At 34.2% G+C, this 72,089-nt stretch overlaps 3 protein-coding genes across 3 annotated transcripts; 2 read left to right on the top strand and 1 right to left on the bottom strand.

The window, feature by feature from the left end:
- The first annotated feature begins 48,202 nt into the window (after positions 1–48,202).
- LOC124529800 (deoxynucleoside kinase-like) lies at positions 48,203–50,985 on the top strand. Its single transcript, XM_047103714.1, has 5 exons — positions 48,203–48,516; positions 48,878–49,047; positions 49,531–49,667; positions 50,380–50,474; positions 50,584–50,985. The coding sequence occupies exons 1-5, from the start codon at positions 48,373–48,375 to the stop codon at positions 50,728–50,730; spliced, it is 693 nt and encodes a 230-aa protein (XP_046959670.1). The 5' UTR covers positions 48,203–48,372; the 3' UTR covers positions 50,731–50,985.
- A 1,910-nt stretch (positions 50,986–52,895) lies between these two features.
- LOC124529984 (NADH-ubiquinone oxidoreductase subunit 8) lies at positions 52,896–56,107 on the bottom strand. Its single transcript, XM_047103951.1, has 5 exons — positions 55,956–56,107; positions 55,468–55,688; positions 54,941–55,081; positions 53,651–53,749; positions 52,896–53,172 (listed from the first exon to the last, which is right to left on the bottom strand). Exons 1-5 carry the CDS (start codon positions 55,990–55,992, stop codon positions 53,011–53,013), a joined length of 660 nt encoding a protein of 219 aa, XP_046959907.1. The 5' UTR covers positions 55,993–56,107; the 3' UTR covers positions 52,896–53,010.
- A 346-nt stretch (positions 56,108–56,453) lies between these two features.
- On the top strand, positions 56,454–71,829 carry LOC124529989 (pyridoxal-dependent decarboxylase domain-containing protein 1). Its single transcript, XM_047103959.1, has 15 exons — positions 56,454–56,615; positions 56,690–57,063; positions 59,260–59,366; positions 61,303–61,434; positions 62,259–62,473; positions 63,484–63,555; positions 64,131–64,190; positions 65,103–65,294; positions 66,059–66,103; positions 66,520–66,648; positions 67,442–67,658; positions 68,347–68,497; positions 69,006–69,127; positions 70,422–70,593; positions 71,423–71,829. The coding sequence occupies exons 1-15, from the start codon at positions 56,544–56,546 to the stop codon at positions 71,499–71,501; spliced, it is 2,139 nt and encodes a 712-aa protein (XP_046959915.1). The 5' UTR covers positions 56,454–56,543; the 3' UTR covers positions 71,502–71,829.
- Positions 71,830–72,089: the final 260 nt, after the last annotated feature.

The raw sequence follows: 72,089 nt of genomic DNA, 5'->3' as shown, positions 1-72,089 counted from the left end.
CTAATTACGCTGTGCTTATTCATAAGAAGTCCTATCTAATTACAGCCATATCTTATTGAACTCGATATTGGTGGTCTAATGACGGCATATGTATATTCATCATACATACATATATAAGTTAAAAAATCCACAGTGCTGTATGTCTAACTATTAGAGTTGCGCAATAATCCTTTTTTTCAAATAAGTCCATTAAAAATAAAGAACGATTATCCTCCAATAATTGTAAAAAATAAAGTCGTTCTTTGTATATGACACGTTCTCAACGGATTTTAATGTTTCACTAATACAAAGACAGAAACTGGAAGGTTTTTATATATGTACATATAATTTGTTATTATTTCGTACAAACTGGAAGATATTCAAAAACTTTTCAAATTTTGGGTACGCATTCGTGGCTAACGCTGACAAAAGCTTAAAATATACATTAAAACAAATTTACTAATCTTAGCCTTTTTGATATACGCATTTCCCATTTTCTTTATTTGCCACTGTGCGAAGCCGGGGCGGATAGCTAGTAGTGTTTATAGAGAGGAGAGACTTTGGTGGTACTATGCCAGAATACTTCAAGCAAGTGTCATAAATTGTACAAAGTTTCAACTGAATCGGATGCATTGTTTGAGAAACCATACGCGCCAAATTATACATTACTAGTAGTCGGCGCGGCTTCGTTCGCGTTTTTGAATGTTGGTTGTCATGTGTCAGACAAAAAAGGAGCTGTGTGTGAGTGTGTGTGTGTGTGTGTGTGTGTGTAAAAATGTCCTTCCTTAGAGTTCAAGTTTGCTTCATACCAAATTTCATCAAATTTGGTCGTGAAAGAGGTCCCTCTTTCAGGACAGACAGAGTTACTTTCGCATTTATAATATTAATATATGTGTCACCGTAAGATTACAAACATCGTTAGATTACAAACTATCTCGTCAGATTGTAATCTGTCGAAATATTGTGAACCGTGAAATATGATTGCAATTAAACGCATTATTTTTCGCTATATTGTAATCTGTATCATGTATATATTATAAATAGTTAATTAACTCAAATATTATGTCAGAAAGAACGCATTCTAATTTCGCAATTCAAAATTTCAAAACAATAAAAAATAATTGCTTTATTTTGTTTTCTAACAATGTATTTAAAAAGAGAAGCGATAATGTATTTTGTTTGCAATTAAATTTGAAATATCCTGCTGGCAATCGGCTTATTCCCAAGGTAACGTTTAGAACACGAACGTGGCGTGCTTCCAGAAGTGTTTCTGAAACTGAATACATTACAGATAATTTACTATTTGTATGTAGTTTAACTGAATACATATACCTATATTAGTTTAATAAAAAAGTTTAGTAAAAGGAGACTCACTATTTCAGAAACACAAATCGATTTTCAATCGTTAATATGATAAGCTGCTTTTAATATTCGAAATTAGCAAAATTAAATTATATTTTATTCAATATTCGGGTTAAAAGTGGTTGTAAGCAGTTTAAAATATCCATGATGAATGTTGATGTATCGACAATTCATACTCAATAATTTCTCATCTCAATCAATTAAATTACGTCACTTAAATATATTTTTGTATAGGTTAGTGACCAAGCATATGGGCCACCTGGTGGGAAGTGGTCACCACCACTCATAGACGTTAGCTATTCCTCACATCGCCAATGTGCCACCAACTAAAATTTTTTGTTCCTCATGCCTGGAGTTACACTCTCTCACTCACACTTCAAACCGGAAAACGACAATGCTGATTACTGTTGTTGTTGGTAGAATATCTGATGAGTGGGTGGTACCTACCCACACGGGCTTGGACAAAGCGCTACCACACTATTGACGGAATAATTAAAAGACGTATTGCTTCGAAGTGTTGATAATAATTTGATATCGATTTTGTTCCTTCATTATAATATTGCATGCGCTCCATCTGCATCTTGTTTTATAATCCGAGATTAAATATAATTACATATTTTATAATTCGAATGATAATCGAAAAATATTATAATATCTCCACATAAAAACACTGTAAAAATTCATAAAATGTTATAATACCATGAATATAAAGTTTTCTTTTGTAGCTCTGTGGTATAAATTATACGGAATAAACTACTGGTTTAAACCGTTGTCATGTATTTTACAATTCTTATGTGTACATTTCAACGGAAGCCGAAACGACGATGCTAGAAAAGCGATCGTCGAGTTAATAAATAACGATCGATCGATGGTTCAGTATAAAACAATATTGATTAATCTTTTCCCGCGCTCCCTCGCGGCCGCCATGCCCATCAGCCGACTGACAGATAATGAATGGCCAGAGTGAAGCGACAGATTAAAAACGTTCACTTCACATTTTTGCGCCAGCACAGATTTTTACAGAAAAGGAAAATTTTAAAGGTATCCAGTCAGTAGTAATCACATTCTTAGTTTTTATTAAATAACTTCAATTCTTCCATTGATATTTATATTATCCTTTATTATTAAACTAACAAACTGCCCCGTTTACGAATACTGATTATAAATATGCTACAAAAGATGTTACGACATCACATTAGAAACTTCTAAAATTATCAGTATTTCTTTACTATATTGTCCATGTGCTATATACAAAAACCTTCCTCTCGAATCATAGATAGATATCTATTCAAAAAATGCATCGAAATCCGTTGCGCAATGTTAAAGATCTAAGCATGCATAGGGAAAGACAGCGGTAAGCTTTCTTTTCTTAAGACTTTTTTCTTATACTAAGTAATGATACATTACGCCCGCGCCTTGGCCCGTATGTAAAAAGAGGGGTGTTTAAAAGGATAAAAAGTAATCTGTGAGCTACTAGTCTGCTGTAGTCAGCAGTCAAGTAGCCGATTAGATTAGAATCTATCTCTTTTTAAAAATTCCATTCAAATCCGTTCAGCCGTTCTGGAGTTATTGAGTAATAAACCCATCCATCAAAATTTTGCGCATTTGTAATAGGTAAGATTGTTCCCATTTCACTTACGGTATTTATCGGGGAATGTTTGAAGTATCTCTAAATAACTGAACTTGATTATGATGCGTCCGCTACGTGGTGACGTCAACCTGAGACTTCCTACGACAAATTATAATTTAAATCATAACATTTTATATTAAGATTACGTTATATTAACATATAGAAATTAATTGTCTTATCTTTGGGACAAATTTGTAAATATTTAAGAGGTAGATTAACTAATTACTCAAACCAACATTTTACTTTTTTTTAATATAGATCAATAAAATACAGAGAAGATAATAGTGGCTTTGCTTTAGGGACTATGGGATTGAATTAGGAAGTTTAAGTGCCTTAGAAAATAACTCACTTCTCCATAGAGTTAGTTAAGTAATCAGGTTTTGAGAGACCACATATTTTTCACATATTGACTATATAAGGTAAATCCCGAGATCCCGGGTTCTAATTCCGTATTGAGCCAGAAATTATTTTATTTTCAGAATTCCTCAGTGGCATTCCGAAGTTAGAAAGTTGACCATGTTAAGCCCCCTTGCCTCTGGTGCTGACGCGATTTTATTTTTCTCTTATAATTGCAGTACAATGATGGGTGGGGTAGACCTCTCAGACTATTATCTAAGATTAGTACATCATTATTTTCGTAAACATTTGTGCATAATATATCTCATCCAATTGAACGAATATCCGATAGGGACCGACGTCGATAATCCATTCACGGATTGTATTGAATAAAGCACAGAAACTTCAACTGATTATCACAGAAAAAGGTAATCTGGGCTAACTAATGACTTTTAATGTGCTTCATTGGTATTTACAATTGTCATTCTCGACAGTGAAGGTAAATAACCTGTTTTTTTAAATGACTGACATGCAACACTCTTAACAAAGGATTTATTGAAAATTGCCTCTCCCACGCGTTTTAAAATGGTGAAATTTTTTTTAGAGTAACACGACATATCTGCTTTTAGAATCGGTATAAAGGTTTTCAGGTAATGTCATCGCGTAAAATTGAAATGCAGAAATAGTTTGAATGAAGTTCGTCACATTTGAACGTAATAGCAAAAGTCTAAGATTGCTGATTATTAATTGTCAGTTGTTTAATTAAGCAAATCCTATAAGAAGATTAATTAGGGATGGAAGTTTATAGGTGAGTAATTTTTAAATTCCAAAAATGAAATTGTTCTATAGGTAATGCATGTTTTCAAAACTACTGTTTAATATTCTGATGGGATATTCCATTATTCCTTTAAACCCCACATTAGCAAGCCGTGTAACCGACAGTGCTAACCGAGCTAGTATCGTTGTATGTGTCGAAAAAATGCCACATATACCAATGAACGGTGAAGCAAATTAATGAAATTATTTAACGCATAGGTCGGGAAGAGATTCTTAACAAGCCTGTAATAATACTGAAGTTAACATGCTTAAGGAAACTTGGATTCCAACAAACCTCAGAGGCTCTGAAGGAAATGCTTAATTTTATTTTGGGTCAATACTTTTGGATACCACACTGTCTATACAGAGCGCTAATTCTACAAAAAATATTCTCAATCGAATCAAAAATTAATCGTTGCAATTTACTATTTACACATTAAACACAACGATTTATAACACAACGATCCAATAACGGTTTAGTTGTAGTTGATTTTGAGTCGAGATGGCCAAATCTTTAGAACGCGTGCATCTTACCGACGATTGCGGGTTCAAACCCAGGCAACCACCGCTGTATATATGTGCTTAATTTGTCTTTATAACTCATCTCGTGCTCAGCGGTGAAGGAAAACATCGTGAGGAAACCTGCAGGTGACATGTTTGTGTTTCATAGAAATGCTGCCACATGTGTATTCCACCAACCCGCATTGGAACAGCGTGGTGGAATATGTTCCAAACCTTCTCCTCAAAGGGAGAGGAGGCCTTTAGCCCAGCAGTGGGAATTTACAGGCTGTTGTTGTGTGTAGTTGATTCGGAATAGACTCGGAGCCTAACCTTTAGTGTATATATCTTAGTAGAATTAGCCCCCTGTTTATTCTAAAATTTACATAAATATTAAGGAAATACGAATTTTGTACTGATGTTTTCCTATTTTCTATAAAAAGTACCATAGACATTTTTTATGGTATAGGTTGGCGGACGAACATATAGGCCACCTATGGTAACTGGTCACCATCACCCATAGACAATGAAGCTGTAAGAAATATTAACTATTCCTTACATCGTCAATGTGCCACCAACCTTGGGAACTAAGATATAATGTCCCTTGTGCCTGTAGTTACACAGGCTCAATCACCCTTCAAACCGTAACACAAAAATACTGTATACCTACTGTTTTTTGGCGGTAGAATAACTGATGAGTGGGTGGACTTCCTAAACTAGTGAGACTAAATTTAAATACGTAAAGCCTTTTAAAACGGGTGTCTACTGATGATCGCATAAATCAATATTTACAACATTTGATCCGAGTAAACAATATTCGGCGTAAATTTGAAACTTTAATTACACGGCGAATACTTTTGAAATGTAAACAAATTTCATCGTATAGAATTTACTCTTAAACTAATTTTAATTGGCTTAATTATTTTCGTCGTTAATTAACTCATACGTAGTATCCAATATTGTTGAACTTTTTAATTAAATAGGTAAACTCGCTTATGATTACCATTTATTCCACTACCAAAGACATATGAGGAAAACTTCATTAGTTGAAAATTGTATAATATTTGTCTATTCCTTAGTCATTGGAGTCCGAACTCAAATAATCGGAACTCAACAACAACAAAAAATGCTTTAAAAACTACTTTATATCAATAATTCTTGCAATCTAATTGTACATTGTTACGTTGTCATTAATAGATAATAAGTAAAAAAAAAAAACAAAAGAAGATCACGGAACATTCGATTTTACACATTATTTTTACTTTTTGGTTAAAAAAGGTTTTATATATGTATGATGAAATTATGTTAACTAAAATTAAATTAATTTAGATATATATATATATATATATATATATATATATATATATATAATATAAAGATTTTAGATATTGTTAAAATAAAAAAGTAGGCGCGAACAATATTGTACAATGTACATGAAAGATGAGGTCAAATCCACAACTTCCTGATTTTAAAAAATCGACGAGAAGTCAAAATACTCTCTGAGTAAATTTGACCTCGGAAAACTTACTTCGTTATATTTAGTCAAAGGATCTTTCAAGATGTTTATACTACTTGGACACAATAAAAAAAAGTCAGAAAAGATTTCCACAGCTGAAAATTTTAAAGAATATATTTTCCCAAGTATTTGCATACATTCCATACACAAATATCCATACCAGTTCAAGATCCGATTAAAAGCTTACTTAATTGATCAATGTAGAATAAAAAAGACTCGAAGTATTTCTGGGTTCAGGGTTGCCATTTACAGTATCTAAGTTATTTATACGCCAGTGGAATGCCATTAGTACTTGTATTTAATTATACACTTTTTAACAACACACATGCAAGGTACAGGCTTTTGTTAAATAAGAATGGTCCTCAGAATTAAATAAATATAATAAAAGAGGTAATGTCTTAGTAAGCTATATTATACCCCTACTTAATATACGATTCAAATAAACGGTTAGTAGTTTGAAATAATATAAAAACATTTTTTATATATATTAACAATAAGTTGTTATTAGGTCCTTGGTGGTAGGGCTTTGTGCAAGCCCGTCTGGGTAGGTACCACCCACTCATCAGTTATTCTACCGCCAAATAACAGTACTCAGTATTGTTGTGTTCCGGTTTGAATGGTGAGTGAGCCAGTGTAACTACAGGCACATGGGACATAACATCTTAGTTCCCAAGGTTGGTGGCACATTGGCGATGTAAGGAATTGTAATATTTCTTACAGCGTCATTGTCTATGGGTAAGCTCGTTTAATATCTAGTGCACATGAAGACCAAAGACACTATATCGTAAACTATAATATATGAAGTGTCTTCAAAATTGATGTAAACTGATATTGTGAATATATAAGAAGCAAAATTCATATTCCAAATTTTTTTTTTTTTATTTTCCATATATTTATATAATTCTCATTGTTGCTTTTTATTGACAGCCTCGTGCCGCAGAGTCATATGTACTACCACACTAGTGAGATTATTTATTTTATTCACAGTTATTAGCATTTGGTGGTTGTATGAATGAACATGATCAGATATTCATGTGTAATGGAAGCTTTAACAAAAAAAAATTAGTACAATATTGTAAAATAAATTTTATAAAGAAATAATGAATAGATTTAATACAAATGAGGTTATATTTGAATTTGCCATCTTGTAACCATTGGCATATGAAACAATGTGCGAACGCAAATGTGCCAGTCAGCAGCAGGCGTGCGGTTTCGTTGGGAAATCAAGATGGTGGCCAATTTAGGGCCAACAAACGCAAATGTCAACGCGGTTCGGCTTAATGTTGCCAGATTAAAATTAATCGACGTTTATTATTGTGCGCCGAGAATATATGTTGGTAGAAATTGCTTCCCTTTATTTTTTAAATGATAATATATAAGAAATTTAAACAGTTTTAATGCGATATTTTTTCAATGAAAAAACTGTTTACAATAATGTTATTGTTATACTTATTTATTTAAAAAAATAACTGTGAATAGATAAAATAAATACTTTAAATACGTTTAAAAAACATGCCTTAGATTGTACATGAGCCTTCGAAACTTTTTCGAAGATTCTTGCGTACTGAGTCTATTGTGCTTTGTGTTTAGTTGATGAAAGGTCAAACCGAGACACAACCATAGTAGATAAATACCAATTTTTATATGGCTGTTAAATGTGATATGTGGTACCTACCTAGACTGACTTAACGAGTCAAAGGTTTACCTGTAATTTAGGCGTTTTCTTCAAATCTCAGTTATAAAACATTGATTGAACATTGACAGTTTATTATATTGTTTTATAAAATAATTTGAATAAAATTCTCTTAGTAGTTAAAGAAACTCACACACTTATGAGCACAAAGATACACAAACAGAAAAGGTAAGAGATTGCTAAATAAAAATAAAGTTCAGTGTCAAGATTATGGTGTGCACGTTAATAATTATTCAGCTTCTATGCCACGGGACACAAAACAATATAAAAACTTTTTAGTATGCCCAATTAACGGCAATTTTTCATACATGTATAATAACTCAAGGTAAAGTATCCATAGAATAATTATGTGTTTTATAGCGTGAAAATCTATTCTAATAGGCTATTTGATGATACAAAAAATAAATTGTGAATGATTGTAATCAGTGTATATTATGAGTTTAAAAATGGTTATTTACTAACAAAAGTTGAAAATAATACTTAATTTATTCAAAAATCCATCAATAAAAATGCATATTTTTATGCTTATAAGTCACTTTCTTGTAAACTTTGCTGTTTGTACCACAGATAAAAATACAAGAAAGTGACATCACCGACCCCATTGCAGCGCCATATTGTCCAAGTAGCGTTTTTGAGCATTATTTAAATATGGAATTTTTAATATGATATTTTTCGGCAAATATGTACTAGAAATAAAAAACACAACCTTAACTTCTACTAAATAATATAAAATAGATTTTAAAAACCAGTCAAATAGCCTATTGAGTCTATATCCATTATCAACCCCAACTAATATAAGTTTACAATCAATTATTTCAATAAAACATTTTAAAACGAATATGTAACGTGGCCAAATCAATTTGTGAACATCGCTTGTAAATATATAAAAGTCAAATATTTTACCCTTTTTAATTGATTTAGGTACAGTCAGAGTAAGAAAACCTTCGTCAGTTTTCAAATTAATTTCTTTATCAAGCCTTAAACTCTTAGTACTTTATGAATCTAAAAATCAAATTATTGCGACGCAATACGTCATTCTCGATCGGTAAAGCTGATTATATTATAAAGCAGATAAGGTGACGAACCTTTTCTTACCCCGACTGTACTTTTCAAATAACTTAAACGGTAAGAACGCTTCGTACGAGTTAAAAAAATATACATTTTGAGAATTATAGGTTTTTTTTTAAATCTTGAAACTGATCGCGGTGCTACTGAATGTAAACCACTATGGACTCGCTCCAATCGCTGAAATCCATTCAGCCACTTAGTAATTTAGAACACACTTATACAATAATTATATCATATAAAGATACTAAATTTAATTGCTGTGTTTATTTTTCGTCTAGTCGAATTTACTGGGCCTGATGTTGTTGTAAATTTGATACCCATCTAAACTCTCGCGTTTAAAGGGTATATTGATTAATTGTTTCGGGTAAATTATACACTGTAGAACTATTCGCTGTAAGGTTAATTGTTAAGGCACTTCTGTTGTATAATTTAATTAGAGTTAAATTGTTTCTCACCGAATAATTAAATTTGAAAATAAAATTTATTTTGTTAATACTTTCATTTTGTAAACATTTACATTGAGAACCTTGCCTTTTACTGCAACTTTGCTTGAAAATATATTTTATATTATACATTAATTATAGATATTATAAAACAAAGTCGCTTCCTGCGGTCGGTAACTTGGTCGGCAGTGACATAAGCACAATACCTTCTCCTCAAAGGGAGGGACTTTACCCTTAATGTAGGACATGTACCGTATATGCACTAAAATATTTCACATCTGTGTATCTCATATTCTTTGGCATGTATCATGTATAAAAGTCTAAGCATTGCATATGTAAAACAAAGTGTCTATCAAGTGCGTCACAGTCCGTATAATTGTACCTTCTCGTTAATAAATCGTGAAACTTTCATTATCCTCTACACAAACCCAGCAACAGACATTTACCCTATTTAGTTACTTTTCTATTTAGAATAAAAAAACAATGGTAATAATTTAAACATATCGTTAATTTTTCTTATTCTAAATGCGATGGAGTCGTTAAGCAAAAACAAAAACGGATTCGTGAACGTCATCTCCATGTCTCGTTTTTAAATTCGTGTATTGGACAGCACGATTTTACTCGACCGTCCGATGATTTTTCATTTCAAACCAACACGGACATACGGACGAGTACTCAATCACAGCCCGAGTCCAACTGAATTAAACGTATGACTTGACAGACCGTCATGTCATCTCTTTTTAGTTATGTGCTCCTGGTAGTTTCCAGTATTATTTATGATTCCCGATGGTACTGTGATATAGATCCTGTAGATAAAACAATGACATTTTAACCAAGGTTGTGTTTTGACATTCTGAAAGTTTTGCAAGATTAATACTTTAGCAGTGAACACAACGTTAGCGCTATTCAGGAATTGATTGTGAGGAACTCTACATGAATATCAATTTAGACACTTTCGGAACGTAAAAAGCGGCGTAAAAACCGGCATAATAGATTATTTTTCTATACTGATATATAATTTGAATAAATAAATAAATATGAGACAACATCACATTACTCTGATCCCAATGTAAGTAGCTTAAGCTACTGTGTTATGGAAAATGGTACCACAAACACCCAGACCCAATACAACATAGTAAAAGAAAACTAACGATAATCTACATCAACTCGGCCGGGAATAGAACCCGGGACCTCGAAATGGCGTTCCCTTGAAAACCGGTTTAAACACCACTCGACCACGGTCGTCTTTTGTTTTGGTAAGTAGTCCAAAATTATATCACTAATAATTTAAAGGCGCGTTTGGTTAATGCTACTGCATATCCACACCTAACGATACCGTGAATAAAGCATACACAACAGCTATACAGATATATTTTTGTATAATATGCATACTCCGAAGCACTTTCAGTTCGGATAGCACCATATGCCGCGCTAGCCGCCAGCCCGTGAAATTGACACGGCGAGTAATTTTACTGCAGATATGAATACTGTATTGAACATAAATTTAATGTTACTATCTGATATGTTTCCTATATAAGGATATACCGTTTTCATTATATAGACAAACTCAAAAGAATTATAGGAATAAAGGCGTCAGGTGAAGCGATTCCATCTTAACGAATATTTCAGCATAGTAATAAGTTGAAATTCGTTTCAACAATTATTAATGTATGTAAACGTATTATTATGAATCGGCATTAATACGTACATATGTTTCTATATGTAAAGTATTAAAACGATTTCAAACCCATTTCATCCTGATGGATCACACGACGTACTGTATTGAATTTTTATTCGTATATTTTAAAAAATTGCAATCTCTTTAATTTTGAGTAAATATTTAAAGAAAATAAGTTTCTATTTTTTTTAAAACTAAGGTATCATTTAGAAGATATTGTAACGAATTGTTGATGTACAAACTTAAAATACAAAAAGGCTTTCCAAACATACGTGCCCATGACCATATTGATTACTAAATCGCAATACTTTGTATTGCCCAGTATTTAAATATGTGTTTTATATATATATACGTGTTTGTGTGTGTTTTTATATATCAATTTAAATGCCTAGTCTGTTCTTTTGATATATAAACCTTAACAGCTATCGTGAATTCAATAATGCAACAGATATATAGAGCTTACAATTTACATTATATCGAGTATCACCACACTAACAGCGAGAGATTTAAGTGATGTTCTTTATATTACTTTTTTTTAATAAAAATAAATTGATAAAGGGCGTATGAATAAAGCCTACTAGTTGACAAAGGCCGTCAAAGCTGATAGCGTGTGCAGACTAAACCGCACCTGAATTATATTTTTAAATTGATATTTATTCACTAAAACAAAACCCGTGACTATGAATTTTTTTAGAATATTTTTATCACTCAAATAATGGAACAATATATGTATGAATAATGAAATGTAATCGAAAACAATCTTTAAATAATTCATTTTTTGTCAAAGATTTATAGTAACGCCCACTGTTAATGTATTGCTTATATTTATATCTTATTTAATCTAAGATAGTCTATGATAAACCAGTTGCTTAAATTAATTTTTAATTTTAATATAATTGTCTATGTCGAATCTTTGTTTTTTTTGTATATTTTATTTTAGTATTTAAAGAATAACCGTTAACATTCTTGATTAAAATTTGGACGGGCTAAGTGGTCACCACGCATAGACAATGGCGCTGTAAGAAATAATAGGTTGGGGAAAAAGTTTCTTCGTATTTTATATGAAAATTCAAAAAGTTTTTTTTATAGTTTATTTACATTTGACTAAAGTATGTAGGTGCCATTTTGTTCCATAACTTTTTGCCATCTTGTTGGTAGTGACATGATCCCATTGCTGTAAAAATTTTGGGGCTTCTGATCGAAAAACTGCGACAAGTGGTTTTGGCAGTCCTCTCGTGATGTTAACCTGACACTGCCAAAGGAATTCTGCAAAGACCGAAACAGATGAAAATCTGAAGGTGCAAGGTCAGGACTATACGGCGGATGCATTAATACCTCCCAGCCAAACTCTCGTAATTTTTGTTGAGTGGCTAAAGATGTGTGAGGTCTAGCGTTGTCATGGTGAAAAACCACACCCCTTCTGTTGATCAATTCTGGCCGCTTTCTCTCAATTTCTTGCTTCAGTCTCATCAATTGTTCGCAATACAGTTCTGAATCGATGGTCCTGCCGGGCGGTAACAGCTCATAATGAATGATGCCCTTCCAATCCCACCATACACACAGCATTACCTTGTTGCGAGTTAATCCGGGTTTTGCCACAGTCTGTGAAGCTTGACCGGCCTTTGACCACGATCTTTTTCGCACGTTCTTGTCGTATGTGATCCACTTTTCATCACCAGTTATCAGCTTCTTCAAAAATGGCTCGGTTTCATTACGTCGTAATAAAGAATCACAAATGAGTACACGGTTCATTAGGTTTCTTTCAGTGAGTTCATGAGCCCATATATCGAGCTTTTTTGTGTACCCAGCTTTATTCAAATGAGTCAAAACCGTTTTGTGGTCAATTGCCAGTTCTTAAGCTACATCGTAACTACTAATATGCCGATCTTGCTCCACTTTTTCAAAAATGGCATCAATTTTGTCCGTAACAGGGCGACCAGAGCGAGATGCATCTTTGATATCAAAATTTCCGGCTTGAAAACGCTTAAACCAAACTTGCGCTACTCTCACAGATACTGCATTAGATCCATAAACATCACAAATTTTTTTCGCGGCTTGAGTTGCATTTTTACCTTTTTTATAGTCAAATTTTAAAATGTATCGAATTTCTTCTTTAGATTCACTCATTTTAACAACAACAAAAACAAATGAAAATCACAGAAATTCCTAATTTGAATTTGGAAGTGCCTTCTTTAAAATTAAAACTTTTTAATGATACCAAAACCAGCCAGATACAAATGGTATAGCCAAAGAGATTTTATTACAAGTTCATGCATACTATATGCGAAAAGACTTTTTCCCCAACCTAATATTAACCATTCCTTACATCGCAAATGAGCTACCAAACTTGGGAACTAAGATATTATGCCCCTTGTGCCTGTTACACCAGCTTACTCACCCTTTAATCAGCACGATAATGCTGAGTACTACTGTGATACCTACACTGATAGACTTTCATAAAGCTGTACCACCAAGTAAATTGATTGGTATGTTTTTTTTATTTATTTGCCAGTAAAAAAAAGTAACAATAAATATACATTGTAACGTCCATTACAACCCGTGTATACCACTGGGGACGTTGTCACCCCAAGAAAGAATAAATCATAACTGAAAACTATATAAAAAATATTATTAACATTTATTTATTAATATTATTAATTTATAATGAAGATAATGTAGGTAATATGTAGATTTATGTAAATTACATGATTGAAAAAGCCATAAAATGTTCTGAGCTCGTATGGGTTTATACCCACGTCAACTCCCTTAAACAAATCAATCAGGTGAAAATAAATAATTTTAAAATTCGCATCTCAAATAACGGAGTCACTTCGGTGTTTCGCTGTAATTGAATGCGGTTTCAATTAATTTATCGAGATTTTGATTGATTGCAATATGCATTGCTATTTTTTTATTGTAATACGTAGGCAGGCTTACTCAAAGGAGCCAAGTAATTAGGTGTTTTCAATTAAATTTATTATTATAAAATATGTATAAATAATCAGTTTTCTGTTCAGAATTCAAAATACCTTTAGCAAACTTGTAGGCCCCAGTACAAGGAATTACATTTTTTTGACACATACATATGTGAAATTTTGTGAGAGCATTCTTTGTGATGAGTCTTACATTTTTTTCTAATACGAAAACTTTCGGCGCTGCTGCATTTTCCAATTCTTGCTTCCTGGATTTCTCGATATGACGTCACTATGACTCTCCGTATATCAAACTTAGGTTTTATCATAAAATTGTTTTAAGTATTGTGGTCTACTTGTCCAACAAAAATCATGTAACATATGGAGTATCCACCACCCCCAAAAATGTCACTATGACTCCTCGTACGTACGCTTTTCATTTTTAACTTATCTAGTAAAGATAATTTAAAAGTTACGGTCAACATGTCTTATAAAAACCATGCTGCGTATGGAGTGCCCACCAGCCTGAAAATCTCGATATAACATCATTATGTCTCCCCGAAGTCCCGTAGTTCAAATATCTAATAGGTATATAGGATATGTATTAGATTTTTGTCGTATATCCCATATATTTGCAATAGTTCAGAATCCAGGGTTCATTTTTAACTTGATTACTATAAGCGAAGATTACGAAGATTTATTAGATGAATCTGATTAAGATTATTTTTATGTAAACATACAAATACACATATTTTTCTACCTAGTTTCTAACAAATTAATTTATTTTAGTTTTAAAAGTTTTAGTAGTTTATCCACTTGGAATATCCAAATTAAAGAATATTAATATATCACAATGATGCGGGATTTTGAAGGTAAGCCTTAAATAATTATATCAATAAGTATAACCAGCTGTGCACTTCACAAGCTAGCTATTGGCTACCGGCGGGATAAGCGACATTACTATAACCAACAAATATATTTGCGTTATATAATGTAAACATTGAAAGTTGTTATTTAACCCCGCTAATGCATTGGTCTCTGGGGTGTAACAAAACGTTATTAATACAAGAGTTAGTCCACACATAAACGCGCATAGTTATTATCAAGCAGCGTCCTTTAATGTAATTATTTCAAGAAGTTTCTACAGGTGTGTTTAATATGTTTTGTTTTATTTTATTTGTTCTCATATTACTTGATACAGAACATTTATAATGTTTTACTCTTCATTTTATGTAACTGGTCTGGTCTAGTCTATTCTAGAATTGGTCTACAAAAAAATGATTTTGTTTTTAATTGAATGCGTTATATCATCACCATTTTCATTATCATTTTATTTATTTTCACTAATATAATGTTACATTTTTAAATATAAAATACAAACATATAAAATATATTTAAAAATATAAAATACAGAGGCCAACCAGTGGCGGGAACAGGGTCCAAGCCATCGGTGGTCAGGGCTCCAGAGAGAGGAACTTCCTCACAATACGAGCCGTGCCGAGGAGTACTGCCTTCTGCATCAGGCCCTTGACCCAGCTACCTAACGAGAGCCTCTTAAGGTGTTGGTCGAGGCTCTTGGCCATTAGGCCATTCGCTGAAACAACTATCGGCACAATAACTGCTGTATCCACATCCCACATGTCGACAACCTCGTGAGCTAAGTCAAGATATTTTATTTGTTTATCTTTCTCAGCCTTCACGAGATTCTCGTCATGAGGGATGGTGATGTCAACAATTATCGTGCGGCGCTCTGACCGATCTATCACCACTATATCAGGCTTGTTGGCAACAACAGTCCTGTCAGTGATTATAGATCGGTCCCAGTACAGTGTGATATGACCATTCTCGAGAACTGGGTCGGGCACATACCTGTAGTATGGTACCTCTGATACCACAAGACCGTATCGAAGTGCAAGTCGTTGATGGAAAATCTTGGCCACTTGATTATGTCTGTGCAAATACTCTCCGTTAGCAAGACGAGAACAACCGGAAATAATATGTCTAAGGGATTCGCCCGGAGTGTGACACGCCCGACATATGTCCTGTATGTATGTATGTATGTATGTATGTATGTATGTATGTATGTATGTATGTATGTATGTATTTATGTATGTATGTATCTTTATCTTTATTTTTATTTATATATGTACGTGAGTATTTGTTTATGTATGTGTATGTATGTATATTTATATGTTTTGATATATATTTAGGTATTTGTGTAGTGTATCTACCTTGTCTAGTATAATAATTTGTGTATAAATATAATTTCATATAGTATTTAACCCTGTGCTGTACACCCGCTTTCCGTTTTTTCACATTAACTCCTCCACGCTGGTTGTCTGGAAGAAATCGCTTTTAAGCGATAAGACCGCCTGTTGTACATTTCTTCTTTTTTATATATTGTGTTATTGAATGTAAAATTTATTTTTTAGTGTGTGTGTACAATAAAGAGTTATTATTATTATTATATGTCCACCGTGCCATCCCTCACAATATACTTCCGATAATTGTTCGTCATGATAACTTCGTCCATAATCGCACAGACAAAACCTTCGGTTTCACCAAATAGGTTACCGAACCGTAGCCAAGATACGGACGCCATAAAGTCCACATCGGGTCCATGAAGGGCCCGATAGAAGCGTCCGTGTAACTCCTTGCTCTTCCATACCTCCTTGCGGTTCTCAGTACTTAGTACTACAGGCTTGCGCCAGTTCTCTTTGCCTAAGGAGAGCAGAGTTAGCCCCTTGTCCATTATAACTACATCTAGGTGCATATCCAAGTCAGTGTGGAGGAAATACTCCCTGAATTTGTATACCTCACGGTTATGTAGGGTCTTGGCATTTAAAAAGCCACGGCCACCACATCTCCGTGGGATGTACAATCTCATCACCGAAGACCGAGGATGATGCATTCGATATGCAATCAGCAGGACACGGACTCTCCTATCCAAGGCGTCTAGTTCTTTTTGAGTCCACTTGAGTATGCCGAAAGAGTACATCAAGACCGGCATGACCCAACCATTGAAGGCGCGAACCTTATTGCCACCTGATAAAAGACTTTTGAGTACCTTTTTCAGGCGACCAAAGAAACGCTCCTGCAATGATTGTTTCATGTCGGTCACATTGATGCCTAACGCTTCCCAAGTATTTATATGATTCGTTTGTGGACAGTGATTTAAAGTTTATGGAATCTGAAAGTTGTAATCCGTCAGATTCCACAATCTCTTCTCGCTTTACATGCATAACCGCGCATTTGTCAACTCCAAATTCCATTCTAATAGAATTACTAAAAGTTTCTGTTACCTTTAGTAACTCCACTAGTTGTGAATCTGAAGGTGCAAAGAGCTTTAAGTCATCCATGTAAAGTAGGTGGGATATTACTTTACCTCCTCTCCGCAAACGATAGCCCAGCCTTGACCTCTCCAACAGAGTACTTAGAGGGTTCAAGGCTAAACAAAACCACAATGGACTCAAACTATCGCCCTGGAATATTCCCCGCTCAATCCTTATCGGTTCGTCATTACTATGAATCGTTCGGCATCCTGGATAGCGAAGGACTGTCCGCCATTGCCCCATACATGATCTCAAGAAACTGCATAGAGTTGTATCTAATTTATACAACTCCAGCACCCTCAAGAGCCATGTATGCGGCACGGAATCATAGGCCTTCTTGTAATCTATCCAGCATGTCGACAGACTCTTTCGAGAACGACGAACCTGTTGGCTAATGGTTATATCAATGAGGAGTAGCTCCTTAGTGCCTCGTGATCCACCCTTACATCCATTCTGAGAGACGGACAAAATACTATTATTCTCTATGTGACTATTAATCTTATCTCTCAGAATGGAGGTAAGGAGCTTATAGACCGTCGGTAAACAAGTAATCGGTCTATAGTTTTTAGGATCTGTTGCACTACCTGACTTATGGAGCAGGTGGGTGACTCCGGTGGTAAGGAACTGTGGTAGCGACCCAGACTCTAGAGATGACTGAAACTGAGATGCCAAGCATTCATGCGAGCTGCGCAGCCATTTTAGCCAAAAGCTATGAAGGCCGTCCGGTCCTGGAGACTTCCAGTTTGGAACGGACCGAACTGCAGCGGCTACATCTTCAGAAGCGATGGAAATTTCGCCCATCGCTTCCAAAGGCTCGCACGCTTGCCTGACTTCCCGCATCCAGTCACCTTCTATGTGGTCGACGGGTACCGACCAGATGTTGCGCCAAAGTGTATTCGTGGCATCATCATCTGGGCGACACCCATCGCTCACACCCTGGTCGAGTCGCTCCCATGTTCTGTACACCCTTTACTAACTACTTAACACCTTTGATCGCTCTGGAACATGCGATTCAAGTAATAACGGTCCACTCGCCGCCTGTACCGACGGATGCGGCTCGCCCATGCATAAACTTTTTGTTTTAGGAAGTCAATACGCTCCACGACATGGGACGGATATTCTTGCGGATTGATACCAGTCCCCAAGAACGCCCGCCCCACGAAACGCATTACACGTGGACGCATATTCCCTTCCTTAAAACAACATAGTTTTCCAATGAGCACTCTGGTCTCATTAATACGCTTCTCAATCCTGCTCTGCCAGGCCGGTGCAGCAGCCTTTGGTCGTGTAGCTCGTTCGGTGTCTTCAAATGTAACACCAGCTATACGACATGCTGCAACAGCCGCACAAAACAGAATTGAGTGCGTATCCTCGAGATTTTCACTGCTCTCAAAATAATCTGCGAGCAGTGAATCCAGAGTGCACACTAGGTCCCTATTCCGTTTAGTCATGGGTAAACGTGGCAACCGTGGCCTAAGCTCAGCGGGAGTGTTACGATACTCCCGAATCGCATCCTCCAGTGCGCTCCTCAGTTGATCACTGTACTTACTTGTTGTAATAGCCATGTCTCCCTCGCCCTCATCATCATGATCTGGGCCCCGTGGTGTTGCAGGAAGTGGTCCCTGTACCACGGGCTGTGATGGAGCGGAAGTGACACCGCCATTACACATTTCTGAGCGAATCCGATCAAGCACGGTGTCACTCAGCCTGTTGTTACGCAGAATGACCCGAACCTGATCCGACAGTCGTTGAGCCGAGACGTTGATAGCTGGTTCAAGCGCCTGAAACAGAGAGAGCAAACCTAACACGGTACGCCGTGAGGTTAGTTCCCCCCTCTGTAGCCCCATAGTATGCGCGCATGACATTTTCATTAATGGATTGTGTCCATCGCATGCGCTGCACACCACCACCGGAAGCGGGGACCCCGTCCGAGACCGGTTGGCCTCTGGCTCCCAAGCCCGTCGGTGGCCGGCGTCTCCCCGCTCGACGTACAGGTGTTGGCGACGTCGGCGGGGAGAAGTACTCGTCGCTCGAGCTCGACGCAGTTGCAGACATCAGATTATTTCCCTGTGCGGGGTCCTGTGCCTGTAGGGCGGAGCTGAGCGGCGGGTCCGGAGATGGATTTTTGTGCGCTCGTTGTCTGGCTCTTGTCAACATGTTCTTAGATTTTATACATTATTTATTGTGTGTTGACACTGTCACTTTCATTTTCTGCAGATTGTTGTTATATATTTGTTCATATTGGTATTTACGCATATTTTGTTACTGTTGGTCTTTAAAGGTCTGTATTTTACTTTTTTAGGTTTAAAAATCAGATTTACACTATTTTAAATAAATTTCTTTGAATAATTTTGTGACAGCCCAATTTTTTGCATGTTGACGTATTCGTTGGTTGCCAGTTATTATTTCATCATAATTATCATTATCATTACATAATATAAAACAATGTAAACGATGTCTATCCTTATGTATGCTTAGATCTTTCAAATTACGCAACGGATTTGAGTGTGAGTGTTTTTTTTTTAATATAGATTGATTCGAGAGGAAGGTTTTTATATATAATATATAGACAATATACTAAATAAACACTGTTTATTTCAGTAGTTTCTTATCCTACAATATATATTAAAGTAATGTATCTATAGCGCTTTGTATTGTCTATGTTACAAAGGTTTGGTTTTGTATATATTCAGCAGTATATTTAGTAACAGTATTGTAGCCGTGCAAAGCTGGGGCGGGATCGTTAGTAATTGTATATAATATCAATACATTAAAAACGCCAAATAAAAGATGTCTTTCATGTAATGCGAAGTAAAGAGAACTCGATGGCATTTTTAATAATTGTGGAATTGCCTTACTTTACAGCTTAATCGAGTGGGGGACGAGTGCGAAACATCGACTTGAAAATTGAGCACTCCATCATGGGGATGTCACCTATGAGATCGCACTTCGGCTCAAGGCGTGATAGATATTGAAGAGCATTCATGCTCGTAGCACTTACAAAATATTATAATGATGAGAAGCTATACTTTGACACTTATATCAAAACATTTATCTTATACCTAAAATTCTTTTGTCAAAATCGAAATCAAAATCAAAATAAACTTTAGTCAAGTGGGCTTTTACAAGCACTTTCGAATCGTCAATTAACAATTAAGTAAAGCTACCACCGGTTTGGAAAGTAGATTCTACCGATAAGAACCGACAAGAAACTCAGTAGTTACTCTTTTTCAACATTTAAAAAATACAAAGTCATGTTAGTTAATACAATTATTTAAATTAATGTATCTAGCGTGGAAGTAAACAGGTATTAATTCCACGCTTTTTTATCATCCACAAAATCTTGTATCGAGTAATACGCCTTTTTTAAAAGTTAAAAATGTTTTTTAAGTGTTAAATTTTTATTTATTTCATTTATCTTTTCTGGGTCAATGTGGATATTTACAGCCACAGCTTGTACAACTAAAACAAACTTTGCATATAAGTTATATGTATAGCTAATTGTAAAGTGAACAGTAAAGTTCTTTAAGTGTGTGAGTATGTGTAATAAATTTCTTTAACCTGAACCCCCTTATTAACCTTTTTATTATTAATTTCAATATTTCCTTTTCCGATAATACCTTTAATCATTATTTTCTTTTCCATAAATCCTCATAAGCAACATCTGCCAGCTCTATTTTAAAATGGCATACACTGAAAATGTTCCTTTTAATACATAAAATCGTTTATTGTAATTACCACTGACAGATCTAAAAAAATTCAAAAAGCGCATAAGTAGAAAAATTCAAGCTCGCATATTAACATGACGTACGTATATTTTAATTTGAAATCGCGGTAAAGGATATTTTTTTTTCATTGAAAGTGATGTGTTAGATAAATTGAAGCACCTTTAAAAGGAATGTTGATTAATTACGAACATATTCTGAAAGAGCATTGCCCGCGGTTTCAGTCCCGTGCACTTTTTCAAAGACTAGTCGTGCACCTCGGGCGAGTTTTAATAGCGTTACGTTTGCATACGAAAAGTTTTTATGGAGATATACTTGGTGGTAGGGCTTTGTGCGAGCCCGTCTGGGTAGGTACCACCCACTCATCAGTTATTCTACCGCCAAATAACAGTACTAAGTATTGTTGTGTTCCGGTTTGAAGGGTGAGTGAGCCAGTGTAACTACAGGCACAAGGGACATAACATCTTAGTTCCCAAGGTTAGTGGCGCAGTGACGATGTAAGGAATAGTTATTTCTCACAGCGTCATTGTCTATGGGTGATGGTGACCACTTACCATCAGGTGGCCCATATGCTCGTCCGCCAACCTATACCATAAAAAAAAAAAAAAAAAAAAAAAAAAAAAAAAAAAAAAGAAAAGATATTTCGTAAAGTACACGCTGAAAATATCGTCTACGTAAACGCGAGAGTTTACGGTTTGAGCTAGGGTCGGGTCGTCGGGTCGATTGTAATAAGAATGTTAAATAATATGTTACACGTATATTGCACGTTCCCGGATATTAAATATGCAATGCTAAGCAAGATGTCATCTTTGTCTAAACTTATTTTGGAGATTTTTTTCGTTCGTAATTCCTCTGTCATTTAATTGTTTAATTCAAATTACCTTACAGTATATTAGATTCATTAATACAAATGCAGGGTTGCCAATGTGTGGGGAATTCCCCAAATTGCGGGGAATCGTAAGTCGATCGGGGATTAGTGTGGGGATTGTCACATGTGGGGAAAATGAGAGGAATTTATACTTATGCGTTCTTTTAGTTAGTACAAAAATGAATGGTAGACGAATACCAATATTTGGCTTTTCACTATTTTAAAATTCCAGATCAAATTTTTGTAAAACTTATATTATATATTTAGGTATAAATGATTATTTTCTTTATATTGTTTATAGTTGTATACAATGTATATAATTAAATTTATTTTATTATATTACAGTTATACCCGTTTAGTTACTATTTTTTCATAAACTCACAAATATTATTCTCCCAAAATCGAAAAAGTATATGACGCCAGTAGTCGACTCTTTTTTCACAACATACACGTTTCACCGAAGCTTTTAAGTATATAAATAAATAATATGAAAAAAAACCTTCGTAAAATTTAAACATTTTAACATGTTAAGGATGTTACTATATTTTATTCATATAAAAAGTTTAAAAGGCGGAAGTAATTGTATTAAATAGACTATCCCATATTCGCCAGACGCCCTCTGTCATCATAGGATTAAAAATAAAACGCTAAAGCTGGGATAATCAAATTGGAGAGCGTGTTAACATACGAGCTATAATATCGTTTACGCCTTTTCAGAACAGTAAGCCATTACATCACACCATTGCATTTTGATCTTTATTCTTTGATATATAAAACCCATATGTGTTCATAATGACATTTGTTATAAAGTTAATTAAATTTAAACTTTATTTTCATGGTGACAAAATATATAATTCAATGTTGCCGGTTTAACGGTATCTGCCTGTGAACCGTCTATATTATTGAACAGATGGCAGAAGGTTTCACGGTATGGAGTTTATTATGTGGGTAAAAAGGTAAGCCCGATTGTTATACATATCACGTTGTTATTTAAAATGGTAAAGATAGGATAGTTGATTCTGTAGGTTTATTGGAAAATAAAGGTATTAATTTTGACAGTCAAAAATATAAAGTATATTCAAATAGTCTTAATTCATCATTGAACGTGATTAAATTAATAAAAATAAATAATATGAAGTGACGTTGCATTTTTTTTCTATAAATCGCGTTTGAAACTGAGTATTTAGCTGCAATTAAGATAAGTGTATAATTAGCTTAAAAACTTTTTAAAAAATTACATCACTGAAACTGAATTGATCAAAAGCCTACTATCATAAGGGATAAGTCTTGACCCAACAAAAATATTATTATAATTATCAAATATCGAAATCGAGTACTTAAAGGCGTTAATATATCCACTATTTCAATGATGACGATGTAATAACTTCTTGTATTTGGTGCATGTAGGCAGGCAATTAGTTCACCTAATGGTAAGTCACATTTACTTCGTCAATGCACTACCAATATCTAATAATGTAACTACAGGCACAAGGGATATAACATCTTAGTTCCCAAGGTTGGTGGCACATTGACGATGTAAGGAATAGTTAATATTTCTTAGAGCGTCATTGTCTATGGGCGATGGTGACCACTTACCTTCAGGTGGCCCATATGCTCGTTCGCCAAACTATGCCATAAAAAAAATATCGGAATTAAAATTTTATACCGACACACTGATCGTTCAAACTGAAACACAGCAATGGTAAGTATTGCTTTATGGAGGCTGGGCTTGAAAGTAGCCCATGGCCCAGCAATGAGATATTCACAGTTTTTTCAATCCTTTTTATAAAGGATTTACTTTAACTTGTCAAGTTTCTTAATGGTTCTCAATCTTAAATTCAATAAAAAACCAATTTAAGTCCAAAAACCTAAAAGTTTTTGAGTTACAAAACAGCGATTTGTAATTAAAACAGTAATTGTTGTTTGCGTCTATTGATTGGATTGTTTTTTTCTTTGACAGGAAAATAATATAAATTATAACAAACATTTCAATTAAAAATAGAAATAAGATATAAAAGATTTTTTTTCCAATACAATGTTTTGTCTCCTATTGTCGGTATAGTTCAGTCAGTGTAAGTTATTAAGTGCAACATCAGATGGAGTGGGGAAAAGAGCATTTATGTAGTTAAAAGTCATTTCTAATATGTTTTACTATTTAAATAATAGATGTCACTGTACCGAAATTAAATCGCGCTAACGTTTGATATTGTTGTAAATACTAATGATCGAGAATTTTTCTATGATATAATAATGTATACGCGAATAATAAAGAATAATATATCATTGTGAGTACTAAAGTGTTTTATTGGTTCCGCTAATGCCCTGATAACTTGATGTATGACTATGCGAGTTGTGCACCTATTTTGTAATTATAGTGAAAAAATGGCACTCCCTTCGCAATTCAATACTAGGATCCATTTCATTTACAACAAAGTACAGTCAGAGTAAGAAAACCTGTCAGTTTTCAAATTAATTCCTTTATCACGTCTTAAACTCTTAGTACCTTTTGAATCTAAACATCAAATCATTGCGACGCAATATGTCATTCTCGATCGGTAAAGCAAATATCGCTCATACTGAGCACACACCAAAAAGATCTTAAGGTGACGAATCTTTTCTTACCCCGACTGTACGTTTACATGTTTCACGAAACTGAAGGTATTTTTAATACTTATTTTACGCGCTTAGGCCTAACACGATTTATTCTTGCATATTTACATATTTTGAATTGAAAATTATTTATCATTCAGTTATATTTTTTTATCGCCAAAATTATAATGTATACGTATGTAAAATGTTCGTTCGTTGATGGGTTTTTTATTCAAATGTCTAGCTGCCACGTTACCAATTGTGGTCAACGGTCAATGGACAAACCGGGGAAACTAAGATTATATGTCTCAGCAAAACTGAAAGCTGTTAAACAAAAACGCTTCATTGTGAAGTTTACTTGAATAAAATTGATTTGATTTGATTTGATTTGAAACTAAGGATTGAATAGCAGATAATATGTCTAGTAGACATAACACTGGCTATACTTCATGTTTAATATGGTTAACGTTATTTTCTTTTCGTGCGACTGAAATTGTTTATCATGCTCGGTGTAAGAAATATTTTTTGAAATAAACTCTTAAATAGTCTCTAAATAGTTTCTTCAAAATTCAACTCTCGCTTGTCTAATTAAAACACAGTCCAAAAAATATTTTACTAGAATAATTCAGCCATCAATCAGATATGAAGACCCACGTTTGTAATACATTGTCTAGTGGAAAAGAAAATCAATTTTAGGGTGGTCAAATATGTAAAATGAAATCGTGTCGCATAGTAGAACTAACTTTAAATGGATCACCGTGGTAGCACGATCTTTAAGGCATCCCTTCAAGAGCAGAAGCCTTATGTTAAAAACTTGTGTCGCATTTTCACTTGTAAAAAAAGTTTAAATTTATTATTCGAATCAACATTCCAAAATCGTTCAGGAAGGAAATAATCGTGACGTTATACAAAAATGTAACACATACGCATGCCGGAAACTACGAAATACCAAAAAAATATATATACAATAAAATAAATTTCAGTATCGAAATGGTCCGGAATACGAAATTTAGCACCAAAGAGACCGAAAGATCAGTATCTACCGGTTTTTTACAACTTAATCACTTGCGCCGATTTCCGAACAAATAAACGGCCGGGAACGACGACATAAATCGGTTTCCAAACGAAAAATATGGCCGCCGCGCTTCGAGGTGTGGAGGAATGCGGACAAACGAAATTAAAACGACCCACCTTTTAGAAAACTATTTTCGGAATAAGGCCATCAAATATAATTTATGTTATACTTTTATTTATCATCACTTGAGGTTTTATGTGCACGTTTCAAAAATGACATGGACCTAAGTCATCGATTTGAATCATACGATCTTTTAGTGTTTCCATTGCATTTATTGACGGACTCGTTCGAGTAATGGGTAATTGTCCTAACAAGCCATTACCCGAATTGTAAGGTTCGTAAAATTGTTACGAACAAATCGGTTATAGCACAGATTATACAGGATATTAAAAGCCTAAATGCTACATATCTTCCTGTCCTTTGAAATAATCTAAACAAGAATCATTCTAACAAACATGAGATAATATAATGTGGACGTTTTACAGGCCAATTTAGTTATGATACATAATAAAAGTATATTATGCTTCTATATGTAGTATCGTTCATACCATTCAACTACCTTAATATTTCTCTTTGTATCACAAAAGCTGTACTGAACGTTTCCTTTAAAATATGTGATACGTTCACTCATTCAAGTAATATCAAGCGGCATCGCGCTTTGTGTCCTCACTCACTGTGCAGTCAAAGCGAAATAACGAGTGAATGATATAAAACTATAATTCCCAATTGCCCGTGAGGCAATCGGCTGATTGACCCGTACGTGGGATTATTGAAACCTCCCACAATACGCGCCGTACTTTATAGCTTATATCGTCAATATACCAAGGCTTGAATTGAAATGAAAATATATAGTCGTATTCGTAGAAAATCAACCGCGATTTTTGTGTTGTTTTTAATAATATAATAATTGTACACTTAAATGATTAATTTTATTTAATAAATGAAAATTTCCCGTGAATGACTGCTACGAGATAAATCCTCATTTCGCGTTATGAAGAGTTTCGAGTTTATTTCATAACACGCCTCCAACACAACAACAGCCTGTAAATTTTCCACTGCTGAGCTAAGGCCTCCTCTCCCTTTTGAGGAGAAGGCTTAGAATATATTCCACCACGCTGCTCCATTGTGTGTTGGTTAAATACACATGTGGCAGAATTTCTATGAAATTAGACACATACAGGTTTCCTCACGATGTTTTACTTCACCGCCGAGCGCGAGATGAATTATAGAGACAAATTAAGTACATGAATACTCAGTGGTGCTTGCTTAAATTTGAACCCGTAATCATCGATTAAAATGCACGCGTTCTAACCTGGGCCATAACGGTTCCAATACATGTGGCAGAAATTCATCCGATATATCCAACGTTCACGCAACGTCTGTCTTCTCCGCTAAGCACGGAATGAAGTATAAACAAAAAAAATTACATGATATTTAAGGAGTGCTTTTTCAGGGCTGAAGCTACAATCTTCTCTTAGATTCACGAGCTCCAAATCGATTATCTTGGTATAACATACATAATCCATTGTATTTTTTTACAACGAATTACATATGTTTTACACTTTTATTTTAATTATTCTTTAAAAGTCAGATTCATTCGATATTTAAACAATTTAGGAATTACATGCATCTTTATGTTCGGTTAACGCTTCGTTTAAAAACCGTTTAATCGTTTAAAAACCGCTATATTTTTTACTCCCGAATGTAATATTTTGTCAAAGCCCGTCAAAACTCGCTATCCTTTTTGGACAGATTATAAAATCATAAATCATAAGCCGATTAACAAAATGAACATACTATTCTAATAGGCATAAATAATTATATTGGTTCAAAATATAAAGTAGTTAATAATTATTATTCGAAAATATGTATGTAGAACGTAATATTAAATATTATACGAATTATTATTATCTATATATTACAGACGAGTAGCGTCACTTTCTATAATAATCATCATAATATTATATTTATTTAATCTGGCAACACAAGTATTGATAGATACTCGTCATGGCGGGAAAATTGATTTGATATGCTCATAATTTCATTGGGCGTTGAGAAAAATATTAATTATAATTATTATAAAATTGTATTTGTAACCTCAAAATCTTGGACTCAAATTTTGAACAAATTAAAAAAAAAATGCGCTGTTATCTTTGAATTTGTTTCCATTTAAATTTCGAGAATAAAACTTGATGAATTTTACTACAATTGTATATTACCAGTATAAGGTATATAGCACGAGATGTGGTATCAGATTCGCCGTAGTTACAGTTTATATGGCGTGGCAGTGCAGAAAGCTGATATTTTTTCATAATGTACTAGAAATAAAAAAAAGTAAAATGTAACAGTCTGTAAATTTCCCACTGCTGAGATAAGGCCTCCTCTTCCATTAAGGAGAGGGTTTGGAACATATTCCACCACGCTGTTCCAATGCGGGTTGGTGGAATGCACATGTGGCAGATTTTCGATGAAATTAGACATATGCAAGTTTCCTCACGATGTGTACTAGAAATGATCTATATTAAATATTAATATTACAAATGTAAAAGTAACTCTGTTTGTCCCTCTGTCGTTCTTTCAATCAAACCGAATTTGATGAAATTCGGTATTTTTTTTTTTATGGTATAGGTTGGCGGACGAGCATATGAGCCACCTGATGGTAAGTGGTCACCATCACCCATAGACAATGACGCTGTGAGAAATATTAACTATTCCTTACATCGTCACTGCGCCACTAACCTTGGGAACTAAGATGTTATGTTCCTTGTGCCTGTAGTTACACTGGCTCACTCACCCTTCAAACCGGAACACAACAATACTGAGTACTGTTATTTGGCGGTAGAATAACTGATGAGTGGGTGGTACCGACCCAGACGGGCTCGCACAAAGCCCTACCACCAAGTATGAAGTAAGTATGAAGCAAACTTGAACTCCAAGAAAGAACATTGGCTACTTTTTAGCCTAACACATGAAAATCAACATCTAAAACGCGAGCGAAGCCGAATATAAGCCGAAATAAAATAGAACCTTAATATTTAACATACGTATTGTCAACAAAGGTTTTGCTGTCAAATTCGTTTACTCATTGATAGAGGTGTTTTTCTTTTTTTGTTTTGTTGACATTAAAGAAAATCACATACAGAACACAACGTAAGTAGCTTATATATATTTTTAACAGAAGCGTCTGGTCGCTAAAAATATATACGTAAGAAACAAAAAAAAGTTAAAATCTGTTTTGTAATTTGAAAGAAAATATACACAGGGACAAAGAGCGGTAAGCGACTTTGTTTTGTACTGTGTAAAGAAAATTAAAAAAGAAACTGTATTCTACCCGTGTAATAACTATCGATATATCGGATATTAATTTAAATAAACAAATTTTTACACAGTCATCATATAAACAACTTTGTTATTGGACAATATTAGTCTAAACTGTTTCAGTTTAAAAGTTACTCAGAAAGCTGTCTACATCAAATGCAGGCGAGCGAAATCGCTGTTACTCATATCCAATATGAATCTATATCTTGAAATAAAATCATACAACCGTTCCACTTGGCAAACGTAACGTTTTCTAAATCAAAACGTCTCACAGCAATTTCCGGGACGATTGAGTTCGGACGCGGACCATCTAGTGGTTTTATTACGTGTATATGTTACGAGGCAGAGACTGATGTTTCGTATCTCTTACTCTTATAACATAAACATATAGTAATAACATATTTATATTATAATATATCTATCTTCATTGACCCTGTTTTATTTATGGTACACAAGATTCGGCTCGCGTTTATGTGGGGAGCATATATTAAGTACTTTATTTCCTATTCTGAAGCTTTGATATGTGGCCTACCTGACCGTAAGTTGTCACCAAATAATAAACTAAGATGTTGTGCCTTGTGATTGTAGTTACACTGTCTCACTTAACCTTCAAACTGGAACACAGCAATGATAAGTATTGGGGTTTGGAAGGCTAAATAAGAAAGGTTGTCTACTCGGATGGGCTTGCTCAATGCCATACCACCAAGTGTATGCTATATTTCATTTTAATCAGTCGAGTGATCATACAGTAATAATAAAAATCGTTACCATCCAGATATTTTGACATCGGAAATTAATTAGGTAGATGAAACGCAAAAAAGTTTTTATATTATATCGAAACATGATATTGTGGACATAGACTTTATATTTTAAGTGAACAGGGTGTATGAAACCGACAGGATCGATGCCTCAGGCAACAGTAAACTACAAAATATAAAATGTTTAACGCTTTTTTTAATGGCATCGATTCAGAAGAGTACTGCAGCTGAAATTTCATTATAGTATCATGATTTGATACATGTTTTATTGCGATTCAAAGGGGAAATTCTGCTAGTATACTTTCTACCTTTCCCCGGGATCAATATTTATAAAGTATAAATTTTTAATTAATATTTGTTTATATTTAAGTTCTTAAGTTCTTAATATTATTTAAATAAAATTTCTAAATATACGTCTCTATAGGTTTACCTTCTAAATTTCTAGTCTCAAACACATAGGACTGCTACAAAAACATAAGACTTTCATACAAACTTCCAACCCCCGTTTTACCCCCTCAGGAGTTGAGTTTCGTAAAATCCGTTCTTAGCGGATGATAGCGGATGATAGCTTATGCTAAATTTTAAGCTAAAGTTTGTAGATGTTATGATTTCAAACCGTTGTGCATATGAAGCTTAAAAATAGTCAGCACCCATAGGTAACTTAAGTTATACATGTTTCTTTTATTACATAAGTAGACGGACGATTTTTACTATGTATATGCTATATATATGCTAGGGCCACCTGATAGTAAAAGGTCACCACAGACGCCAATTCACAACCTTAAGACGTTGATTGGCCTTATGAAGAGTGCATAGTTGCACTAGGTCATTCACCTTTCAAACCAGAAATGAACCCATCAACCCCAATGGGCTTGAAGCCCTACCACCGAGTAAAGTTTTAAAGGCTTATTAATGAAATAGAAAAACCATTAACATCTAAAAGTACTAAGATATCGTCCAAGTTCTTTTTTGGTTTCAATCTTATTCCATACACAGGAAACAGTCAAGAGCTATTTTCAGTTACTTTCAGAGTTCATGTTACAATCTCGATTGAACATCGCATACAAATTTACGTAAATTATAATTAAACAGAGACCCGTTGATGATACGTAACTACATAGCTATGCGAGCTCGAATGTTGCTCGAACAAGGATATTTACATTACAAGCCCAGACCGTACCGTTCAGCATATAATGGCGCGTGTCCTCACTTGCACAATGAGCCGACATTTAAACTTGTATATGTAATCTAACGTTTTCATTGCATTTCACCTCAGTGTAACCCATTTGTAGTGGCAGAGATTTGTGTTATTTACATGAGCAGAACGAAAACATAAATAAAGTTTTGATGTAAATTATATTTGTAGATATGTTAAAACCAGGCAAGTGCTATCAGTGACGTAGCTATCGTATGGCCAGGAGGTGCAGTGCACCAGAGCCCCGAAGTTCAAGGGACCCTCTAAACTAAATTTAAACGTCTGTAGCTAGAAATTCACGACCCTGCGCACAAGATTTCTTATTTGGTATCTATAATTTTAAAGTTTATTGAAAGACTAGCTGACCCGGCAAACTTCGTACTGCCATAATCGAAATGCTTAACTTAGTCCAAATGTGATGTGCATAGAAACCATCGCACGTAGCGAATATATAACTGATTTTTTTAAAGATTTGTTAAATAAATATTTCTGATACATATTCCATTACAAACTTTAATATAATAAAAAAAGTATTGCGTTATAATACCTTGAAAGTGGGCATAAAATTGTCCTGAACCATATGTGTTGCGCCAAATGATGTCATGTGGAAACAACTGTTATATTTTTGAATGTTGGCTAAGAAATGCTTAGAATCATTTCCCATCCCAGAAACTAAAGAGCGTAAGGGATCTGGTGGTGGGACCAATTGTGGTAATTTTACTTTGCCTCCAGCACAACATAATTCAATAGATTCACCACTGTATTTGAACGCCTCACAATATTTACAAATTATTGTCATTTAGCCAATTGTTACCAATTTGTCGGCACAATAATCTATTGCCGGATCATAGTGGAATGCAGCTCGTTCCAGGATCACAGGAGCACTGCGTCTGCGGGATCTCTCAATTCCATTAAGTCGTGCTCGCTTTTGTTGCGTTCGATGTGGCACACCTAAGCCTGTCTTTTTCATGGTCAGTCACTAAAGAACGCAACTGTGACATAGCAATACAACTATTTTCTCGATCTGTCTTTCTCTGGTCATCATTGCGGTTGGCACGTGAAGTAGCTCTACGCATACTTTGACTGCGACGACCTAAGTAAGGTCGCGTTCTCCTCGTCATCGTAAACAAAGTATGAAAGTTCTCAGGCAGACACTATAACGAAAGTTTAAAAAAATAGAGCAAGTAACTTGAAATATTACTGTTACGTAGCGGTAACCGTCAACTCACAAAGATAGAAGCAAATAATATAATAATATGTAGGGGGATAATAGGATGCACTCTTTGTCGTAAGAGGAATCGATAGACGATAAAGGATCGATCTGTGTATTGGCTGACAAATGTCAAATATTATGGTTACGTTCATAAATGTAATATGTGACAAAACTTCAATCAATCAATCAGCCCATTTTCGTCCACTACTGCACATAAGCTTTTCCATTGCACGCCACTTTGATCGTTCTTAGGCTACACGCATCCAGCTCCTGCCAGCCGTATTGCGTAAGTCGTCGCTCCACCGTGCCCGAGGATGTCCTACACTACGTTTGCCGAGACGCGGTCTCCACTCTAGAACACTTTTTCCCCAACGGTTATCGGTTTTGCGACAAATATGGCCAGCGCACTGCTATTTCAGCTTACTAATATGGTGAGCTATTTGTGACTTGTGTGAGTGACTTTGGTTTTCTGACAAAATTTTAGATTTATCAAACAATCTATGGACATAAAAATGATCTGATAGACAGTAAACAACTAAAGTTAGTTAAAATTAAGGTTCTTTTGGTACCTCCTGTGAATTTATATGTTGTTATAAAGATATAACTATTCTTTCAATTTGATTTCTGATTAACGGGAGCAACATCAAATGTTTGACAATGTAGGGATTACCCATGTTACAAAAACATGATTACGGAGCTGATAATGACATCAATACCGAACATGTTTATGAAGCTCTAAAAATCGACGTTAATTGATAACATCGGCGTTTTTTTCCAACTGAAAGAAATTCGAGAAATAGATGTAACGAACTGTAACGAACATATGTAGCCCACCGTATGGACCATGTGTTATATTTTTAATGACAACCTGAAATACCTCTGGATCAAGAGTTTGATCGGAAATTTCAGCTATGATAACGTTATAGATTTGGTCCGGAGTTATTTTATGTATCAGCCAAATTGATACATATGCAATGTGCATGTGGAATCCATTTTTTGCCATTCAATGGAGTACATATTGCAACGTACCTCTCCAAATATTCATAATTCTACAATTAAATCCATAAGTGCTTTCAATTTTTGCCGAAAAACACGTGCTCTTATGTCATGTCGACTGTTCTTCAAATAAATTGTTTTTAATATCATTTTACTGAGGATTACATGTAACAGATCCGGTCGACCATTTTTCGTACATAAGAAATTGCGTCTTGTGCATATATGTTCATATGCCATGGGCAACCAATAAACGAAGATGGCAATATAGTCAATCGCCCGATATCATTTACATTAGCATCATTCGCTATCGCATCTTGCAAATAAATAAATTTTCGGATCTTAATTTTGCTTGGTTGAAACGATTAAAATTAAGACATTCAGTTTCTATTTTGGCATACATACCAACGATGTACTGATGATATAGTTTACCACATCTCGAGATATAATTTTGTGCTTGTGGACGAACCATCAGTCGATATGAATAAAAATTAATGGCACAAACTTTTTTCTGTATATTTAAACATGAAAATAAACGTTGTACTTTTAAATGTTTTTTTGGAATTAATAAATTAAAATAAGACGTTTTATCAATTGAAACTGGTGGATGAGTGTACTCATTTTCAATTAATACTTACTTTTAATTTGACAGTACAATTTTCCGTCTAAAAAATATCCATTAACAAAATGACCCGCCTTATTGAATTCATTTGTTACAAAAAATGTAATAAATGAAGAACCACTCGACCGATTTTGTGCAAACTTCACATAAACCATCTACTAAATAGTCCAAACAAACCCTGATAATTTGGTTTGGATAGGTGAGCCCGTTCTTGAGTTATAAAGTGACCTAGAAAAATTCCACTTATTTTTATACATATAGATTCGAAAAATAGATGTAATGATGTTTTAAATAATGCAAAATCAATTTTAAAACATCGATGTTTTATTGTCTAACATCGATAATCATAGAAAATCAATGATAATTCTCTATAAATCTATTTCTAAGGAAAAACAAAGTCGTTGTTTTTATTATATTGCTAGCATTTTTATCATACTTACTCACCTTCTAAACCTTCCCTGGACTTCCATAAATAATTCAAGACCAAAATTAGCCAAATCGGTCCAGCCGTTCTAAAGTTTTAGCGTGACTAACGAACAGCAATTCATTTTTATATATATATAGAAGATTAGTCAAAGAGCGATGGGAAAAAGGGGGTGAGGGTCCGATTCTTTTTCTATGCACCGGGGCTCTTCCTCACCCACCTACGCCACTGAGTGCTATTCGAACTCAAGCACTGGTGGGTTCCGTATCATTAGACAGATAGACAATCAAACAGTGATGAGACGATAAATTTACGATTTTTGGAATTGTACTATATATACTTTTACTAAAAGATATTGCTTATTGCCAAATTACTCGAGTCTAGGTCAACATGTAATACCATATGCAAATGAATGGAAAATGCGACTTTCGATGCGAATTTTGGAGGACAACAAACTGATTTTATAAGGGTTCCTTTTCTCCTTCAGAGGTACAGAACCCTAACTCAGGATCCCTTCCCGTAAGTTTTTCTTGTTTGAGGTCGTCCCCTTTCCTTTTGAAGGTGGATTGAGCATATTCCACCACGGCGCTCCAAAGTAGTTTGTTCCAATAAACATGATGGTTTTAATCCGACATATTATGAGGTTTTGTTCACAGTTCTTTCATTCACCGTCGAAGATTAATGACAGACGCAAATGAACTATATGGAAATTAAATTAAATTAAAAGGCGCTTATCCAGATTGGTGCCTGAAATATTCGATGTTCAAGCCCCAGGAGCAAAGGCAGTCATTCGTATATAAAGATAGAAATTGAAAAAAAAAATGTTTTGAATTAAACAAGAGTTCCAGCAATCATGTTTTTTAGCAATTATTTGTATTACGTAATACGCCATTGTTACGTGGAAATATAAATACATAATACATTTCATTGGACGCTTTCATAATCTTTTAGGTAACCATAATTATAATTTAACTGTAACAACCTGGAATATTTTAATGTAATCCTCCTCCTCAGCTTAATAATATTTGTTAACTTACAATCTCTTTAGATTTAATTTAACTAATTACAACTATAACAAAGTACTGTTATAGATTGATATGTACGTATATACAATAGAACGCCGATTATCCGAATTAATTGGGACCAGGGTCGATTCGGATAATTGGAGATAGACTGCTAATAAAGACAAATAAACTGTCACACATTGAATAAACTTTATCAAGTTTAAAAACACAGTTCTATAACCATAGCAGTTGAAATATATCTGGACTCCAGAGTTCCAACAAGTACATCGGCACAAAACAAAGTTACGTGTTTTTAATTTTTTATATCTCGCTTAGGACCAATTCGGATAATTGGCGATTCTAGTAATCGTAAGCGTTCGGATAATCGGCTTTCTTCTGTATTACATTTTAAATTGGTAATTCATAAATATCCCGACTTCTGAATTATATTTATACAATAAAATAAAATATGCTTCAATCAACAAGGCTGCCTTTGTACATCCTTACTTTTAATTTTAACAGTTTCTTTTGTAAATTTGTGTACAAAAAATATACCTTTTATCTTTAAATTTAATACTCCGTATTTAACTTGGAAAGCCCCCTCGAGAAAGAGTTTTAGATAATACTAACGCTAACTAAAGGTACAAAGGACATAACATCTAAGTTCCCGTGATTGGTGACACATTAGTATTTACAAAACGATGAAATGGTTAATTTTTCTTATACCAACTATGTCTATGGGTGACAGTTACCACCTAGGTGCCTATTCGTCCGTCTTCCAAATATTTTATAAATAACTGGAAAAACTACATATCACTCGTTGAATCTTGTAAATGGACCAATTTTATAATCAATATCACTTATTATTTTATTTACTGTGTTGATAGGACACGATAACGTTCTTCTATAATTTCGAGTTTCTTCTTACAGAATTAATCTCTTTCAGATTGAAAACCATATGCTCTTTCACATGTTAAATTCTCTTTGTCTCTGTGCAGTGTGCACTATATCCTCGTACACATCACGCTTAATTAATTCATAATTGGCTATCGACGAGCTTGAAAATATCAATATATTCTGAGAATTAATATTAAAATCATATTGAACATTAAAGAGTCCTAGTGAATAATAAAAAAAAACCTCTGAAATCAAAATTCGAAACGAACGAAACAAGAAGAGAATATGCTTTTAATAGTTTAACCATAAATAATAAATTCTTAGTGAACAGAATAAAGTTAATTTCACGTAATTTTCATTATAGTAATGTAAAATAAGAGGACGTTTTAAAAACTCCACCGAAGACCACAGATAATCAATATTATTATCGTGGATAGGAATTAAAAAGAAATATTTCTTAATATATAAAGAACTTACCGCTGTAACAATAATAATTTTATGTTTTTAAATTTCGAACCCATGTTTATGCAACTGCGAAGCTGTCGTGTTGTAAAAATATTTTAAAACAAAAGCGCTGGAACAGAAAATGCGGACTACAATAATCATAAAGATAGTGAAGATGCACCGTACTTGGAGAGTTCCAGCGCGGTTTTCACACCTTTATTTTTAAATTTACAGTTGAGATGCTGTTTTCATGGAACTTAGTTAGAAAAATAGAAAATATAATAAGGGAAATGTACGGTTAATGTTTTTATAGTTTCATAGGATCTAATAATTAATACTTCATTGCTTTTTCTTATGGTATAGGTTGGCGGACAAGCATATGGGCCACCTGATGGTAAGTGGTCACCATCACCCATAGACAATAACGCTGTAAGAAACATTAACTATTCCTTACATCGTCAATGTGCCACCAAACTAAGATGTTATTTCCCTGTAGTTACACTGGCTCACTCACCCTTCAAAAAACCCAACAATACTGAGTACTTTTAGTAGAGTTATTTGGCGGTAGAATGGGTGGGTGGTACCTAATTAAAAATAAATAAATAAAAATAGCTCAACGCATAAAAGTCCCAAGTTAACTTCCCCTATCATCCTATTGACTTGACTTTACAAATCAATAGCTCGCTCTGTTTACCTCCTGGCCAATAGTGGAGCACATCTCTCTTGGCTTACTATGCATAATCTGCCCGTTGAAATCACTTGCAAAATAGATGGGCTGCAGAACTACTACTTTATGTACCGCACGCACTCTAAGCTTCACGTTTAAATTGAAAGGAGAGGGGTATTTATTTAAATATCTATTTTCTGTATGTTGGTAGTGTTAGATGTACATGATGTTACCATAATGTAAATCTCATCTCAATTGCTCACCACTGCACCAGAAATATTAGAAATATTAACCACAATTATATCGCGAATACGACGAGAACGAATAGTAATATATGTAATATTATTATATATATATTATATATAATATACGTAGTTACACTGGCTTAATCACCCTTCAAACTGGCACACAGAAATCCTTAGTATTGTTGTTTAGCGACATATAATATGTGTGTTGTATCATCACAGATCATTTTGTATAAAGCTCAAGCTATTTAATTTAAAATACTACTTGATATTTAATTAAATAAAATTTAAGTTTATATAAAAATATACTAATATTTGTAATTTATGTATATTGAGTTATTCTTTCATTGCGATAATTCTGCATGCCTGAGATCAATCATTAAATCAAAATATACTTTATTCTTTTACAAGCACTATTAAATCGTGATTTAACAACTATTCTAAGTGAAGCTAAAGTGGCAGTTGAAAAATATACCTACCAGTGTCCATTGTAAGTAATATTTAATATCTCATAATTAAAAAAAAATGTGGCAACACCGTTAATTACTCGAGCAATACGGAGCCGGTAGCTAGTGCAGTATAAAAGCTTCATATATCTTTCACGAGATTTAACGTCCTATTCTAACCTATCGTCCGTACTCCGAAACGAAAACCTCAGTTGATTAATCCGTCAAATAAACTCGTATATAAAACGTACCTTTATGATGTCGCAAAACATTCACAGGATAATAAAAACAAGAATTTAATTGGAATTTCAATAAAAGTTTCAATCATGTTCTTTTGAGGAACGTAACGGTTAAAATTGTTAATTTGAAGTAACCTATTCTACGTCAAATTCAACTGAGGCCTTTGCCGGGCGCAAAAAAAAAGCACTTCATACCTTTATTATAAAATAATTATGAAATTTGCAACATAACATCTGAATTTGCAATCATGAACGAACCTGCGCTACGATTTAAGTTAATATTTGTCCAAATAATTTAAGCGTAAACAGTTTTTCAGTCAATATAACATTTCATTAAGCAAATAAACAAATTATTAATGTTTAATACGAACATCTAAACATATTATTTAATATTATGTATCACAATCAACGCTAATACACTAATTAAACAAAAGGATAAAATACATATATTTTTATCTCCTTGTGATATTGCATCAATGAAGATTTCAATACAACGCACTCTGTGTCACTAAACATCAATTAATATCACTGTGTTGCGGTTTTTTCAAAATCTAAAAAAAAAATACCTGGTGGTAGGGCTTTGTGCAAGCCGACTGGGTAGGTACCACCCACTTATCAGATATTCTACCGCTAAACAATAGTACGCACTATTGTTGTGTTCCTGTTGGAAGGGTGATTGAGCCAGTGTAACTACAGGCACAAGGGACATAGCATCTTAGTTCTCAAGGTTGGTGGCGCATTGACGATTTAAGGAATAGTTAATATTTTTTATATCGTCATTGTCTGTGGGTGATGGTAACCACTTACTATCAGGTGGCCCATATACTCGTCCGCCAACCTATTCCATAAAAAAAGTGTCACACATTCTACATCTCATTATATGTACATCCTCGTACATCTAATCTGTGGGACCAGTTTTCGCCAGTCATTTCCGAACCGATATGAGTAGAGATTAAGAAAAGGGCGTATTGTTCATGTCCATGGATGGTGATAATCACTTTCCATTACATGAGCCTCCCGCTGGTTTACCAACTATGACATCAAAAAATAATAGAACAAGTAGTCACTTTCCATTAGGTGAGCCTACTGCCGGCCACAATCTTAGAATGATGTACAATTACAGACAAGGAATATGACATCAAATGAAAATTGCTAATTCCATGGAAGTATACATTTTAACAGTATGGTATAAAATTCGAATACAATTCCATCTGTATTTCAGTTTTACCTTAATAAGCGTCGTATCTCGATAATAATTACTACTCCAATTTAATGAGGCAGGAATAACACGAATTTTCCTTATATATATGTCGTTCAGAATACCGCTCCTAAGCTATCATAGCTTAGGAGCGGTATTCTGAACGACGTTTTCGCCATATATTTTCACTCATAAAAGTATAGTAAAAAATATTTTTTAGTTTCTGCTATATTTTCCAGAAGATTCATATTTAACCCACTCACTAAAAGAAATAATGCATAAAGTTAAGAAATTATAAATTTATTGCTGGTAGGACTTTGCAAGACCGTCTGTCTAAATACCACCAACTCATCAGGTATTATAACGCCAAAACACTTTTAATTTTAGTTCCAGTTCGAATGATGAGTGAGTTACTGTAACATCACATAACATACATCACATCTTTTTTCCTAAGGTTGGTGGCGCATTATCAATGTAAAAAATGGGTAATATATCTTGTAGCGCCATTTTCTTTGGTTGATGGTGGCCACTTACCATCAGGTGGTAAATTTATTCGTCGGCCCTCCTACACTATTATATACCCCTTTTAAAAATAACACACTATGCACCGAAACTGAAAAATAGGTCAATTTAGTTTTTATTAAAAGGTTTTATATGTTCTACAAAACTGTCTGAAGTCGGTGCCAAGCCCACAGAATGTACGTACTATTTTATCGTTCTTATCGTCTTAGCATTATAAAGAACTTAATTTATTACTAGCATATACAGTTAGACTAGCGTATATAACTATAATTAACTTAGTTCCTCGTTAAATACCACGGAAAATTTGTTAATCTGTTTGTTTATTGCAGCTTCATAATAATCTTATACTTAATTTAACATTTGGATTAACAAAAGTTGCCCATTGTACTCAGGTAGTTTATGAACTTCCTCGTATCTAACTATTAAAATACCGAAAATTTTAATTATCTAAATTACCTTGAAACCCACTCCTAAATTTTAATTGAAGAGCTTTCATTTATGACTATTAGGAAATGAATTCATTTTACTGTTTATTTATGTGTTATTGTTTAGTTACAGAGTAGTCGGTTTTGGTAAGATTTCGTTTAACTTGATTGAATCTAAGACAAGTTAAGAAAAGCTGTTTGTAATATTTTATTTTAGTTAAAGTTATTTATTTGTATGTGTTAATATTCAAAATCGAAAAACTTTAGCAAATAATATTATAAATAAATAATATATACTAATAAACTCTACTGAGACTTCCATAACACTCACTTGCCTTTTGAAAGACATTTGCATTTTATTACATGTAAGTTAAAATCGTTAAAAATTCTGGCCTACGATAGGGGTTATTTTTTCATCAGTACCTGGACACGTATAGGTTTCCTCGCGAAGTTTTCTGTCTTCGAATATGGAAATTTTTCGTGCATCAAATAGTTAGGTTTTCATTGGTGCTGTAATAATTATGAACCATTCCATACATCACTAACCAGAGATGATGATGTTCTTAATTCGTGTAGTTATCCTGGCTCATACCCTTTAAAACAGAACTCAACAGTACTAAGTATTTGGTACCTACCCAGAGAAGCTTATAAAAAAATCGTACCACCTATAAGATATACTAATAATGGAGAATAATTACATAAATAATATAACAATTCTGCATTTCAACAGGTTTGATCACTACATCCAAATTATAGAAAAGAAAAGAACAAATTCTTGAAAGTTCCAAGGATCGCAATTGTCGAATAACAATAATAATAAAAACTCGACACTCGACTCGAGATTAGCAAATAAACAAGAGAATTCAAATTCAGGCATTATTACCCGTGATTCTCCTACACGTCTCATTAATTCTGCTCAAGAGATCCCAAAGAAAATCAAGATAGCAATAATAGCGAGGATAAAAGTCAAAGTATATAGAAGTTTAAGTTAAATTTATTTCGACTACGCCTTCCCTTGTTGTTCCGTAATTTGACGAGAGCAAATTTAATCATAGCCTGCCTCTGACATGGTAATTGTGACTTCGTATGTGTAATCGCAACAAACAAAACTCGAAGAGGGATTTCGGAAACCAGAAATGTGTAATTTAAATCTTATTTAAATGAACGAACTTTATCGTAACAAAAGAACAATGTTGCCTTACAACTTTGTCGCATATAAAATATTTAACCGATGGCTTTATACAAGTACAGTACAGTACGTCTGGGTGAGAACAAACACTTAACACTTTAACTACTTCTAAACACCAGTGGGTACTTAGTATCTCTATGACCGGCTTGGAGTGTAGGTGAGCGTTAATAAAACATGCACAAGGGCTGTAATATCTTAGCCAGCATTGTTAGTAGTGCATTGATAACATTAGGAATATTTATAGATAATTTTATAGGTAGAGTCAGTATCTAGTAGATACCACTAAACTACTAGAAACCACTCATTAATAGCCAAAATTTTAAAGCTTCGCAAATTATAACGAAATGTTTTAAAATTCGCACAACGGTATTTTATGCCATTTTCTAATTGATAAGTAACAATGCTTAGTTAAACGTAAGATTAAAGTGGTTACTTAAATATGATTGATTATAATATTCGCCTACACGTCTAGAGTATTATTTTGATTTTGAGAGTCATAATAACTGTCCGTATATATGTATTTGAAAACAAGTAAGAATAGGAATTAGTTATACACGTTCCTGATCTTACAAGCAATTAAATCAAATATTAAATAGCTGTAACAATTTCGTTGCATAATTTTCGTACCCATTTAATAGTTAGTGTGTGTATCGCACATAAACCCTAATTCTGAACAATGTGATACAAATAATTAATACTAATGCGTGCTGCTGCCCTGGATGTCCCATTATGCAACTAACGGAATACTGGATTAGATCTGGTATAAAGCATAAAAATAAATTGCGCTATTATAAGGAGAGAAATGTTGTGAACTCTTTAATTATGGATAATTTTCATTTTTTTTAAGGATTTGCCAAAGACATAAGTTATTCTTATTTGTTAAAAGTTTGATTAATTCGTCTATAAAGCGTCAAGCTGGATAGTCCCCTCTGGAGGTGCTGGGATCGTGCACACGTATTAATTAATGTAGGTTTAAAAATTATTGTAATTAATCGCTTTATTTTTATTTTGTTATAAAATTGTGTATAAAATTAAATAACTGCCTGATTAAAATTTTAGAATTTTTATTGATAAATATTATTATTTTTAAAATTAATTATTTATTAATGTATTGTATTTTAAAATACTATATGGGCTAGGGCTAATCCCGAAATAAAATTTTTATTCTTATTATTATGACAAAGATGCGACACCTTGAATGTTACCTATATCAAATATTAATTTTGAGCATTTAGTGATTAGTCGATGGTGTAACTTGATAGTATATTTTGGTAATAGTATCCTTTCTCTATGAACTGTACTGTCGAAAGTGCAAGTCATGTGCAAAAAAACATGTCTATGTTTTTTTGCACAAATTTGACCACCAATTTTGAAATTCTTAAATTTCTACTGTTTTGAGCTGATGTTCGTAACCAAATCAAAGCATTCTCGGAGGACGTAGCGCTGATACGAATTTAAATAAATTCCAATATTAAAAAAAATAATAATATACAAACTGAAAAATTTACGTCAACAATAAATATCACAAAAAACACTTGAATTTTTATCATCGTTAAGCATAATGCTGCAAATGTGAGCCCTTCAGAATAAAAAAAAACAACCAAACTGACGAAGCTGACTACAATCGCGACGAGTTTTACTAACGATGAAATGAAACAAACAGAATCATCTCACACCCATTGTCTCACTGACAATGGAATGTCAACAGCTATTCAGTCAAACTGTAGGCATTGTACGAATACTATTTCTGGGACTCCCTGTCAAGACACTGGACACATTTTATAGGATTTGAAAACGGTTCCGTATATAGTAATGACTGTATTTTATCTTTCCCCTATTTTTCGGAGTGAAACCTCTTTACGTAAGATGGTAATAATTTCAAGGTCAGATACGAGTTGTGCACATAAAGTTGTTTAAATAAAATTATACATGCCTATCCTATAATTTTTTTCTGTCTTGATATAGCTACTGGCAACATTATAATTTAATTAATAAAGATTAAGTAATTATTTGCGTAACATGTACTTATATCATCTCTCAAATTATAAAAAAAAACATATTATTTTTTAAAGTTACGGATAGTTTAACTGAAAATAAACGTACAGTTCAAACGTCTGTATCGCAATGAAAATAAATAATAAATTTGCCTTTTGAAATTATTAGATAAATGGAACATGACTGAATCAATGATTCGCCATATTTAATTTAGGTATTTGGTTTTATAAAATAGGTCAGAGAAAAGAGGTCTGGTTGTATGTCGTCTCCATCGTCCAAAGATATTAGTAATGTTATCCATTCCTTATATGCCAATACACCACCAACCTTAGTAACACATTAATTAAACACAACAGTACTAAATGTTGCTGATTGGGCGTTCCCATGAGAATGACAATAAAATATATATTTTATATACGAACATAATCTTTCTTTCCAGACATATTAGTATAGATATTCTATTATTATAGTTTAACTTGTAAAAGTTTATCATGCGAATGGAATTTCAATCGTTTTAATAACAGAACATTTCAATTTTATTTGTCTAGACTAGACAATGTCATTCGTTCATTTTGAACATATTGAATTGAATACCTTCGACATTAAGTCACAAAGTGAAGAACGAAATGTCATTGACATAATGAGGTTAGAAATAATTGAATGAGTTATTTCTTCTTTTTTTTTTCTATCTCCTCACGGATCCCTATTCCGTAGTGTTTCAACAAATACTCCACCGACCCTGACCCCTTTCTGCTCTCACATGCTTATTTAAAAACACTTCAGAACTATTGTATCAAAACACTAGAATAAGTGTCTTTTTAACAACTTAAGAGCTTGCTTATTTGTTAATGACAAGTGTTACTTTTTTGCAATGAAAAAAGTGCAATTAATATTATGTATTTTAGAAAATATTTTTCTATACCAGCCAGCTAGTTAGATAAGACATAATTACCCACAGACGAACCACAGTTTACTCATATATATATATTATATATTAAGTTTAATAATAATTCATCCAAAACGGATCCCGAAAAAAGTAAGTCCAACCACAACGAAACGAAGTATGAAAATTGGCGAGACAATAGAAACCGCGGTTTAAACGGAAGTTTGTCGTTACGTGCTGAAAGTCAAACAATGCATTCATTATTCCATTACTTAATGAACCAGGACGACCCGCTGCGAAATTTTAATAAAGTTAAAATTACTATTTGATGGATTGACGCGGTTTAGGCTAATAAAGCGTAATAACTTACAACTGAGATGTAAAATTAAATTTTCCCTGGTTCAGAAATTAAATAGAAATATTTAAAAAAAAAACAGTACTTTATAGGTATTATTAATCTGTAACATTTTTATTCTGTATTTATTAAATATTAAAAGTGGAGATTGGAGAACATGCTTGAGACTTAGTAACAGCCTGTAAATTTCCCACTGCTGGGATAAGGTCTCCTCTTCCATTAAGGAGACGGCTTGGAACATATTCCACCACGCTGCTCCAATGCGGGTTGGTGGAATGCACATATGGCAGAATTTCGATGAAATTAGACACATGCAGGTTTCCTCACGATGTTTTCCTTCACCGCCGAGCTCGAGATAAACACAAATTAAGCACATATATATACAGCTTGACATGCTATGACAGCTTGAGCTTGAACTTGTCTTTGAATAATTTATATTTTTTATTACCTACTATTTTGTTAGGAAACTTTAAAGTAGATGACATGGAAAGGAAATTTCACGTTTATTTTTTAATACATCTTAATTTATATACAAACATACTTGGAAGACAACAAATATTAATTCCGCACTATTTATTATTTTAATGAGTAGAATGGACGACGGATAATATGATAATAAATTAATTCTAAGCCATAAAAATTGCTAAAATTTACATAGAGATATGTCTTAAGCAATTTGTTTCGACATTATTAAAATGTTACGTTCCCTTTGATATAAGATATTGCTATATTTTTATTTTTCGAACATCTTGCCTTTTTATACAAAATTTCATTATATATTAAATACTGTAACTTAATATTTTGTGATTATTGTTACACATAATTTAATGCACGACAAATCTTATTTTACCGTGTACATCAATTTGTAATCTTGATGAACTGTGCTTTGCTTTTAATTTGAACAAATATGTGGTTGTAAAATATATTTTATTTTGATAAAAATGTTAAGGAATACCCAAAACAATTTACTAATGTGAAAAGTTAGTTGTAACAGTAAATTAGGTAACTATAAACAATTATGTACTAGTTGAGCAAATAAATAAATAAAAGATATACACATAAAAGCGCAGACAACACCGATGTAACAGAAAATATTATAAGACAGCTCATAAAAGCTTGCAATTTTTCTAATGCATTTTCTGAATTGAAAACGTAGTTGTATAAATTTTACACTACGACTACACTCGCTTTTGAATGACTCGACTACCATTTCATACGCTCCGTGAGCTTTGACAAACTTCGAAAATTCGCCTGAGAAAACTTAAATTTAGTACAATATATTAGAGTAAAATATTATTTGCAAAATATATACATAATAAAATTGAATAGTCGTAAATAATGTATCGCTGGGCGAAGGTATTTAGTAAATTCTTCTGCTACTAATAAGAGTTTTTTATTTTCTAACCAAGTAATTTTACTCGAAATATTTCATACTGAATAACCGTTAAAAAAAACCACTTTCATCACTTGCACATCACTGATTTAGATCTATATTTTGACTGTTTATACGGTAACGCTCAAAACGTGCTTATCCAAAATTCAAATTCAAAATTCAAAAACTCTTTATTAACCTGGTATTTTTTAAGGCCAGAACATAATCTCAAATAGAATCTGTCTAGTCTTACGATTATTGCAAGGTTCCGACTGTACCACTAACTGCATCGTAGTACCTAGAATTCATTTAATATAGTTTCTAAGTTAGAAATATGAATTCTAATTTAAAAAAAATTTCCTCTGAATGAAATTCGCCTAATTTATTTATTCAGAACATCTAATATAAGTTAAACGTTTATAATATACATTTAAAATATAAATCTAAATGAATATTAAGATTTAAAAAAAAAGAAAAGAATTAGTTTTGAATTCAAAAACATTTTTTTTTAGATGATTAACTAAGAAAATTAAATAAGTTCATTTAAATAATTAATTATGTGAATCGTCAACACTAAAATTAAGTCAGTTCAGACCTCGAAATATTATAGCCCGAATTATATATTCGATTATAAGCGATTTCTAAATAGTTGATTTTTAAACAAAACTTATTCTATGTAGTAAGCATGGCCGTAGGCAGGGGGAGGGTTTTGGGGGTTCAAACCCCCCTCCGAAATTTTTTGCTAAGTCAAGAAAAGTCGCGGTTATCGTACTATCAAAAACATATTTTGCGCTAATTAAACAAGCAAAACCGTAAGTATTAATTGGTTTCTTCAAAAAATTAGGCCGTTTAACCCTTAGACTAGATACGACAGTAAATCAAACAAAATAAATTATTTCGCGTAAGGACTAGAGGCAAGAATAATCATATAGTTTACATTTTATTAAGATACTATTTTTTGAAGTCATAATGTCATGTTAGTAATTTTAGATACTGAAGAGGATAAACCTTTCCAGAGTACCATTACATTTTGAAATGTATAAGACAGATTGTAAAATTTCCGATTCATTCTGTATATACTTTATTGAGAATATATATAAAGGTAGAAGCTAGATAGATCCTTTCGTTTTGCGTAGAGATGTTGGATCACTCTGCATCTTCTACCGAATTTTTACGGGGAATGTTCGCATTATTCCCGGTTGCCAAATTTTACCTTCGGATATCTCTTCAAAATTCAAAGTTTCACGCGCACCACCTTGATGTCCGAAAATCCACTTCAGCGCGATTTTTAAGACATTTTTAGACAGCTTTCGCCGGCGGTTTTAACGAACCAATACGATTTGGGAACCTTAAAAAAGGAGCGTACAAGCCCCCTGGTGTTTAAGATGTCTATGGGCGGTGGTAATCACTTTCCATCAGGAGAGCCTCCTGCTCGCTTGCCCCCTATGTAATAAAAAAGTCGTCGATTGTCTTTTAAATAAATTTCTATAAATTATGTAAAGTTTTGATATATTTATGCTCATTTTAAAATAAGTTGTAGTCTATTTAATTGTGCTTATTCTATTAATTATTTGTATTATAATATCTTAATTTTATCATTAACATTAATGGGTTTTTACTTAATTTAGTAATTGTATAGTGAATGATTGTAAAATATTGGTAAGCTGAGAGTATCGTTTATCACATATTAAATTGTAGAATCAATAACCATTGGAAACCAATAGACGTGTTCTGGAGTGAAAAAGCGGCACTTGATAAGAATTCGCAATTATTGTAACAATACAATGCCATAAGGCATGTCCAAAACACCTCAATGTATTCCATTTTTAAAAAACAGACGGACTGCTCCAAGACAGTGTACATCAAGCCACTTGTTTGTGTCACCACCAGTATTATGTCGAAATACACCACGCCAGTTATCAGGACCGCAAAGAACAGTCAACTAACCTACAGAAAAAAGTAGTTTCCAACCATACACTGTAGTTGTTGCAAATATCACTGCACCTTTAATAAGTTATTACCTACTGTAAATAATTTAACATATTAATAAATGAGGAGGGGTTGTTGTGTTCGCTAACTAAAAAAAAATACTATACCAATATACATAAAAAAATCATCAGTAGATGCAGCGCGTAATAATAAACATACTACTATAATATAGTATCCAGAGCTCTTATTTTTTTTTAATTTTGTCTTTTATTTGTGCCAAGAGGGCACAGATTCCAAAGCTCTTAAATTTACTTTTAAAAACGACGTGACTTTGACGTTTGTACAGTAGCAGTAGAAAACTGACATTTGGCTTAAATAAAATGGTTTTTTCACATTTCTCACAGAATTCATATAAACACTAACATTTATTGGGACACTCAAATTAATTGTGCATATGTATTGAATTCAAGAAGTATTTAAACCAGTTTTAGAAACGTGATTTAGATTAAGCCTAACATAATGTCAAATGTAACAACAATAACTAATGCTGCACGCATCGTAAACAAAAGGCTTTTTAAAGTTTCAATCGAAGGAAACATAGGTTCCGGTAAATCTACGTGTATTAAGTTCTTCGAAAAATATCCAGTTGTAGACACACATGCGGTAAGTAAAAAGCGCGGCAAAATCATAACCTTTTTTTAGCGACAAAAACAATAAATTATATAATGATTTTTGTTATTTAATCGGAAGTATGTTAATAATAAATCCAAATTAAAATGTTCCTTATTCAAATAGACTCATAAAAGCACTTTTCAATTACTCGATAATAATCCATAATAGGCATGAGCATCTGCCAAGTATTTACATAAAAAAATAACAAACTTTTTCATATATGTAAAGTTTTATGTATCATAAAAAAAAATAAGTTACACCCTGAAATGATGTATGTTCCAACAAAACTACCAAAATATAATATTTTGACTGAACTAAATAACTAAGTCTATATAAATTTTTGTGTTCACAGGAACCAATATCTGAATGGCGTAATGTGAGTGGTCACAACTTGCTCGGTCTGGTGTACAGTGATACGAAAGAATGGACTTTCGCCTTCCAGCATTATGTGCATCTCAGCCGTCTCAAAATACAAATTAGTCCACCATCAAACCCAAACATAACAGTTAAAATGTTCGAAAGGTGTGATATTATCATTTTTTATATTATAATCTTAACCGATGATTGCGGGTTCAAACCCAGGCAAGCATCGCTGATTCATGTGCTTAATTTGTCTTTATAATTCATCTCATGCTCAGCGGTGAAAGAAAACATCGTGAGGAAACCTGCATGTGACAAATTTCATAGAAATGCTGCCATATGTGTATTCCACCAACCCGCATTGGAACAGCGTGGTGGAATCCAAACCTTCTCCTCAAAGTCAGAGGAGGCCTTTAGCCCAGCAGTGGGAATTTACAGGCTTTTGTTGTTGTTGTTGTTGCTCCATCTTTGGTATCAAGCCATTTAAATCTTTAATGATATATAAACTTTTTGTGTAAACTTCTCTCTATTTTGTACAAAAAGAAATTCTTTTCTCTTTATAACTGAATCCAAACTATATTATTAATTGGTAATAAAATTGTTTATTCCAAAATAGAGTCACTATGTAATCTTATTTATCACCAGATCTGTGCAAAACAGCAGGTACTGTTTTGTCGAAAACGCTAAGAAGCAGAATTTCCTTAAAGAACCAGAATATGAAGTTCTTCAGCAATGGTTTGACTACACAGAGAAGAATTTAGACACTAGCTTAGATCTCATTGGTATGTTAATAATATTTCTAATGTTGTCTTAATACAATAAATGGTCCGCCGATTGTTTCAACATACTACTCCATTTGGAGACTGATGCACACACTTGTCAGAATTTCAATTGATGAAGTTTTCCTGTATGAGCATAAAAAGAAATAAAAACACCATGTTTCCCAATTCTAAAACACATAAAATTTAATATAATAGAATCAATGTATGTCTCAGTTAATGTGTTTCTTGATTGTTATTCAGATACCAGTATTATCTTGATTGTCAATTTATTAAAATACTAGCAGTGCCTGCGACCTTGCACGCATTTAAATTTAACAAAAAAAAAAATATTGTAGCCTAAGTTACTCCTTATTATATCAGTTATTTACCAGTAAAGGTCCTGTCAAAATCGGTCCAGCCCTTCCAGATTTTAGCTGGGACAAACAGACAGACAGACAGATAGACAAACATTGTAAAATTTTTATTTTGGTATATGTCTTCTATTCAGTATTTATACCCGGTGGTATACATGAATTGAGTAAAAAAGGACTATTTTAATATTACTAACAGAACCCCATTTTTATTATATGTATTGTTTTTCAATCATCATTTTATTAGATTACTTCAAAGTACCAAATTAATGCGCACTTTTTTTACATTGTAAGCCTCACTTGGTTTATTAGATTAATTCTATTTCACAAAAAGATTAGTAAACTAAGATTTTCATTTGCAGTTTATTTACGAACAACACCTAAAATTGTTTGGGAGAGGATGATGAAACGAGGCAGAGCTGAGGAGTCTGAGGTGCCACTAGAGTATTTAGAACAGGTATGTAACATGGTGAAACTAAAGCCATTAAACAAAATACAAAAATGACTAGAAATATACTGTTCTATCTATCTATATATTTATCACTAATTTATAAAAAATCTTCCAGATTCATGAATCATACGAGAAATGGGTGAGTTCTCCTGATGTGGGCTGCGAAGTCCTGACCATTGACGCAGACAGGAGTATAGAGAGTGTTCAAGAAGATTTAGAACGATACAGTTACAAAATATTAGGCGGTAATCACACCAACTAATATAAATATTTTTTCAACATATTAGATACTTTTATAACATTGACTAGATAGATAACAAACAGTGATCAATATTTTTATAAAGTTAGAGTCTCTATATTCCTAAGAACCTTTTTAGATGACCTATTTATTAAAGAAGGTTAAGATAATTAATAAGGATAGTATTCATAACATTACTATAACAAAGGAACCGGTAACTTCAATCTGTCAAACTAGTTATTTAGTTATGAAGCACAAATGGTATATACTGGCACAAAGCAAGTATGTATCATACATGTTGAACTAGTGATATCGTTGAATAAATTAACTATATACTGCCCTCCAATCAAATAAAATTTAATTGTATTTAATTAATTAAAAAATGTTGTGCTATTAATATTAAGTTAATCATATTATATAAATCATTAATAATCATAATTTTATCAACAATTTTCAAGCTCTTTTTGCCACTATACGAGCTATAGTTTTATTCCCCAATCAGGGAATAACATGCCTAGTTTGTCTAAGTCAGATTTTCTAAAATAACTAAATGAAACAAATTGATCATCATCAGCTGCCATTCGCCACTTGATGGGCAATTCCCAAAATATAGTATACGAGGGGTGATCCAAAAGTAATGATAATTGATAAAAAACAATGTGAATAATGTTATTAAAAAAAAATATTTTTCAAAATAGTCTCCTAATAAGTCCATAGTCTAATGGTCCATCTTTTTTCTAAACCAAGAATTCCTTTTAAAAAAAATCTTTACTCTGACTCTCCAAAAATTCTTCAACTGCAGCCATCACTTCACTGTTGTCTGCAAATTTCTTGCCTCGCAGATGTTCTTTGAGCCGAGGAAAGAGATAGAAGTCACTGGGGGCCAAATCTGGGGAATAGGGTGGGTGTTCGAGTATTTCGAACTCGGATTCCTGGATGGCAGTCATCGCAACTGCGGCTTTGTGAGACGGAGCGTTGTATTGAAACTTCTCGAGATTCACCCTAGAAATGTCGACTCGTTTGTTTTTTTGCTCGTCGGTTAACATTCTCGGCACCCAGCGCGCAGACACCTTGTTCATATACAATTCATTCGCCAATATTCTTTGAATGCTGTCATATGAAAGCCCTGTAATCTCAGCTACATGCCTGATGGTCACTCTTCGATCTGCCAATATGATATCTTCGACTTTTTCGACGTTGTCTTCAGTGAGGGACGTGGAAGGCCGTCCTTCGCGATGTTCATCTTCTGTGGATGTTCTACCCAACTTAAATTCTTTGGCCCAGCGCACAACCGTGGAATATGGAGGAGCAGATTCCCCTAATGTTTTCACCAAGTTGCAGTATATGTCTTTGGTAGACATTTTCTTTAAACAAAAGTACTTTATGACAGCTCTTATCTCGTTTTTCTCCATATTGATGAATATTTGTCGACCATCGCTATTCAAATGATTGTATCTCCAAGGAATGATGACCTATTTATATGATTTTTTATCCTGAACTAGTGGGTGTATAAAGAAACTAAACAATTTTTTTTGGATTTTTATGAAGTCTAAAAATACCCTCTTATCATTACTTTTGGATCACCCCTCGTAGATATGCCACTATGAATGCCAAAATATTTTTTTTATATGTGATGTGTGTATTAATTAAAAATTATGAATGTGTTTGGCTACATTTATTATTTTAAGAAATGTAATAAACGCAAAGTTCTGATAAAGTTGGATATAATATATGATATAAGATAAGGAAAAACTTAAAGATTTTTAAGTAGAATTGAAAATAAATGCTTATAGATAAGGCAAATAACTATACGGGTTTAGTGTTACTTTATTGTATGGTATTAAAACAATGTTAGTAATAATTAGTTATATTTATTCATTATTAAATATTTCGACTGAATGTTGACTAATCTAAGATTTATTTTTGAAGAAATATTTTAAAAAAAACATGTTCTGATTTTAAAAGAAATAATTAAATCATATTGGTTGTTTTATAGTTTCCTATCTCAAATCTGTATATTATTTAATAAATTTAAATGTTGAGTTTAAGATATTATAAACAATTTATATATTATTTTTCACTAACTAAATTAAAAATACTAAGAAAACATTACTGTATATGCTCTAAACTAGTTCTCTTTAAACTTTTATAAGTGTTTTACTAATAAGTGTCTGAGTAAAAGTCATAAGCGAGATGTTGATTATTTATTTATCACATAATTTAATAATCCTATTTAAGGTTCCAATTCGCATGTTAGACTTGCAACAATGAACCTTATAACTTTAAACTAAGAGCGAGTGTTGTTTAACGGTAGAGGTGATCTGCTCTGATGTTGGATGCAATCTCACTCTCCCACTTGTCACCGTTCGAAAGCAACTTCTCTTTGTTGTAAAGAAGTTCCTCGTGAGTTTCTGTTGAGAACTCAAAGTTGGGTCCCTCTACAATAGCGTCTACTGGACACGCCTCCTGTATTAGAAAATATAAATATAAATTATTTTGATTATAAGTTATTAAATGACATATCTATCTGATCATATTGTATCAATTACAAACATGTTCATGCAATAACTGGATTATATTTGCACGTTAAGTCGTAAGGATAGTAGCAATGCCCCAAAATTATTTAAAGAATTATTAATGCTCCTGTTTACCCCTTCTTTTAAGCTTATTACTTGTATTAAGAATGGGGACGACTGGGGAAATAGACCGATCGATCCTGCGATTTTTTTAAATAACAATACGCCTCATAAACCATTGCGCTATTGACGCTATATAAATATGCATGTGATACACCATGTTAGGTTATTTTTTTATATTATTTTAGCTTGATCATTGCAATCTGGATTTTCATCAGTCGATTACTGGACCAAAAGCATACGTAAAGTTGTGCGTTTATTTTAGTATAATTATGTCGCAAATTAAAATTGAAAAGTAAATAAATCACCTGGCAGAAACCGCAGTAAATACATTTCGTCATATCAATATCGTATCTCGTAGTCCGACGAGAACCATCTTTGCGTTCCTCCGCTTCAATTGTAATTGCCTGTAAAATGAAGAAGAACCGTTCTCAACCAATAGTCTATTTCAGATCATTACAATTTAATTTATAGACTAATGAGACGAATAGTTTTAAGTCAAAGAGCATAATTAAAAATCTAAATCGAAATAATTTATAAATGGACTTTCTAGACACAATCTGAAACCGGAAACATGCTATCACAGTTCTTTAGATCATGCACCAGTAATACTTACAATAAGTTTGGGATTTACATGGGATTATACACAGATTACTTGACTGAAAAATTACTATAGGGTACAACAGCTGCAACAATCGCTGATGCTTCACCTATAATGGCTAGTCACAAACATCCCAAGACTGCATCATAACAGCTTCAAGCAGAAATAAATTTACTAGCAACATGGCTACGTACTTATTAGTAATACACTGTACAAGTTAATTCAACACTGAGTAAAGACAACTGTGGCTATAGAAACACTGTTCTCTAGATGAAGCCTGTGTGAGACACTCTGGATACATTTAAGATATTGTATAACTTGGTATCATTATATAATAACAAAAAGAGAGGAACTGAATATACACTGTAACAAGAGTCACAGGCTTTTAGTTCGAAAACTGCAAATTGTCAATGGATAGTATGTTGATGACATACAAAACTCCTTAACTAGTTTAAGGACTGGAGAATTATGGACTTAAGGTACACAAATTTGGAAGATGCAGTAACTGCAATGTCTCCATACTACAAAGAATGAAAATTCTACTTTTCAAACCCTTTGCAATGAACTGCAACCATGAAACTCACAACCATTTGGAATTACTGCAAAGGAATCAACACCACAACTGAGAAATATCAGAAGGTTAAAGGTGCATCCTAATAAACTAGCTTCAAAGTTGATGTTGAGTTAAGGTATTTATCATATAACTATTATTATTACTTGAAAATGAATAATATGTAACTTAATGATATAATCTAATATTAATAAGTAGTGTGCTGACCACTTGTTATATTTATATTTTGTATAACATCAATGATGCCACCAAACTAGAGATCTTAAAATATTTTTCATCTATCAAACTAGAAGGAACAAATACTTAAAGTTGAGGAGCATAAAATCTGATAAATCAGTATGTACGGATGTCAAACCCACACAGTTGTTGTTCCAAATAATTCTTTTAAATTCAAGTTATAGTGATAATATGATAATTTAAAACTACCTGAGCCGGACAGATTGCTTCACATAACTTGCAGGCAATGCATCTTTCCTCACCAGAGGGATAACGACGCAAAGCATGTTCTCCTCTGAATCGGGGTGACAGAGGTCCCTTTTCAAATGGATAATTGATAGTCGCTGGCTCCTGGAATTTTTAAAATAAGAAATGTTTTTTATATGTTACACATAATCCTCAAATAAAGGCAAACAATTATTGAATTGTAAATAATTATTTCTCAAATTAATTATTATGTAATTAGTAACTTTAAATAATTTAAGTCATCAGTTGGTAATTTTAAATATAAACTAAAATATGCAAAAACAAGAATCAAACAGGACCAGTATTTTCTATAGGTATTGAACAATGGGTTTTTATCATTACATATATTTTGCATTAATTTATTGAAACAATTCCACATATTCTCACAAAATTTTTAAAATTTTATTACTTCTATCAACAAATTGACAAATGTATTTTATGGACACCTATATAGTTTAAAGACATATTTAAAGTTATAAAAAAAAAGTTACCTTGAAAATATGAGCTAAAGTAACAGCAAAACCTCTTGCCAGTTCCGTCCAAAATAATGTCTGTGCAGCTCTGTTTGACATTTCTTTGAAACTCATGTCTGGATCTTCAGCATTGACATATTTATAGCCAGGGACATTTGGTGGGTACACTTTATCAGCTTTGCCTTCTTGACTAGAACTGGCATGACGAACTAGCATGCCACTGGCGCCAGACGTTCTTACTGAAAATGAATTATAATATTATTGCTATATGAACTAAAGTATCTGTACAACTTAAGCTTATATTATTAAGAAAAAAATATAAAAAGAGCGTTTACAACGGTTATTAATTTGTATAAAATATAAAATCGAAAAATTATATTTGTTATTATATCTATTTGTGTTTAAAAAAGGTTATAAATACCGTTGCGTAACAATCAAATTTTAATACACCAAAAAGGATTTTTATTAGTTGAGCCTATGTAATGAGAGAAGAAATAGCGTTTTACCTCGAGTGGACAGTGAAAATAATTTTACTAAGGACATTTTGTTTTTAATAAAACAACTTGCGACTTCTAAATCCAATCAATTGAAAGTCAAACTCTGTCAAATGTCCATTTGACAATAAATTTACAAAAATCAACATCAACTGCAGCTGTCATAGATAACAACAATACCTACACCAGCAAAAAGTAAATAATCAATGAATTTTTTAATTTTATTTATTCAAGGCTAATTCTGTATCATATTTTGTAGTGATGCTTATTAAATGCAATGGTTTAATTTACAATAGTAAAGTTGTAATACAAAAAGTCCAAAATTAGACAGTTTGAACAATCCAACTGGCTCAGTTGGCTCTGTTATGTCTTTATATAATGTTTAATATATTTTGAATACTAAAGATTTTCTAGAAACAAAAAAATGGCTAAAAATATATAAACTTTGATTTTGAGTATCCAAAATCAAACAATGATTATTATGAATTTACGAATTAATCTGTGAACCTGTCACAACGTCAAAGCAAAACATTGCATTTAGTGTGACGTTTACAAATTCCTCTCGGTGTGTCGTAAATTTGCGAAAATTCGCCACGCAGCATGGGAGATGCGCCGGCTACAGATATGGACTCTAATATACCTAGTCCCGAGAGCGATGCCCCTTCTGAATTGGTAAAATAATCTTCCGTTGGTTAAACTTTATATAATTCTTATTGATGTTGATACAAGTGTATGTTTTTCGCTAGGACCGGCAGCCTTTTGGGGGGCTGGAATTCCAGGTTTCTGAGGTAGTTGGAAGGCTAGAAGCCGGCGTCAATGCCCAAGATGGGGAAGAAGAGGAAAAAAAAACGGAAACTAGAAAAATAAGTACTGGTTTTTTCGAACCAGAAGAAATGGCTATGGATGAGATTTTAAAAGTTTTAGAAGATCTTGTTTTGAAAACGGATCCTAGTTGTGAGAGTATGGAGCCCCCGTTATTACCGACTGATGCTGTGACGCGGGCAGCGATCTTGTCTCATAGCATATCTGCTTTATTTGCACGATTAGAAAGAAGTCATGCAGCCAGGCTTGGCGCTCATATAGCAAGCGAAACTACGCGCTGGATGTCTCATATGTTCAGGTAATTAAGACCTTTTTTATTTGATAATTCATTAAACAAAAAAAAAAAACAAAATTGGGCATTTTATGATTAACTAAAAAAAGGTTGGTTTTATTATATTTTTTTTTAATTAAAAATAGAAATATGTCAATAAATAGGTTTTAGTAATGCCATTACTTGTTTTAAAGTTTATGTACACTGGAATACTTATCACAATCTACTCTGTTGGCATATAAACATTTTACAACCAATAATCTTATCCATATTAATTGAAATTCAAGGTGATTGATAATAGTTTCTGTTTAGTGATTGTGTGTTTAAATATATTTTGCTAATAACTTTATGGTTTAGTAATAACAGTTTTTAAATATAAAATTGATATTGCGATTATAAATGCTTATTTTGAACTTGCATTATTTTCTTAAAATACTAATTAAAAAAAATCTAATCAGAAAATTCATTTTTAAATAAGTTGTTCTTCTACTGGAAAAATTTTTATACTGCTCGGAAGTATATTTGATTACCACTTACTAGACATCTGTGCCCTTTTTTAAATTAAGAATATAATATCTGTAGCTTATGTCATTCAGAGTCAAAGACAAATATTTATATTTATTAGATTGAAACTATTGATTTTGGACTGATCTTGTGAAACTTATACAAGATTTGTAGAAGATCTTTACTTGCTTAGATCAGTGCATGGATTCTGTAAAAGTATTTGTTAATATTTGTGTACATTCTAAATTTGGTTAGATTACCATCCATTTAATATACTGACAAACATTTGAAGATTATTTTATAATAATTTATATATAACAAGGACATATGTTAATGTTACTTTTGTTCAACTTTACTATCTGCATAACAATGAATATAATCACAAAATGTGTATAATTTAAATGTATTTATAATTATCTGTTATGTGCCCATTACATAATTAAGCATGCATATACCAACTTTTTAGTCATGTAATGGCTAGTTTAATATGGCTGCACAGCCTGAGGTCTTGGGCTACAATTTTGAGTACTACCTTTTTTTGATATGCTATAAAAAACATAAAGACATCTTATTTGTATTGTTAAGACATAAGAAAGCATTAATTAAATACATCATACTCTGTCTTGTCCTGTATATATTTATAAATATATATTGTCCAAAATAACATATTATTAGAATCTTGAAATTTCGTCGAAATTTTTGTGTCGTATTATTATCTGAAGCTCATTAATTAAAAGTTTCCTAATTTTTGCTTAGACTGTATTCCTTCCTTATACAACCTCAACCACTCGACCTCATTAGAGTGTTGTTCGTTTTAAAACAAATAAATAAAGCGCTTAAAGCGCCCGCGAAAAGTTTAAGCGAATTACATACGCACTAATATATGAATATTGTTTGAACTATTCACAGGCGAAACTCATCCGTAATTCATGCTAGTTATAATATAAAATAAAAAAAAAATTCTATGTATTATGTCAAATGTTTTTATACCATAAGTTTTACGAAGTTAGTAATTGGATATAAGCGTCATAATAAATATGCTCTAGTTCGCATCTTAGTATCGTATTCACGAGCTGTTGCAATTAACTATGCAACCACATTTTTTTGTCGTAAATGTATGCGTAAAAATGTACACATTCGTATTGTTTATACCATAAACAAGAGTTTGTTTTTTCTTCGAAAAGTACAGACTACAGGATGACTTAAGATCGGTTTCTCTCAGATAACTATATGCTGTGATTGATTTTTTTATCAACAACGTATTAGGATAACTAATAATTCCTACTATTTTCATGTGCATTTCCAATTTGTGGAATGTTCTTCCGTAATTTGGCGTCGATGTATTTATTGACAGGCGGGGATACTTACCACTATACTACCGAGGATTTATTATTGGAAGGAGTCGAGATGGCTCAGTGGTTAGAACGCGTGCATCTTAACCGATGATTGTGGGTTCAAACCCAGGCAAGCACAGCTTGACTACATCTAGTGCTCAGCGGTGAAGGAAAACATCGTGACGAAACCTGCATGCGACAAATTTCATAGAAATTCTGCCACATGTGTATTCCACCAACCCGCATTGGAAAAGCGTGGTGGAATATGTTCCAAACCTTCTCCTCAAAGGGAGAGGAGGCCTTTAGCCCAGCAGTGGGAATTTACAGGCTGTTGTTGTTGTTGTTGTATTTATTGACTATACAGATGTTTCTTTTTGTATTACAGATTAACAGATTACAATGCATATTATCACCAAGAACAGATGGAAGGTCTCGTGCGTGTTACCAGGATGCTGTTACATCACAGATACCCTCGTTATCTCGAAGATGGAGGCAAGTATGCATATTGCGACAGTCCTGGAAACAATGTATTGGCACCAGCATTTTAATGTTTGATAAGGATATTTTACTAAAGCTTTCAACTGCGTTATCAGTTTCACATTCCCATTTACGTTAATCAACAGTTCTAATCTCAACTACTATTCATGCTTATCACTCGTATTTCTCACTTCTGAATATTGATGGATATAACTCTCTTGGTGGACACTTTTGCAATTAAAACAGTTTAAGTTTAAAATGGTTTTCCTCCATTTCGTTGTAATCTTCTAAATATATGGCACATTAGAACCCCGATTATCCGGATCAAAGAAAATCAGTTGTATTCCGTATAATCTAGTGGCGGATTTACTAATAAGCTAAGTTGGCTGGAGCCTAGGGCGGCAAATTTAGCCCAAATTTGTTATATTATCTTACAGAAATAAAAAAAAACTTATAATTATATGTATACATATTACGTCCGTAATCCGTCACTACATAGCGGGTTGGAAAAATAATCTAGTAACTGACAGTAATATCACCTAGTTTATAATCATACTTATAACGGGAAAAAACCGATGTAATGAGGACGATAGAACAAATAATAAATGTTGCAAAAAAAAGTGGCGGCAAAATTGAATAGCCTACTAGCCAACTAGCGGCAGATTTGTAAATCCGCCACTGGTATAATCGAAAATCCGGATAACTGATTTCGAAGCAAATCAAACTATTTAAAATTTAATATAATTTTAATATATAGTGGGTCTAAGTTCCCGCAAACAAATAAGAGGCGAGATTACACCGTCGGTGGCGGGAATAAACTAGTCGTAACATGCCTCGTTGCACCGTCCAAACATTTTTAAATTATTTTTTTATGAGTTTGTTTTTAGAGAATGAGTCCGGATAATCGGGAATCTTAGTTATATTAAGTTAAGTATAAGTTACGGATAATAAGTTAAAAAATACTTTAACTAAAACTAGTAATCAACAAACATACACGAGGAAAAGTCGGTCCTAACTCCTACGTGTACTAAATAGAAATACAAGTTACAATTTTGCACGTTTAAACAATTGCACGATGTCTCATCTCTACATCCAATGCTTTAAGTTAAACTAAACAATAATATACATATACTAAGTGTAAATATGTACTATAAATATAAATTGTATTCGTAGTAAATATAATATGTACGCACTAATTTACCAAATTAGTGAATAGAGGTGTTTGAATTACTGTTGGGTCAATCAAATCAATCAAATCGAAATATCCTTTAATCAAGTATGCATTTACAAACACTTTTGAAACGTCATTGTAACTATTTCTTTAAATACCGGTGGTATCTTCATATTTGAAGATACCACCGGTTCAGAAAGTAGATTCTACCTTGAAAAACCGGCAAGCAACTCAGTAGTTACTCTTTTTCAACATTTAAAAAACCAGTCAAGTTAGTTAATTACATTCGGCATGATGACACATTTTGAAAAACTATCTTATAATGTTCGAAAACATACATAAAATCAATATCATATTTTTGGTTTCAGTTAAGTTTTAGCAGTAAAAGACATTTTAGTTTTTACATTTAAAATTCGCACCAAAACGCAAGCCAGTGTCATGGCGTTACCAGTGACGTCACAGTTGCGTAGTGCAGTAGCTAGGATAAATTTATTATATATGCCGCAGAATACACTTGTACTCTAAGGTGACGTCATTCGCTGTGATTGGTGTTTAACATAATATGGCGAACACCCAAAAATTCGTAGTTTTATTTTATCGAAATAATTATCAATCCCTCTCTTAATGAAACAATAAATAGTTGTTTAGTATTCCATAATACCATTTTCATTAAATAAATGCATTTGTTTAGTGATTTTCATTGATCATGCCTATTATATAAATCAGTCAGGATATGTTATTATATATATAGAATATAGATATATAAGTTATTAATTTCAGCTTTGGCGTTTGCGAGCCGACTCCCATCTATATACAGCTGCGTGGCGAGTCCCCTGGGCGTGGTGCAACACCTCTGCAGGCAGCTTGGTCTACCGCTCGCCTGTGTGAGACCTGTTCCCGTTTGTGCTAATGGTAAGGATTTATTATTGTTTTCAAATGCTTATACCGTAACACAATGTAATACAATATAAGCAACAACAGCCTGTAAATTCCCACTGCTGGGCTAAAGGCCTCCTCTCCCTTTGAGGAGAAGGTTTGGAACATATTCCACCACGCTGTTCCAATGCGGGTTGGTGTAATACACATGTGGCAGAATTTCTATGAAATTTGTAGCATGCAGGTATCCTCACGATGTTTTCCTTCAGCGCTGAGCACGAGATGAATTATAAAGACAAATTAAGCACATGAATCAGCGGTGCTTGCCTGGGCTTAAACCCGCAATCATCGTTTAAGATGCACGCGTTCTAACCACTGGGCCATCTCAGCTCTATATAAGCAACGGTTAGCCAATACTCAATAGAATACAGTCCTTTATATTACTTTACTTACTTTTAGAGGGCACTATTTTTTCTATATATGAATAATGTGAAATTAAGCATTTCCTATGCTTATGCTTCATGAATGCTTATAAACTCGTTGGTATAATGAGAGTGTTGCACACAATTGTGTACTATGAATTGCCTTTTAGTTGGTGTCTTTCAAGAATATACGTCATAGCCGATATCTATCGGGAAGTATTAGTATTTAAGATACAGGCTCGGCCAGGTTTAAACGCTAGTGTTTACTAACCTTAATGTCAACATAAAATCATGTAAAATTAGGTATTATAGGTTAAGACTAATGTACATTTCTTGGAGTCAATAAAGATTATTATTATTAAGTCCTTATTAACACAAAAGTGTCGAACTTAATGCTTTCCTTTTAGCAATGAGTAGTAATAAGTGATCGAATCCCAGGTCAGAGTATGGACCTGGAGGCGCTGGAGCGTCTGTGCGCGGAGGACGCGGCGGCGGGGCGCACGCCGCTGCTCGTGCTGGGCGAGGCGGGCGGCCCGCCGCTCGGGCGCGGCTGCCCGCTGCGCGCGCTGGCGGCGCTGTGCGCGCGCACGCACACGCACCTGCACGTGCGCGGACACGCGCTCGCGCTGCCCGCCGCCATGGGCCGCGACGAGGTGCGAAACGCTACATACTTATTGACGGAACTTATAATTTACTAGATGTGCCTGTGACTTTGTACGCGTTTGAATTTAAAAAAAAAAATTGTAGCTTATGTTACTCCTTATAATATCAGTTGGAAGATCCAGTGAAAGTCCCGTCAAAATCGGTCCAGCCGTTCCAGAGATTAGTAGGAACAAACAGACAGACGGACAAAAATTGTAAAAAAAATGTTTTCCAACGACACTTATAATTTACTAGCTGTGCCTGCGACTTTGTACGCATTTGAATTTACCAAAAAAAAAAAGAAAAAATTGTAGCTTATGTTACTCCTTATAATATCTGTTATCTTCAGGTGCGGGACGCGCTCATAGTAACCAACGACACTTATAATTTACTAGCTGTGCCCGCGACTCTGTACGCGTTTGAATTTGATTGAAAAAAATTGTAGCTTATGTTACTCCTTATAATATCAGTCATTGCAGTGAAAGTCCCGTCAAAATCGGTCCAGCCGTTCCAGAGATTAGCAGGAACAAACAGACAGACGGACAAAAATTGTAAAAAAAAATGTTTTGGTATATGTACCGTGTATATATATGCATTGAGTAAAAAGGGGCTATTTTAATATTACAAACAGACACTCCTATTTTATTATATGTATAGATTGTATGAAATAGATAAACGATCTGGAAATTCCTCAACTAATTTTTAGGCGTCAACAATTGGCACCGTAACAAATTTTACTTACATCCATATCATACATTACATTTCATTCCTTACGTTTCCAATGCGCCACCAGCCTTGGGAACTAAGTTATTGTGTCCCTTGTACCTAAGTACATCCATTAAACTAGAACAAAGCATTTCTAAGTATTCGCTGCTTATTACTGATGTGACTATTGATGAAACCCTTAATGGTTATTTATCAGCATTTTATTTTAAAAGTTACTATACTATGAATGTTGTGATAGAGCAATACTTAAATAACAATGACTTATATTTGCTTTTGTGTATGTTAATTATTTCAGACATATAGCGTAGCGGACTCGCTCACATTGACGCCCGGCCCTTGGTTCGGTGTTCCCGGCTTGCCGACTGTTGTATCCTTTGGAAGTTATACCGTTTGTTTTAGTAAAGGTCACTCATATTGCCGATTGTATAGACAAATACCTTGTATTTGTCTTTACGCTGTTCTGCTTCTGTTTCATTTCTCTTTTTAACCGACTTCAAGAAAAGAGAAGGTTATCAATTCGTCTTATCAAGTCGAACGATTTTGAGTGAAAAACAAAATGTAGAAATATTTACATACGATCGGCCTATTTCAATAATACGCGTTTAAATCAAATTATTTTATTACTTTTTTAGTGATCACTTTGAAGTCGGTGTTATTTTTTTTTTATAAAAAAATTATTTAACAGCATGTTAATTGTGAAAATGCATGTCATATAATCCATTATGTAAATGTATAAATATCAAAATAGATAACCTATGCTCTCCAATCCATTTACAATTTAAAGAAATATAGTTAACGACGTAAATACTATTAAATTATGACAATATCAGGATATTTGTTTACGCGTAGTAAATAACAAGCAGATTATTATAATTAAAAGGACACTGGATTGCTTCAATTTAAATGTAAGTTTGAATTTTTTTTCCTTAAAATTAAATACAGACATTTTACAAAATACCAGAACCAATCACAGCAAACGAGCATTCGAAAGGCGTGAATGCGGTGAGTATATATGTCACCGGCAGATTACAAAATTCGTTAGATTACAATCTGTCGGATATTTGTGAACAGTGATATATAATTGCAATTTAACATATTATTTTTTTGCTATATTGTAATACGTACACGTAACACGGTGCTTGGGACTAAAATATGTTTCAAAAATTCCTGGCACTCGATAATACTATTTAAAATTTCATAAACCTTCAAACAATGATATCGTTTGATATCGCCCATCAGATGCCATCATGTTTTACTAATTAATATGAAAAATTTCAATTTTATCCATATAACAATAATGTATGTACTCCTTCCATCGGTAACTTTGAAAGCAGTATAGTAAGACACAATTTAGATGTAGCATCGGAAAATGCAATGGAATAAAAACAAAACCGATTACTGCCGATTTACACAACCAATAGAAATAGCTACCTATCGCGCCACTCGACGCTATTCGTCGCTGTAGATTCACGCGTCACAGAAAACAAGTGCATGTAAGTCAAATTGACGAATATATTAGGTCATATGATATTAAAAGTTACTACGTTTGTGCAAAGATCATATTCGCGTGAGAAATAATTGTTGATAATTTGGGATAGCGTACTCAATTCGGATGCGATCGGTTTTACGAACTTTGCCGATGCGACATCTAAGTCGAGTCGAGATGGCCCAGTGGTTAGAACGCGTGCATCTTAACCGATGATTGCGGGTTCAAACCCAGGCAAGCACCGCTGATTCATGTGCTTAATTTGTCTTTATAATTCATCTCGTGCTCAGCGGTGAAGGAAAACATCGTGAGGAAACCTGCATGTGACAAATTTCATATACATTCGGCCACATGTGTATTCCACCAACCAAGTGGACATTGTGTCGTACTATAAGTAGTGTAGCTGGTATAATTGTGGGTGGGTGCAGTCGGGCAGCCGCGAGGGCGCGCTGGCGGCGCTGGCGGGGCTGTCGGCGGGCGGCGCGCGGCTGTGCGCGCTGCCGCTGTGGACGTGCGCGCGCGCGGCGGGCGCGGGCCGCCTGGCGCGCCGCATCGAGCGCGCCTTCCGCAACGCGCGCGCCGCCCGCGCGCTCGTGCAGAGCGCCGACCTCAAGCTGCTGGTGAGTGCCTCTCCTACCATATCTGTTCCCTTTCCGTTTCGAAACCCGGAGAGGTTGTCCATGTAACCAGTGTTGCCAATGTGTGGGGAATTCCCCAAATTGCGGGGAATCGCAATTCGATCGGAGATTGGTGTGGGGATTGTCGTATGTGAGGAAAATGAGGGGTATTAATACTTATGCGTTTTATACCAAAACGATCGGTAATTGATTGTTAACCGGTTTTTTAGTTAGTACAAAAATTGAAATTGTATTCGATTAGTAGTTAGCATGGTAGCAAAAACACACTATATATAGAAATGAACCATGAGTAGTTTTGATTTTTATAGTTAAGAAATGAAAAATAAACATACAATAACATGATTTTGGGAATTTGTGGGGAACTGGGTCATTTTTTTCCCCAATTTGGCGACTTTCGCTAAGATTTTTGGGGAATTAGGTGAATAGGCATTGGCAACCCTGCATGTAACATAGCGTATTGTAAAACACAACATATTTGTTTCAAGCTGGACATAGTCAATAATGTATTTTTGTTTTCGAAAAAAAAATATCTGTTTTCGTTCTTAACATTATGAGTACTGATCTTTTCAGCCTTAAAAAAATTATTAGCACTGAAATCAATTAAAATGTATACAAATATATTCCGACAGTTACTTTGAAAAATTTTTCATTTTCTTTTGTTCATAAAAATGTACTCTTGAAATGTTAGTACAATGTGTGAATTGTTAATAAAATAGGTGACTAAGTAATTATTTTATTACTTTCAGAGTGACAGACCCGGGGGAGACGAACCTCCCAACGTAGATTTAGTTGTAAGTAATCAATGACACACTACACTATTATTACCGATTTTCTCTAATATCACATAATTCGTAGAATAAAACGTACGTACTTGGTGGTAGGGCTATGTGCAAGCCCGTCTGGGTAGGTACCACCCACTCATCAGTTATTCTACCGCCAAATAACAGTACTCAGTATTGTTGTGTTCCGGTCTGAAGGGTGAGTGAGCCACAAGGAATAGTTAATATATCTTACAGCGTCATTGTCTATGGGCGATGGTGACCACTTACCATCAGGTGGCCCATATGCTCGCCCGCCAACCTAAAAAAAAACATAACAATTTGTAACAAAGTAATTGGTACCAGATGAGTAATCTCTAGATGGGTTGACTAGCCAACTTAAATAAATAACAGTGATAATGGTGCTTAAATGTATGTTTATATTTCAGGACGCAGTTAGTCAAGCGTCAGCGTGTGTAGCCTTCCAGTTCGCGCCACCGGATGTGGACAAACCGCCCGCTTATTACGATAAACTGAATTCATGGTTAGGGCAGGTGTTACAAAGGGAGGCCGATATGGTGAGTTACTTATCCTAACTGTTGTTTTATTAATAATAAATTATGATATTATAGTCAAGAAAATGCAAAAAATATATCTAATATAGAATTTGCAACATCAACTGTACTAAAGAGAAGATATAAAAATAAGCAACTAATTTTCATTTTATTATTAAAAGACATATTTTATTTTAGTCGTCTTAAATTTACGCGATTATTACACATTTAAATAAAACTAGTTATAAAGGATTTTAATCGCGTATATTAATTATTTTGGACATGCCGACGTTTCGAGCACTTTACAGCGTTCGTGGTCACGGGTAGACTCCCCGTTAAAATTCGTTATAACTAGTTTTATTTAAATATTTTATAGTCGTTCATTCGCTCACATAGTAATGGTTTAAATTAAGAGTCGAGATGGCCCAGTGGTTAGAACGCGTGCATCTTAACCGATGATTGCGGGTTCAAACCCAGGCAAGCACCGCTGATTCATGTGCTTAATTTGTCTTTATAATTCATCTCGTGCTCAGCGGTGAAGGAAAACATCGTGAGGAAACCTGCATGTGACAAATTTCATAGAAATTCTGCCACATGTGTATTTCACCAACCCACATTGGAACAGCGTGGTGGAAGATGTTCCAAACCTTCTCCTCAAAAGGGAGAGGAGGCCTTTAGCCCAGCAGTGGGAAGTTACAGGCTGTTGTTGATGTTGTTGTAAATTAATTGTAGTAGTGTTGCCAACATTAAAAAAAAATCTAAATTAGGTCTCGTAGTCGTATTGTAGCCCCATCTCCCGTATGGCGTGTGTCGGCAGATCAGCATCGAGGTTGTGGAGACGGAGGCGCACGGCGTGGTGCTGCGCTACTGCCCGCTGGAGGGCGCGCCCGACGCCGGCGCCGCGGACGCGTGGGCGCCCGCGCTGGAGGCGCAGCTGTCCGTGCTGCGCGCGACCGTCGCGCTGCGAGAGCCCTTCCGCCGCCGCCTCGCGCAGCACAGCACGCTGCGCCTCGTGCGCGTGCCCGGCTGGGCCGGTGAGTGCGCGCCGCCCCCCCATTGGTCGATACGACTTGACAGATCCACGCGTCACCTCCCATTGGTCGATTCGACTTGACGGATCCACGCGTCACACGATCCCGTCACCCTATTGGTGAAGGAGATCTTGTGGTCCCATTTGGATGTCTATTAGCACTAGCCGCCACACGTCACAATACCCCGTTGCTCCTATTGGTAAAAGAGCTCCTTGTGGTCCTATCTGGATTTCTATTGGCACTAGCTGCATTTAGTTGGATTGCTAAACGATATTACAACGATATTTTTATTCGTAACACTGTCGCGCCTTAAAAACGTTTTGATACAATAAATCAATTACTTTAACAATGTCCGTTTATATAAAGTTAAGTAAGTAAAATAACAGCCTGTAATTTTGCCACTGCTGGGATAAGGCCTCCTCTTCCATTAAGGAGAGGGTTTGGAACATATTCCACGCTGTTCCAATGCGGGTTGGTGGAATGCACATGTGGCAGAATTTCGATGAAATTAGTCACATGCAGGTTTCCTTCACCGCCGAGCACGAGATGAATTATAATCACAAATAAAGCACATACATAGTGGTGCTTGCCTGAATTTGAACCCGCAATCATCGGTTAAGATGCACGCGTTCTAACCACTGGGCCATCTCAGACATTTTACATAGGAGTGATAAATGTATTCCTTTTTCAGGCCTCGGTGGTGTCCGATACGTGCCTCCAGGGTGGGAGGAGGCGCCCATTGAGGAACTGAATTCTCTTAATAGACAACTCGTCGAAACGTTAAGGGCGACCGACGGTGCCTTCTCGTGCGGTGATGGAGAAGATGGGATGGCGTGTGTTAGGTTTGTTTTATAAAATTATGATTTATTTATAATAAATATACTTAATTCCTTTGGTGTATAAGTCACCGTTAGATTACAATCTATCTCGTCAGATTGTAACAACAACAACAGCCTGTAACTTCCCACTGCTGGGCTAAAGGCCTCCTCTCCATTTGTGGAGAAGGTTTCGAATATATTCCACCACGCTGTTCCAATGCGGGTTGAAGGAATACACATGTGGCAGAATTTCTATGAAATTTGTCACATGCAGGTTTCCTCACGATGTTTTCCTTCACCGCTGAGCACGAGATGAATTATAAAGACAAATTAAGCACACTAATCAGTGGTGCTTGCCTGGGTTTGAACCCGCAATCATCGGTTAAGATGCACGCGTTCTAACCACTGGGCCATCTCGACTCGACAGATTGTAAACCAGGAAATATGATTGTTCGTCCTCATGTAATTCTAGATGTAGTATAAAAGTATACTATATAAGTGATGATTCATGGTATTGATGAATTTGTTACAGATTTGGTATGGTAACAGCGGACACAGACGTGGACGAGTTACTGGACTTAGTGATATCTGCGGGCAAGGACGTCGAGGAGAACTCCAAACAACTCACTGACATGACGGAGGTTTTAAAGAAAGGTAACCAACCGCGGTTTTATTACCTTCACCCACAATGTCATTGCGAGAAGTATAAATTTCTGATATCACTAAAGTGACTTAGGTGTGAAGTCCTTGTGTGTTTAATCACACTGGGTCATAATTTGATACAATTTTGTTTCTAATTTACACTATTGATTATTTTCTAAAATAACAGAAATTCAACTGAATATTCATTTGTACCATAAAGCATTTTTTTTATTGTTTATTTATATATATAACGACCACCATGGTCGAGTGGTGTGTACACCGGTTTTCATGGATATGCCACTCTGAGGTCCCGGGTTTGATTCCCGGCCGAGTCGATGTAGATTACCATTAGTTTTCTATGTTGCCTTGGGTCTGAGTGTTTGTGGTACCGTCGTTACTTCTGATTTCCATAACACAAGTGCTTCAGCTACTTACATATGGATCAGAGTAATGTATGTGATTTTAAATTAACATGGTTATTTTTATTATTAAAGTTATTAATTTCACGAGTCTCGTGAACAAGACATTCGTAGACAATGTCGAAATATCGAGCTCCACCGAACAAAAATAAAAAAAACATGGTAAATATCCCCAAATTAATAACTTTAATGTATGTGATGTTGTCTCATATTTATTGACGTGACAACGTCTTATAAATTGGTTTGCCGGGTGACACTTCAAGAAACTGCGTTACGCTCCGCTCACGTTATGCGCTCACAATGAGAGCGAGTGAGAGGCACGCGTCCCTTCCACTCGGGCATGGTTAGCCCGCCTAAGAGCGAGAGAGACAGACATAAAAAGTGTTTATTACTATTATTTCATTCTTCCTCCTACTACACGAATGAATATTCACATTAAAATTATTTTACCACTCAAAATCGTTTTTTAATAATCCACTTTCGCCCGTATACCGACTTTACAGGCAACAGGTAATTTTTTAATTTAATTTTGAGCTGAGATGGCCCAGTGGTTAGAAACGCGTGCATCTTAACCGATGATTGCGGGTTCAAACCCAGGCAAGCACCACTATATATATGTGCTTAATTGTGTTTATAATTCATCTCGTGCTCGGCGGTGAAGGAAAACACCGTGAGGAAACCTGCATGTGTCTAATTTCATCGAAATTCTGTCACATGTGCATTCCACCAACCCGCATTGGAACAGCGTGGTGGAATATGTTCCAATCTCTCTCCTTAATGGAAGAGGAGGCCTTATCTCAGCAGTGGGAAATTTACAGGCTGTTACTTTACTTTTTTTTTTTTAGGTAATTTTTTTATTAATATGATGATTATCGTCCGGTCGGCAGGCATCAGCGCGGCGCAGGAGGAGCTGGCGCGCGAGGCGTGGCAGGAGGGTCTGCTGCGGCGCGTGCCCGTGGTCGGCCGCGTGGTGGCGTGGTGGGCTCCGCCCGCGCCGCCCGCCGGCCGCCGCCTGCTGCTGGCGCACGGCACGCTGCAGACCACCGAGGACATCTACAGGTACGCGACGGGGCGGGACTGGGGAATGCAATCCCGGGATTATGGGATTGAACAAGGACAATCCCGGGATTACGGGATTGAACAATGACAATCCCGGGATTTCGGGATAGCCCCGGGATTGAACATTTGTATTAAATACGAGAAAGAAATTGTCGGTTATCATTTTTATTTGAACATAGCAGTCTTTCGTCAATTACCGTGTCAATGTGAGCAAAAACAAAACGAAAATAAACTTCTAAAACGTTAACTTACTTACTAAAACAACTTCAACTTGTAATCTTCTTTAAATCGAACGAATTAAATATAAAACTCTTAGGAAACAATTTGGAACTTGTAATACAATCATTAACACTTCAATGTGTCGAAACAAATAACAAAATAGTGTTCTAAAAAATTAAACAAAATGACTATGACCTGAAATTATCTTAAACATAAAAAATTACTAAGAAATAAACTTTGATCTACTTATATATTTCTAAAAAAAAAATTACAGTCATAAACTTTTAGAATTTTCGTTAATCCCGGGTTGAAATAAGGCCAGGATCCCGGGGTCACATTCGGGATTACACTCCAGACGGGACGGATCGCTCTCGCATACACATAAAGATTTGTTTTTGCTTAGCGTGAGTGTATGCAGTGCACGACCAATGCACGACCATTGACATAACACTCTTTACCACGCCCACATATTACTATGATATATACGCGATGTCTGTCGACTAAATATACAAATTGCTTTTAAATTGAGGCAACCTTTTCCACCCGCGTTCAACATAATACGTCCATTTTACAAGCCGTCTCCAGCCATAACATATCTTTACTGTTGCAGACGCGTTCAAAAGAAAGAAAACGAGGAACCTGCGCGTGCGCATTCACCCACGAGACAAAACAAACAGGAGGAGCAATAGCAGTTAACTCGTGAGTTGGAGCTCACACATGAAACTATTGTATAGTAACGAATAATTAACTTTATTACTACGTAATAAAGTTGGAAATATAATAACAGCAAAAAAGTTATGATGTATATAATAAATGAATAATCTACAGAGTAGATATATAGAGAAACATTTATTTAAAAACAGTACCACTTCAGTGTAATACATGCCAATATAGAAATAGTATGGTATTGTCAAGGCTGGTAACACATGCATACTAAAAATTAATGATTAACTAGAAATTATAATTATTGAAAGTTATGTTAACCAAATAATCATATTTATTTGGTTTCCTTTGTGACCTTGCTGATTCAAAAGAGGTTTAATATTTTTTAATTAACTTATTTCCAGCCCATATAATATATTTGAGAATATTTTGCATATAATTTATTTAATTTTATCACGACATTAATAATATGTATAGTGTAATAATTTTTTTTAGTGCTGTCCATACTAATAAGTACATTCCTAAATTGGCATGTATTATACCTTCGTTGACTTATATAATACGTAACATGAACGGATTATAATTATTTATAATTCTCATCTAAATAAACGTAG

This window comes from Vanessa cardui, chromosome 5 (genome assembly GCF_905220365.1).
Source record: "Vanessa cardui chromosome 5, ilVanCard2.1, whole genome shotgun sequence".
NCBI lineage: Eukaryota > Metazoa > Arthropoda > Insecta > Lepidoptera > Nymphalidae > Vanessa > Vanessa cardui.
Note: the sequence above shows the minus strand (reverse complement) of the source record. Positions and strands in the feature narration are given on the sequence as shown.

Excerpts from the sequence above, each read along its gene's own strand:
- LOC124529984 (XM_047103951.1), bottom strand. The coding sequence starts at position 55,992 with ATGTCCTTAGTAAAATTATTTTCACTGTCCACTCGAG. Across the intron at positions 55,689-55,955 it reads ATTTTCACTGTCCACTCGAG|TAAGAACGTCTGGCGCCAGT; the intron begins GTAAAACGCTAT and ends ATTCATTTTCAG. Across the intron at positions 55,082-55,467 it reads CTTTAGCTCATATTTTCAAG|GAGCCAGCGACTATCAATTA; the intron begins GTAACTTTTTTT and ends TAAAAATTCCAG.
- LOC124529989 (XM_047103959.1), top strand. The coding sequence starts at position 56,544 with ATGGGAGATGCGCCGGCTACAGATATGGACTCTAATATACCTAGTCCC. Across the intron at positions 56,616-56,689 it reads GCGATGCCCCTTCTGAATTG|GACCGGCAGCCTTTTGGGGG; the intron begins GTAAAATAATCT and ends GTTTTTCGCTAG. Across the intron at positions 61,435-62,258 it reads TGTTCCCGTTTGTGCTAATG|GTCAGAGTATGGACCTGGAG; the intron begins GTAAGGATTTAT and ends ATCGAATCCCAG.
- LOC124529800 (XM_047103714.1), top strand. The coding sequence starts at position 48,373 with ATGTCAAATGTAACAACAATAACTAATGCTGCACGCATCGTAAACAAA. Across the intron at positions 49,048-49,530 it reads ACAGTTAAAATGTTCGAAAG|ATCTGTGCAAAACAGCAGGT; the intron begins GTGTGATATTAT and ends ATTTATCACCAG. Across the intron at positions 49,668-50,379 it reads CACTAGCTTAGATCTCATTG|TTTATTTACGAACAACACCT; the intron begins GTATGTTAATAA and ends TTTCATTTGCAG.